Raw genomic sequence first — 65,837 nt, 5'->3', positions numbered from 1 at the left:
CAGGAAAGTTATGGGCTATTTATTATCAGGGCTTGTTCTGTACCTAGTCTGCATTCCTAACATATTCATCAACTCAAATCAATAAGGGTTTGGGATATGTAAAGAATCTGGGGCTGGGTTTAATTTTCATGCTAGTCAAAGTGATTTTTCTTCAATCTATCATGTACTGTATTTGACATATGGCTTTTCTCTCAATCGATAATTGACTGGTACGTGCTTTGTTCTCCGGTGAAGGTGGATTTAACCCACCAGATATTGGTGTGAGCTACTTTTGTCTTTTGAATGACAATTTATTTTTGTAATCTTTATTATACTATTATTTCTGCTAATTTTGCATTCTTCATCAGCTCGTTGTTCTGTGGATCCATAACTGACATTTTCTTTCAAATGAACAAGTACCATCATACCTCCCAATAAGCCATGACAGCCTCCTTCATTCTCCACATTTCTCAGTGTGAAGGAAGACGGCGAAGGAAAAACACAAGACTGTGGTAAACAGACAAGAAAATGGTGGATCACTGCTTTTTCAGCGATGCTACCAGTGGATTTTCATTGCTCAGATAAAGCAGAGTAGCAGTTTGAGCAATCTACCTAACCACCCAGTGGAGTGATCCACATATTGAAAGAAAGTGTCACCTCCTATGAGAATTTTTTTTCTCACCTAAGCTTATTCTTCCAGTTTTAAAGTCGTTTTGAAACTTGATTTTGTTTATATTGTTAGTTTATGAAAATGAAGGACCTTGATGAACAAAACTCCTAAACATAAGTCCTAATTAGCATACATGATTTTCTCAGTCTTCCAAAAACTTATCCACTTTGATTCTCTTTAGAATCTATTTTAAGTTCTTAAGATTGCTCACTGCAAGCCTCTCTTGGCTGTATTTCTGACTACAAGTTTCCATTTACTTTTATTTTTACAACTTCTTGTATGACAGAGAAGCCAGATGAAAATCTTTTGCTGGCAGTTTTAAACCGAACAACATAGCAACTGGAGCTGTAGAGCACCACTTCTTGGCTAAAAACAAGTGGTGAGTGTACACTGTGGAGGAGGGAGTGGGAGGAAAGAGAGCTGCTAGGCCTCAAGCTTATTTTTTTTTCCCATATGTTAAGCTTGCATGAAGTTAATCTGATGGAAGTGGAGATTACAAGAAATAGGATGAGCCTAAACAGTTACTGATTCTCAAGGTATTAAAAATAAATAAATAACCACCACAGAAGACTATTTCTTTATTTAAGAGGAAGATCTGAACAATTTGCATGAAAGCGGTGATAAGAGTATAACTCTATGCTCCCCTATAATAATAAAGTAACCTTGCTGGAATATTAAAATGATAATGGGGGAAAAATGATATTTAGAATTAGCCTCATTTTGCTCTCAACAAGCAATAGCTACCCTTCCTAATCTGCATTTCTACTTAAAGTCAGCTCAGAAAAAATGAGGTGAGGAAAGGACTGGTATTTAGGATGAAGGAATTGCAGGACTTCTGGTGACTGCCTTGTTCTGGTGTTTTCAGTGCTAAATGGGCCACAGGAAGGTGAAAGCCTGCAGGAGGAGAGTGCTGGAAACAGCCACTCATGGAATTGCAGTGACACTTCCTGTATTAGCTGCCTTGCCTGCTGGTAGGGGAACTACTGACCATCCATAGCGTAGAAGCTGTAGCTAAGGCCTTCTAGTTGGCCTTTGAACTAAACAAAATATTCTATGTGTGCAGATGTATTTCAAACCTTGATGTGATGTGTTCTGTAAATTCCCATACATCCCATTTTTAAATGCAGAGTTCTGCAATTAATTTTGAGAACTGCTACGAAAGTAATGCCTCCTGTTTTATTATGTTGTCCCATTATATCAGAGATGGATGTAGAGCGGTATGGCAGTAAGGGTTGAACCTTCCTACCAATACTCCATTACATTTTGTTGCCGTGCAGCATATGGCAACAGAGGGGCTGGCTGACACAATGGCATATGAATCACAGAATCATACAATTGTTTGAGTTGGAAGCGACCCTCAAAAGTCATCCAGTCCAATTCTTCTGCAATGAACAGGGATATCTATAACTAGATTAGGTTGCTCAGAGCCTTGACCAGCCTGACCTTGAATATCTCCAGGGCAGAGCATCCACCAGCTCTCTGGGCAACGTGTGCCAGTGCTTCATTACCCTTACTTCCTTATGTCCAATCTAAATTTCCCTCCCTTTAGTTTGAAACAATTTCCCCTTATCCTATCATGAGAGATGCTGCTAAATAGCCTGTCCCCTTCTTTCTTATGGCCCCTTTTTAGATACTGAAATCTATCACGGTCTTTCCTACCCTTCTCTTCTCTGGGCTGAACAGCCTCATCACTTTCTGCCTGTCATTGAATTCCTCCATGTGGAAGAAATGGCACCTGCTGACATTCACTGATGCTTGCTGGACATTGACGGAGACCAAACAGTGGGTGTAAGCAGAGTGAAGCAGTGAGAGGTGCATTTCAGTGGTGATGACAGCAACTGTGGAGAATTCATGAGAGTGGCATACCAGCTCTTGTTCATCCCTGGCAAAAATGCATAGCTAGTGGTGGTGACTATACTGAAAAACAGTGATTTTTAGCTGAGAATTGTCTCTATCACACAGTGTTATGGTGCTCTTTATATCTTTTGTAATTTTCATAGTAATAAATATGAAGCGTTACTTCTAGAGTGACCTAACATTCGCTCTAACATTGCAGTTAGAGATATTCTCGTAATACGGCAGAATAAAATGAACTAGCTTGCTCTCTCTAAATACCTTGCCATTTTGAGAAGAGTATGAAAAAATAAAAAATAAAAATCCCAAAAGAATGTCACATTAGAAATGCAATGAAAAAACAGCAACATCAATCCAGCCAATGAAAAATGCATTTCTGTTGACGCTTGAAGGCATATGAGATGTGTTAAAATATATGAATGAGGAAATGCACTCAGTCAGGAGTACAAATGACAACGATTAGGGGAAAGATTCAAAACATTGTGAAAGAAATTCCAATGGGCATCAACAGGCAGAATAAATACACTTTCTCAGAGATGATGTTTGGGAAGATTCACAGTAGCTCATTCAACCATATGAGATGATGATATATCAGGAGATAAACATTTTTACCAGCCCATCCTTTGCAGAAACAAAAAGGATATTAAAATTTGAAGTGACTCTGCCCATCTTCTTACATTTGAGTAAATCAGAAGCACTGAATTTTCTGTGAGTTACTACCTTACTCATATATTTTCCCTTGGTAAATCTACTATCTGTTGCAAAGAGTAGCTTCTACTTTGGTGTTTGGTATGTCATTGTCATAATCTTTAAACAACATTTTGTTTTCTTGTATGGAAATAATGTTGTTCTCCACTCCTACAAAGACAATTTTTTTCCCCATATTTTTAAAGTTTCCCTCTTCCTCTCTTTTTTTTTTTTCTTCTCATTAACTCTTTGTGCTCTTTGTGGCACAGCCAGTACTAAACCACTAACAAGAAATTAAAGGCTTTCTTCTGTTGCACAGTGCCAGTTCACTGTGGTGACCGAATATGAAGTAGCTCTTGTCTGGTAATGTACTTCCCATTTTTGGCACAATTTAACTTTAGAATCTAATTTAAACCAAAAATGCTGGCAGCAGTGATCTCAGCCCATGCATAATTCAGACCCTAAGCCCATTCAGGGGAAGAAGACTGAACTGCTGCCTTAGTACTACTGCTATTATCACAGGGTCTGGTCCTGAGACACCATGCAATGGAAGAAGCCCCACAGACATCAGCAGACATCTTATTTCACAGATGATTTTCTTAATGGTTGCAAGACTAGAACCTTCTCAGGAACCCTTTACCACATGGCTCTTCCTCTGCAAATTATTGACAGTAGAGGTAAGTGGTGGCTTAGTTCATATGAAACACTGGAGGGAGGGCTAGGGCTGGGTAGAATGGAATCTAGGGTCTGATTAAAACCTCACAAAAATCAAGAATGCAAATACACATAATCCCATGCATGAGAACAAGCTGGGGGCTGACCCATCTCTGTGGAAAACCATCTTGGTGGTGAAGGACCTTGAAGTTCTGGTGGACAACAAGCTAACCATGAGCCAGAAGTGTGCCCTTGATGCCAAGAAAACCACTGGTATCTTGGGGTGCATTAAAAAGAGCAAAAGGGAGGTGATCGTCCTCCTCTGCTCTGCCCTGATGATGACACGTCTGAAGAGTATGTCCAGTTTTGGGCTCCTCAGTTCAAGAAAGACAGGAAACTGCTGGAGAGAGTCCAGAGGAAGGCCACAAAAACCATTAGGGGTCTGGAGCATCACCCGTTTGAGGAAAGGCTAAGATCTGGGACTGTCCAGGCTGTAGAGGAATAAGAAGGGAATCTTATCAGTGTGTGCAAATATCTTAAGGGAGGGTGTCAAGAGGACAGGGCTAGGCTCTTTTCAGTGGTGCCCAGAAAAAGTAATGTGTACAAACTGAAACACAGGCAGTTCTCTCTGAACATAAGGAAAAACTTTACTGTGAGAGTGAAAGAGAGCTTTTAGAGTCTCCTTCTATGCAGATATTCAAAACCTGCCTGGATGCTTTCCTATGCAACCTGCTCTGGGTCTCCTTTCTTGAGAAGAGCTGAATTAGGTGATCTCCAGAGATCCCTTCCTACCTCAGCCATTCTGTATGACTCTGTGACTTTTGAGGCCATATCTGGAATGATCTGTCCAGAATTTTGGCTCTCCAGCACAAGAATGATATTGACATACTGGTGCTAGTCCTGCACAGCTCAATGAGGAAGATCAGAGCACATGGCACAAAGAAGAAGCTGGGAGTTGGACTTGTTCAGCTCAGAGAAAAGAGGGCTTTGGAGAAATTCTTGCTTCCTAACCAGTGGACACAAAATGATGGTTCCAGACTCTGTGAAGAAGAGGTGATAGGACAAAAGGCAAAACAAAAAGGATGTAACACGAGAAATTATAATTAGATATTTGTAAAAGCTTTTCACTAGTGGGATGTTGAAACATCACTGTGCTATGTCCCAGGATAGTTGTGGCATCTCCACCCTTGGAGATGCTTATGCCTCAAGAGGACATGGCCCTGGACAAATTGATCTGATCACACCTGTATTGAAGTTGGGCTGGATGACCTCTGAGGGTCTCATTCCAGCCTAGGTTATTGAGTCTGCAAGAGATATAAAAAGCACCAAAAGAAAAATAGGAGGTAGGAAAGAAAATAAGAGAAAATAGTCAAAGGACAAGCTGGAGAAAAAACAAAAACAAAAACAAAAACAAACAAAAAAAAAACAACAGAGAAAAGCAAGGTATAGTCTAAAACTAAGCTGCTACAATGTTTACTTTTATAACATTTTTAAGTATCTTACAAAAAAAAAAAACTAGGTTGGAAATGCTATTAATCAGAATTATTCTATTTTAGAATGCAAATATAACAGCATATTGTACCAAAAATACTTTTGTCCCAAAGTATATCTTTTAGAAATGAAAAGGATTACCTGACTTTAATTCATCTGTTTCTAGATAGGTACTGCATAAAGATTAATGCTGACATACTAAATTAGTATATGAGCATGCTCTGTGTTTGCAAGGATCCTTGCCTCTCCAAAGAGGTAAAGCAGGTAGGCAGGTAGTCAATACCTCTTAGAAACTTTGTGATTTTTTTAATTGCATTTTACCTCCATACTAACTTGTTTGCTGATGCAGCACTATTAATTCTGCTACTAAAGTCTTTGCGAGAAATATAGAATATAGAATATAGAAGAGCACACAAGTTTTTCTCATTAACTATAATGAATATCTCTGAAAGATTTGGAGATGGTTTTATCAGAGGAATTCCATGTACAGAATTATCAAGAATTATCTGAACGGTTCACTAGTGGTAAGAGAAACATGGGTGATTTGAAATTCATATTTGGGAATAGTCAACAAGTTTGTAATATTTTACATGTTTAAAACATGCGTGTAACTGATTTCATTTATCAGTAGGAGCTCCAAGTCTCAATGCAGGTAAGTCATTCTGGTGCTGCAGAAATGGGTAATTTCTGCAGTGCACACTGTGTGAAATTACACTGACCCACAACTTAGCCTTCAGCAAAAGTTAGGACATCATAGTGACACACAAGAGACCTTTGTCACTTGAAATAATAGTTTTAGTAGCTGTTTCTTCTTTAGGCCAACCACCCAGGGAGGCAGGGCAGAGATTTTCTAGTTGATTTCATACCCATTAACCAAAGGAAAAAAGATAGTCACAGTACTCGGAAATTCAAAGACAAATTTCTGAAGCAATGGTGCTTGTTATTTTGTTACTAACAGTACTATTTCAGTTCCTCCATGCTGCCTTTTCCTATTATGCCTCTGTTCACTTAATCTTCGCTCACACTCTCACGCTTATCTCTGCTTCCTGCTTTCCAGCCCTCTGTGAAATCCAGGCTGCCTTTTTTCAGCAATTCGGCCTTGATACCTGACTGTGCCTTAGAACCAAGCAGTCCCACCACTTCTGTTCCCACTGCTGTTATTCAAGCAGAACATCTATGAGGTGAGGAAATCTTCCTGCTCTTTCTCATATTCCAAGTGGGCTCTCCCAGGTCCTTCCAGGACAAACAGGTGGCCAGAATAATAGAATAGAATCACAGAATCATTAAGGTTGAAAAAGACCTCTAAGAACATCTAGCCCAACCAGCAGCCCATCACACCATGCCCACTGCCCATGTCCCTCAGTGCCACATCCACACGTCTCTTGAACACCTCCAGCGACGGTGACTCCACCACCTCCCTGGGCAGCTTGTGCCACTGCTTCACCACTTTGTGAGAAGAGATTTTTCCTAATATCCAACCAGATCCTCCTCTGACACAGTTCGAGGCCTTATCCTCTCATCTTATTAATGTTATCTGGAAGAAGCGGCCAATAAACACCTCACCATATCCTCCTTTCAGGTGGTTGTAGACAGCAATAAGGTTTCCCCTGAGCCTCCTCTTCCCCAGACTGAACAATCCCAGCTTCCTCAGCCATCCTCCATAAGACTTGTGCTACAGACCCTTCACAACTTTGAATGCCTAGGCTGGATCATGCCATAGCATTCAATTGCTGATACACAGCTCATTCAGACATAGCAGCTTTCAACAGAGTACAGTGTGCATGGCATGTTAGTTCTGGTTGTTTTTGTATTTTGGGGTGGTACGTCAGCTTTCTTCTCAGAGAGAAATTTATTGAATTTATTTTTTCTTTTTCATACACAGTGAATACATATATTTCTCAGGCTCACTGTGATTGAACTTCATCTAGAACTTAAAATCAACCTGAGGCAGATATCTTGCAGAGGCAACTTCAGCCCTAGCAGCGAGGGTTTAATTAAGTAAAAACAAATTGAGTCTTGTACATAAAGTGCTGGGAACATTAACTATAGATACCAGTGCTATTTCTGTTTCCATATTTCAGCTGTTGGTATTTTCTCCTTTTTATGAAGCACTAGGATAGAACCATGACACTACATTTCAGATGGTTTTGAGATGGTGTGCTTAGCTTGGCACAACTTTTTATCAATTTTTAAACCCTTTCCCTTTATTTTAATTATATTTGCTATGTTCTCCAAATACTTAACATTCTATAATTGAGAGGTAATAGAAACATTACTTAAACAAACTAATTGACTAATATGCTAATGTCTGCTACATATTTACTCAAGCTATTTCAGAATATAAAAATACTGATTTCACTTCCTTTCAAATCTTACCAGTAGCAGGTCAGGGAAAAGCATTTCTCCTTCAGGATTAGTTATGGAATGGCTACTTCACAAATGCTTATGGTGTAGACACACACCAACTGCTGCTAGCATTGTCCATGCATCCCAATGCACCTACTCTGGAATCAAGGCACTGAGCTTTAGTGGCTGCTTTTAACAGAGAAGGCATCTAAACAAAAAGGAGAAATTATTGCAAAACCTGTGTTACCTACTGCAGTCTAACTGAGAAATCAGAACCACGCCTCTTAGTTTCCTATAAACAGCTGTAATAGCAAAGCTGGTCATCTTCAGGAGTCTGCAATATGAACAATATTCATTCTTTTTATTTCTGCTTTAAAGGACTACAAAAGGAATGGAACAGAATGAAGAAGTTGTCTAAACCATTAAGATTTAGACTCGTACCTTTTGAAATTATTGAGAATATTTCTGCAGTTAAAACATATCAGGACCTTTGAAAAAAAATCGAAGTGTGCGTGTGTGTGGGGGGGGGGGAGGGGGGGGGGCGAAGGAAAAAAAAAGAGCTAAATAATATTAACAGAGATATAATAATTTGTACTTCTGGAGAAGTCAATTGATTGATTTATACACCAGATGGTGGCTTTCTGGGCTTGATTTTCCCCTTCTCATTTTTATGTTAGTGCCTTAACTCTGAAGGCTGAAGTCACAGTGCTCTCCTTCAGATCTGGGGAGGGGGATTAATCTTCTTCAGTATTTTTTAATGGACATTATGGAATACCTTGCATATCTGCTCCTATCTTATGAGGGCAGAGTTGCTTTAGACAGTAAGTTACAGCAGTACCTGTGTTTAATAACTAACCTAAATACTCACCTCTGGCATTCTCGGAGCTGTAATGCTAATTACACAAAATAAATAGAGATGAAATGAAGGCTGGGCATCCAACCCTTTTTCAAGATTTCATTTGGGATGCAAAACACAGCTGATGGGAGTGGGAATTACCACCATGTCCACATGCAAACCATGAAAAGGTGATTTTTTTTTCTTTTTCTTTACGCTGATAACTTGCAATTTAATGGTCATTTCAGACAAGGAGCCAAGCTCACACACTGCTAACCCCACACCCGAGCTGGAGCTGGGTGTCCCCTGGCTGCTCGGTCCTCAGGCGGTCCTCACGCATTCCCCCCCGCCTCCACCCGGCTGAGAACGCAGAACGTTCTCCAAACTTCAACCCCAAGGCCTCCCCCGTAGCGGGCCGGGCACGGCGCCATCCCCCCGCAGGGGGCGGGCAGGGGGCGGAGCGCGGCGGGAGGGCTCGGCAGAGTCGAATCGAGACGGGCCGGGCGGCGTGGAGCTGGGGCCGCCTAGGGGGAGCTGCTGCACCTGATACACCGGGGCGGGAGCTTAGAGAGAAGGGAGGGAGTGGCGCCGGCTGCCGCTTGCTGCCTGCCGCCTGCCAAAGCCGCTCCCCGCCGTTAGTCAGCGCTCCTCCCGCTTCTCCTGCCGGCTGCCGGGGCTGTGGCTCCTGTTCCCCTCGGGGCCGGCGGCAGCGCGTCCTCCCGCTCCTCCTCCCTCCTTCCCCCCGGCCCCATGGCTTCGTCCGGCAGCGGCATGGAAGAGGTGCGCGTCTCAGTGCTGACCCCTCTGAAGCTGGTGGGACTGGTGTGCATCTTCCTGGCGCTGTGCCTGGATCTGGGCGCCGTGCTGAGCCCCGCTTGGGTGACAGCGGACCACCAGTACTACCTGTCCCTGTGGGAGTCCTGCCGCAAGCCCGGCAACTTGGAGAGCTGGCTCTGCGAGTCCACGCTGCACAGCGGTGAGTGCGAGAGTGACACGCGGGTGTCCCCGGCCGCCTCCCGGTGCTCCGGCCCCACCCCGCCCGTGGGGACCTCGCCCGCCCGTGGGGACCTCGCCGCGGCACCCCCTGGCTCTCCGTTCTCGGCCGCTCGCCTTGGCTGCCTCCCTCTCCGGCCGCAACCTTTTGTCCCCTCTCTCCGGGCAGCTTTCCCGACCCCCTGTCCGTGCTCGGTCTTCCATCCTCCTCTTCAGTCCCGACCGCTCTCCCCGCCCGGCTCCAGCCCGTTTCTCTGTCCTGCGAGTGAAGGTGAGGGCGGTGGAAATGGGCTTTGGATGTAATATGCGCTGCTGAAGGCTCCGAGAGTCCATGTTCTGTTGTTTCTCCGCCCTGCGTGATGGTCTGGGGTTCAGCGAAGGTGTAAGGTTAGCTCTGTGAGTGACGGAGGTGACTGATTCTGTATTTGCACGCGGCGGTTTGCACGAAAGGTCCCGACTTTAAGCCGGTTTGGGTTATTTTTCTGTGTCGCCGTTGTTCTGAGAAGCTCAGGGGGATCAGGGATTCTTACCATTCTGTCCCCAACCCCCAGAGTCACTGGTCTTAGCTAGCTGGGGCTTCCCAAATATTTAAAAAAAAAATTGCTGTTATTTGTCCCGAATGAGGACATCTGGATTTTAGCTCTCTGCCAGCCGTCTTGATGTGCTCAAGTCTTTTTCTAGTGTATATTGCTTGATATTGTTCCTATCATCTTCTGTACTCCTCTTTTCTCTCACTCTGTTTTGACTTCTTGATGCTCGACCTTTCATGTGGCTGGTCATATATATATATTTGTGTATGCCATTTCACCGTTACTTGGAGCACTTGAGGGGAAAAAAAAATACAAAAAGAAAACAGCATGTGGTATAAACAAGCTGCCTGTTGAATATTTTTCAGTGGATTCTTTTGTAGTTTGATAATTGTTTCCATTTTCATGCCTTTTTTAATTTACTTTATGCCGATGGCAACTTCTGGAGTCCCGACAGAAGCACCACAAAGGCAACCCATCTCTCTCCCCCCCCTCCCCCCACATGCTCGCATCTCTAAATCATCCCTTTGCATCACTGAACTCTGCAACTTCTGGTACGTCGCCCAGGGATGAGATGCTGGCTTTAGGAAGGGGCAGAGAGCTGCTTTTACCTTGACTTCTCTGAAATCCTATTGTAGGCTCTATGGAATTGCAGTTCTCTACTATGGTAGGAATAGTACATGTTCCTTTGCTCCTGTTTTTACTTTTTCTGCCATTCTATAGAGTAATGTTGGAGGTTTTGAATGTTGATTGGGGTTTTTGTTTTATATCACATAATGCCAAAACAAATTGTAAAGAAACGTCAGTTCCAATCAGTTACCCGGGCTGCTTCACAAACTTTGGAGAGCTTTCTTTTCTTCTCCAGCATAAATGGAAATTTATGTAGGAATGTTGGCTTCTGCGTGTCTCCTTAGCAACGTGAATCCTTTACCCCTTTTTTCTGTCTCCTGAAATAGTATCCCCTTGATTGCAGAAGGACTTTTCAGATGGTGTGAATGAAAACCTGCTTCCACTCTGACCCCCCTGTGCACACACCCTTTGTCGGGTCTCCCCCCCCCAGTCCATCCCCCACTGCTCGTGAGTACACACAGACACAAAGTGGGACATGAAGAAAAGCAGGGCAGCTTATGGCACAGCATATACGGCAGCTGATCTCTCTGGTTGCTTTGTTAGTTGCCTGTGTGCTTAGGGAAAGGTGGAGGATGAATCAGTACAGACAGATAGAAATAAAATGTAGTTTTGTAGGATGCTGTGTGGTGGAAATTTGCCCCCCTCATGGTACTTTCTTCTGCTCTGCGCTAAAATTTGACTCACTGCGTTGTGCTTGTTTTGCTTAGATACTTTCCGGTATAGTGGAGCCAGGTTCCACAAGCTACTGGGGGAGAAGTGAAGGATTGTTTTATTTGAGGTGCCTGGAATAAGTTCTTCATTTTCCTCGTGTTTGGCACACGATTCTACACTCTAAGGAGACCTGAAATATTGGAAACCATACTTTATGCTTTTGCTTTCTGCTGGTGTGTTATAATTCCCATTAGAGTCAATCGAGAGAATCCCAGTAAGTTCACCGAGTTGGTTTGGGCTCTTGTTTGAGACCATTTTGTGTCCTTGCTTAATATTTTAAGTGCACTTTCCTCCTACATCAAAAATATAGCGAGTGGTATATTTTGAAGAGAGTGGAGAGCTCCCACAGGGAAAGCTCTTTTAGCTTGATACTAACGCAAGCAGCTTTGTAGCTGGCTAGCTGTGAAAAGCAGTAGTGTACACAGGCAAAAGGCATCTTCCCCCATGGTTCTCAGAGATTTACTTCATCATCCCTTGAAGGAGAGCACCTCAAGTGGCTCCATCAAGGGCAAGCTCATGCTAGAAGCTGTTAAAGCACATTCAAGGTTTAATTAAAAATCTTTGTAATTAGATGTAGGACCCCTGACTGCTATCAAAAGGGCAGCCTGGTAGCACTGAGCAGAAGGGAAGGCACAATGTGATTACATTGGCTGTTATAGCTAGCAGGAAGTGATAATTCTCAGTTTTCCTTGAGCGTTGCTGGTGCTTGGAATATTTTCTTCGTTTGCTGTTTTCAGGCCATTTTTCTGTAGCTTACAAGCAATCCTTTGCTCTCATACTGCTTATAAAGTTGTGTAGGTGCTGGACAGGGTTGTTGGTTCAAGTGTGTGACATGGCGAGTCAGATTAATTTTTAAAATCTTAAGATTATAAAAAAGCTCATCCTCATTTGCTTTCTTCTTCTCAAGTCTACGTGAAATACAAAATTATTATTTTTTTTTCTTTCTTTCTTGTAATTACAGTAACTGGGAAGGTGTTCATGCATATGCCTCTCTCCTTTATGAAATTCTAAAATTCTCCCTAATATGAGCTTCAGGAGCTGAAGATTTGACGGAGTTGCTGGTGTGGAGAGCTTCGTGGTAAAATCTTGAGATCCAGTGTTGCTGCTCTGCAGTTTCACCAGCTGCCTTTGGGCATAAAATTATTTTCTCCGATTAATGCTTAAATTGGCCTCATGCACAAGTTGTCTTTAATCCTGCTGTGTTTTAAACCCACATGCTAAACTGGAAAACTTACAGTGCTTTGTGTCATTAAACAAAATTTACTTTAAACCTAATTTGAAGTGTATTAAGTCTGATTTGCAGTGGTTCATTTACGGATTTATCAGGAGCTAAGAGTTATGATGAAAGTTCTTGTCTATATGAGCATCTGTTTAAAATGAAATATATCTTTGCTGAACTGCATGGTGAATCTATGCCTGTACAGGTAGTTGCCTTATATTTGCAGAATAAATAATAATAGATTTGAATTTATGCAATTCAGTGTACCTATTATAATTTTCTAAATCTAAGATTTGTCAGCATGATGTAGATTCCATAGAGTCTGATCTGTCAGGTATGTGTTGTATTTTAGCTTAGATACATAGATATTCATAAAAAAAGAATGGCTCCTTATGAAGCATTTCAGTTTCAGTGGAAATAGCACATATAAAAATATATTTGACTGAATGCCAGTAGCCAGTATGAAACCCTCCTGATTTATGGGGGACATATGACTTTGTTACTTAAGAATCTGTGTTTTTATGTAGCACTTGGTTTTCTTTAAGAGTATTACGTTATTTAAAAACTATCCATCCATGGCTATTTGAAAATTAAAACACTCTCAAAGAAATAAGTGTAGCCAGGTCCCTGTGCATATTCAAGCTTAGTGGTACACCGACCATACATGCAAGCTTAATTTACAGCTTAGAGCTGTAAAACAAGTCAAGCTTTGTGCTTATAATTCTGTTCTAATTTGTTCTTAAACATAAACAAAAATCAGAGGCTGCTCCTTTGGTAGCACTTGAAGAGGTTTAACCTAAATTATACCTTAGATGCAGATATCAGAATTAACATGGCTCAATGGTCTTAGATGGTATCTGCTTGTTTTGAATCTAAACAGTTGTTCCAAGGGAAAATTGCTAGCTTAAAAGCAGCTTCCACGTTAGAAGATGTGGATCATTGCTCAGAGTTGATCTTGACACATTTGTAAAAATCTTAGCAAGTCTGATAGTTTGCTATAAAATAGCACAAAAAGAACAGATGTAATTTTACTAGATCTGAAGAATGTAGCTCATACAATGTAAAGAGGAATTAATAAAGCATTCATTTTAGTTTTGAAAACTGTGATCAGTCATTTTTCCATGTTACTCTTATTAATCATCGCTGACACTTTATCTGATGATGGGTATAAAATCAAAAGCCGTAATACCTCCACTCTTCACCTAAGACCCTGAGCAAGCTGCTCTAGCTTTGAAGTTGAGTCTGCCATGGAGACTGGCTCTGCTTTCCACAGGGAGATGGATTACATGACCTACAGAGGTCCTTTCCAACCTGATTCATCCTGTGACTCTGTGATGACTGATAACTCTGTTTATGCCTCGTGTTTGTCTGACTCCTTAAATGTGTTCAAAACACCTTGAATTTGTTAGTTACCTCTCAATTAGCTTAAATAAAGTACTTTAAAGTACGCTTCCTTTTTTGTAAATGGACTGCTTGTTTTAGACAACCCAAGATTTGAGTAGTTTCAAACCACCCAAGGCCACGCTTTGTGAGAGTAACGGGTCTAAGACTTCTGTATAGTAGCCTAGACCTCTCAGTATGTGTATGGGAACTGTAGAGTCACAGCCTGAACCACTGATTGATCACCTGAGGCAAGGACTGGGTCAGCCGTGGGACCACAGGTGAAGGCAATTCCAGCCAGGCTGCACCCCTCCTAGACCCCATTTAAGGGCTGACCACCACTGGGGAAGGATCTCTTTCTGGAGATTCCTCCTTTTTGGAGTTTTTCACCCCAAACTTAGATTCTCAGGTATGGGTAAGCATTCTCCCTTGATTGTTTCTTTTCCACCATGATAATCTTTCCAACTATAATACCTGTGAAGTACCATCCTTACCATGATACTCTTCCAACTGTACAAGTATGACATCTCCCACTTCAGCCACCGTGCTCCAGTCAATGAGGAAACATGGTTATAGCACCTTCATGTTCACTATATGAAGTTTATGCAAATGTATCTGATTGCATAGAGAGAACCACACACCTGATTGCTTTTTAGAAAAAAAAAAATAAAGGAAGACTTCTCATCTTAGTGGGTTGTTGTCACTGATGTTGTTCATTGAAATTTCAAAATTGGTAATGAATTCTGTAGCTGTAAGTTGTCTTTATTAAGAACTCTTGCACCAGTACGTTGAGAGAAGTTTCTTGTATGAGGGAGATTACAAGTGATTTAAATATTTGAGGAGGCTTTATGCTTAGAATCAAGTGTAGAGCAACTTTGCCTCTGTTACTGATTTGTGGCCAGAGATGACTGCATAAGGTTCAAGGTAACAAGCTGTAAAAGGTGAAGTCTATCCAGCTGTCATGCTTTATATGTTTTAACTTGTTCCAGTTCTACAATATAGAGACCATTGTTTTGATGGAAAGTAGTCTGAACTGTTTTAAACACTAATTGTTTCTTTTTTTTTTTTTTTTTTTTTCCATAAGGAACAACACAATGAATTTTGAAAATTGCAACAGATTGCTAGTTGGTTTGAAGAACATTGGTAATTGTGGGAGATAGTTATGCTTCTGTTACAACACAGAGTATAATTCTTCCTTCTTCAGATTACTAAAATGTAGTAGTGTATATGGATGAGGTCGGAAAATGTGAGCTTTACTTGAAAAGCTTGTATAACGCATCTCCCACACATCTCTCCTAATGACACCGTTCTAAGACTTCCAGTGTTTTGTGTTGTTTTTGGAGTTGTGGGTGTGGGTGTGTTTTGTGCTTTTTTTTTTTTTTTTTTTTTTTAAACTCTCCTTGAGTGAATGAATATCCAGTAATTCAAATGGCATAGTAGCAAGCTAATTTCAGAGGAGTGCCATGTATCCAAGGGAAGGAATACCCAAATATATGTTGTGTTATTCTGTGAATGAATTATAGGTTGTTACAATTTTCTGTAATGCTGCACTAATCTTGAAGTTATCTGTTGGCAAAAGAGATGTGCAATGCATGATGCCTTTAAATAATAAAGATCTTTATAATGGCAGCACTTGACTCTATTTGGAGACATACTTCACTTAGAGTTTTACTTGGTGATTTTTATAATTACAAGCAGGTTATGACTCAGAAAGAGAGGAGCTATCCTAAAACCTCCTGAAGTGTATATTTTGTATAAATAAGCAATGTAATCCTTAATCTTCAGGAGATATGTCTGTCAGTGAGCAGAGGAGCAAGCACCTGCTATGTTTAAAGCCTCTCATACATCTGTAACCCCTCAGGCATTAGGCCATCTTGTCTTGAAAATCTATCTCCTTTGCACGACAGCAGCAGCAGCAGAGATGGTTACCATGTTTTTATTGTTTTTGTTGTTCAGTTTGATCTCCTGCAGGGTCTAAGGACAAAGCTTGCCATGGTGTCAAGGCTTGCGAACTTTGAGTCCAGTAGTCTCAGTGCCACACACGCACACTGTGTAACACAGCAGCTGAGCAGAAACGTAAGATGAATGCAGTGCATATTTCATGCAGATCTACTGTAGAGACCATCCTGAGAACCTGGCTCTATATCTGTTTTGTGTGCTACTGACTTCTCTGGGAACCCAAATGTCCCCTGCTTGCTCAGCGGCATCCTGAGGTAGAAGGCATAGAGCTCTGCTGGGCATTGGAAGGTGAATGGAGAGTTGCTGACACTGCTGTCATTGTTCCCCAACAGATCTACATAAGCAGTGGTGTTGTTTAAAATGCTTCCTGTAGCATATGTCATGTGTCTGCACAATGGATGTTTTTTCTGGACCCTGGTCTAGCAAGTGCTTCCCAGGCTGAGGAAGCTAGATAATGGAGCAGCCTCTTGGGAGGGTCTTTCCAACAGGCTGCTCCCTAACCTGGAATAGAGCCAGCCTCTCCCTCTAATCAGTTACCTTGCTCTGGCTAAGAACAGAATGAGAAACAGTGTTGTGTTCCTCTCGCTCAGGTGCTAGGTGATTGCTGAGGACTTTTCTCTCAAAGCTGGGAGAATCCGGGCTTCCTTGTTGTAAGGTCAGGACGGATCAGTTAATATAAGACTGACTTTAAAGCAAGGCACAAGTTCACCTTCCCTCACATTTGTTTGCTCGCACATCTTGTAGATCTTGTTTATATTTTTTCTGGCTTGGTTCTAGAAGATGGGAGAAGAGAGTGGTTTCAGTCAAACGTAGTAGTTACAAATTCTTCTAGGAAATTGAAACAGAAGTTTAAGTCCAGAAATTGGGAAAAGATGTGTTGTTTCTGAAAATTCTTCTAGCCCCTAGGATGTGGTTGATGCCACATCCCTGGAGACTTTCAAGGTGAGGCTGGATCAGGTCATGGGCAACCTGATCTATCTGTAATGTCCCTGTTCATTATAGGAGAGTTGAACTTGGATGATCTTCAGAGGTCCCTTCCAACTCTAAGGATTCTGTGATTCTATATTGCAATTAAGGAGTCACTTGCCATTCTTTCGTTAGTATTCTGTGTCTCAGTAAGATACAGGTATCCCTGATCCTGCACCAGTTAGCTGTTTTCGGACACATCTGTGCATAGTCATTTTTTCTTCTTTGGCTCTACATGGCTTTCCACTCAGCATCAGAAGCATTAAACCATCCTGCAAGCTTCTTGTACCGTAAATTGAAAGTGGCTGATGCCTTATGTAGAACTTCTGAATTATCCTTAGGAGGCACTTAAGGATTTTGGCAGCCAGCTTAAAATACTCAAATTTCTGTTTGGATGTTGCCAAAATCCTGGTGAATTAGATGTGGAGAAACTCACTGTTAAGCCCACCTTGTGTTGTGCAAGACTCATGGTATCTACGGCTTTGTGTGCAGATAAAGACCAAGTTCTAAGATATTAGCACGGTACATCAATCTTCTATTGAAAAAGAAGCAGAAAACTGTTTTGGCGCTTCCCTGGATAGCTTCTTTTTATGTATGAGACCTCATATAGTTTATCATATGTTCAAATTCACGCTAACGTCACAAGTAGAGGACTGTTTTGATGACGTGTCTGAGTTTTGTGTTAAGAAATGAATGCACTCAGCCACAGCTGGCTGGTTGCCACAGCTCTGCCTAGTAGTAACTGCATGGACAATTTTCATAGTTGAGAAAATGCAAAAGATAAAGTGCCTCTGGGCAGCAACTGGTAATGATAAAAATACTATGCAAAATGTCAAAGAGTAAAAAAAAGAGTTACTGTTATTTTGTACAAGGCTTTGCTGTGGAAAGATGTGGCCAGAGCAACTTACTGGGAATTTAGTATGGATCCTGCCAGAAAGTGTTTCTCTTTGTAGTGTGCAGAAGTGAAGACTGCAGACACTCAGTGAGCTGTACTTGTGTTTGCTGTACAAGAGTGGAGGAATAGAGACTTTGGACTTTCAGGTTTAGCTGTTTTGCCCTTCATGCTTTCATCAGCCAAATGAATTTTTTTTCCTTGCACTTTTTTGTTTGTTTGTTTGTTTGTTTTTGAACATTAGGTAAAATCAGAATTCATCTGACCATCTCCTTTTTTAAAACAAACAAAAACAATTTTTTTACATGCCAGGTGAGCTTCCAAAGAGTTGGCTTTTTTGTAGATGCAATAATTTTGTGTAAGATCTTAATCATTATTGAAGTGTCTTTTTTTAAAAAATTTCAGTATTTTGACTGAATATGATGGAGTTTCACCTACAGAGCTCAACATCTTAGCACTAAAATACATCTGTTAATGCTGGAAAAAAGAGCATCATGCAACAAATATAGTTTTAAAAATTAGATTCTCCCTTGACTTTTTATATAACCATCTCACTTTTCAAACTTTTGTTAGCTCTCTGATAGTTGAGTTGATTATTGTTGATTACCTTAAAAATAATTCTGAATGTGAAGCAATTGGGAATATTGTTGCAATCTTATTTGATTTAGCTGATATGATATTCAGTGGATTATATTCCTGATGCATGGGTACCTCAACTTCTGATTTACTTGATGCATACTTAAGTGCTATAATACAATTTACAGGAATGTGTATTGATTGAGAGCAGGCTAAGTTGAAGCTTTGCGATGAGTCAGCAAACAGACTTTAGAGTGTTTTAGGGTTTTTCATTTGTTTGTTTTTTTTTTTTTTTTTCTCAACAAACAAAGGTTTTATTTTGTATTATAAGGTCTTTGATTACTTCCAGTTTGTAACAAATGTGTACTTTCTTCAGCCTCTTGTGAGGAGAGGACTGTGGAGAACCTCTATTGAAAGAATTGAGTCATTGCTTTTTAAGAGATGCGTTCCTTTACTTGCGCTTCCTGAAAGAACCATATGCACTAAATACTTCTCATGTTCCAACAATATGTTTTTACTTCTAAAACCTCTTACCATGGAATACCACATACAGGGAATATTTAACTTTTCAAGAATTCACCAAAAATATAGTAATTTAACTGTGATTATGCTAACTATTTGCCTTGCTCTTTCTCATGTTAACAAATGATCTTTTTTTAATAAACAATGTAGAACTTGGAGTTTTTTCTACCTTTTTTGTGACTTTTTTCTGATTTTAACATGGTACCAAAGTACTGTTTGGCCCAAGAAATAGCACATATAGAGCTGCTTCTAATTAAAACTGAATATACTGTCAAAGCTTTAGGTCATTTCATTTGGAGGGACAAAGAGAGGAAAAGTCCCATCTTTCAGTGTGAAAATTAATGTGGTTTCCGTACTAAGAAACAGGTAGAATTTTCCAAAGAGATGCAATCAGTCTGTATTTATAAAAGGGCACTTAATTATATTTGAACAATTAACTGAAATGTAATCATATACAAGAATATTTTTTACTCAAGATAGTAGTTTTTATGAATTTTATACCATATGGGTTTTGATGTACGAAGAACCTGGGTTCAGATTTACATACGTATGCAAATACAGAAATCCACATCCTTAAACTAACAGGCAGTCTGTTAAAATAACAATTATGCAGATGTTATCATCACCATCAGAACTGAGGTATGTGTTTCCTATGGTGTTATGGTATTCACATTGTAATGCTTTATCGGCAGTGCAGAGCCGTTGTTATATACTGAGATTCTGCCCCTTTACTGTGTTCTCGTGAGAACCCACTTCTGGGTCCTCCAACACAAGAAGGATATGGAATTGTTGGAGCAGGTCTAGAGGAGGGCCACAAAGGTGGTCAGAGGGCTGAAGCACCTCCCCTCTATGAGGACAAGCTGGGAGAGCTGGGGCTTTTCAGCCTGGAGAAGAGAAAGCTCCACTATAAGGTCCTGAAGAGACCTTATAGTGGCCTTTCAGTACCTGAAGGGTCCTATGGGAAAGCTGGGGAGGGACTTTTTACGAGGGTATGTAGCAACAGGACAAGGGGAAAAGGTTTTAAACTGGGAGAGGGTAGATTTAGACTAGATATTAGGAAGAAATTTTTTACTGCGAGGGTGATGAGACTCTGGAACAGGTTGCCCAGTGAAGTTGTGGATGCCCTCTCCCTGGATGCATTCAGGGCCAGTCTGGATGTGACTTTGAGCAACCTGGTCTGTGGGAGGTGTGCCATCCAACCTAAAACATTCTATGAGTCTATAAATTGAGGCTTTTCTTAAGAAATGTCTTGAATCCTTTTACATCTTAAAAGATGCTTTAAAATAATAAAATGACTCTGGTTGTTCAGACTGCTTAAATCCTGAAAATCAAAAGAATTCAATTTAAATGTATTGTTTCTGTGGGTGTAAAACAACAAAGCAACTTAATTTTGGCATGTCTGCATCTTTTATTATCTAAACACTTTTTAAACATTTGTGGCAGTGAAATTTTACTGGTTACTGGCATTTTTCTTAGATAGTTGTTGCACAGTGAAAAATATTTGTGAGTTCTTGAAGTGTTAAAATATTGCATGTTTTGAATCCAGAAGACTGATAATGATCATCTCTAAAGTCCCATTTTGCTCATTTTCACGCACATTTTTTTTAATCTCTGCATGAACTGAACTGCTGAGTCTTCACAAGTGAGTACAGTAGCTTGTCTGCAAGGTTTTCTCTTGCTCAGAAATGGTGCAAGCATATTTTGAATACCTTTTAAGTAGGCTGATGATGGTTGTATTATGTGTACTGGTAACACCATATAAAGGAAAAATATGCTGTTCTCATTTTGATGCTGGACAGTCTGAGGAAACTACTGATGTTTACTGTAGGAAAGTGTGATTGCTGTGTTCATTTTGTTATAGCTAACTTATCTTAGAGGATGTTCTTCCTTCAGAGGTAGAGATCCAATTGTCTTTGTATGTTTCTTTCCTCTTGCATTAATAAAAAGAAATGTTAGGTAGAAAGTCCTTGCAGAAAGAAGGCGTTACTTAATGGAACCTAAGTTTTGTTTTGTCACCAGCTCTGATGGCTTTCAGAATTGAAAGTTAAGGTGTTTCTGAGACCACAAAGAGTTTTAAGTGTACAGTTTCATGGTAGGCAATATAGGAAAGCTCAGTCTAGTATTATTTATGCAGTAATGTCTGACTGGAATTACTTCTTCAGTGTTCTTTAAACAGAATCCTCTGTTGCAGTTCTACATAAAGGTTGGCAGCGTTGTATGCTCCTGTGAATGGAAGTTGGAACTACAGGGGAAAAAAAAGAAGCCAATTCTAGACATTTTTGCCCAGAACACAATGTTAGATACCTAATTCTCAGTAGTGTGGAACATAACTTCATATTGGTCCCCTTGCCAACATCAATGATGAGGTTCTCTTATTCCAGGAACTAATTTTGTTTGACTAAGTCATTTCTCTTTTAGTTGAGTGTGTAGGTGCTTTTTGACACTGGTTTGTGCTTTTACCTCCCACATCTTACTATAGTAAGGTAGCTTATTTTTTAACCTTTCTAAAATCCATTGATATGTCTGTTCTGGGAACTAAATTATATTCTAACCTCTTGCTTCCATCATCTTTGCCTTAGTTATTTTTACTTGATTGGTGATCTTGCTTTGGGAAGCAGTAGCGTACTCAAAGGTTTTCCCATTTATTTACTACTGTCAACTTGCATGTATTTTATTTGCGTTAGACTTGGCATGTGGTCAATGTGAAGATAACATTTAACATTTTATTATTTGTTGTGTCTTTCAAAAATGTTGGGCTTTTAGTTTTCCCATCTGGCACTTTGGCTTACCACTTTTCTATGCCTTTTAACTTTGGGACAGAATGGATTTGTCTAATCATCACTGAACTAACTCCTTAGTGTTTTTGAAGTATCATGTCAGTGTTAAATACCACTCATAGAATTCCAATCCATAACTAGAATCATATTTTTACCCACCAAGAGTAAAGCAGCAGGACATATTTTTAAAGTAAAAGAGGGGAGGTTTAGATTAGATCCAAGGAAGAAATTCCACCACCACAGGGAAGCTGTGGCTACTTCATCCTTGGAGGTGCTCAAAGTCAGGTTGGATTGGGCCCTCAACAGTCTGGTGATTTGGAACTAGGTGGGCTTTAAGGTCCTTCCCAGGCAAAGCCTTTCTGTGATGCTATGACATACAGCAAACTGCTGTTCTAGATTGCATGCTGAAAGGAGAATGAAGGATTGTATCCAGCCTTGGCCGAATAACACAACAAGGAGTAAATGTTCTTGGAGGCCGAATACTTAGTAACTATAGTATTAATAAATAATATGTCTAGAAAAAAACAGGCAAGGAAAAAGAAAATAAGTGTGTAATCAAGCATACATGTAAAGTAACTGTCTCTTTTAGAAATTCTTTTCTATCTCTTTAATTCAGTTTCTTCATTTCTCTCTTTTATCCTTTTTCATATAGCACGCAGTGGCTTTTTGTGATTATAGCTGCAAATCTTCCATTTCCAGAGCCCACAGCTGCACTGTAGGTATCTTCAGCAGATTAGGTCCCTGTTGAAGCAAGCTGTACTCTTCGTTGATTAGGTTTTTTTTTGTTTTTATTTTTAAACACAGAATTTTGATCTTCTCAAAAAAAGAATGTGGATTTTTATTGCTGCTGTTCTTAGTAACCTTAAAATCTCTTCATTTATTCTGAGAATAATTAATCTTGTTATTTACTTTGAACTATGTAACACATTTAGCCATTTCATTCTGAACACTGTATGCATGATAGTACTTTCAAAGTAATGAGATGATCCATTGGTCCTTTTCTCATAAGCTGATTATGGATCTTCTTCCTTAAAGTAAAAAAAAAATAGTAGTGATGAGTAATAAATAGTAATTGGATTCCTTTTCTTGAAGCCCACGATTGCAGGGAAACAGGGTCTTAAAAGAACTGCAAAGAGTGGGAGCACAACCATGTGCTTCTCTAAGGCCTTACAGAAGCTTTTAAGCTAGACATTCTGTAGATCCATGGTGGTCATCTGCTTACAAATTGATTTTGCTTTTATGTTATCTGAGGCTTCAAGGACGTTTATAACTACATCCATAATGCGTGAAAATAACTAGCAAATACACAGGGTTAGATCAAGAATTTGCTTTCGGGGGAAGAAAAGTAAAATTGACACTTTAGAATGGATTTCAGATTTGACTCTGTGCATCTAATGAACATTACTGCCTTTATAAGGGCTTAGCATCCATTTTTATTAGTATTGAAAATGATTTATTTTCCCTTTCCTTTATCATCTTCTTCCTATAGTTTTTGTTATTACTTGGCCTTGCTGCCTCTGCGGTGACATGCGTCCATGATCAGCCTTTGCATTTACCTTCCTATGCCACCCCAGTCAGCTCAAGCAGAGGTTTGACTTTCGCTCTGTTCTCTGAGAAAGTTACAGCGCTTAGCTGGGGTCAGCTAACGCATGCTGTCTGATTCTGGCCCAGCTTCTATTTCTCATTCTAAATTGGGCAAAACCAAGCTACCAAATTATTCAGTCTTCCTCAAGCTAAAATCCCAGTGAGGCCAACTAAGTCTTGAAAATGTGTGGGAGGTTGTGGCACTTTACTCTTGAATCACATCTGTTGTATAAAGGTGTTTTGCTAATTAGGAAGAAAGAAATCCAAAGTGTAGCTGTGTATTTACCCAAGCTTTGGTGCAGGCTCTGTGTTCTTTGTATTCTGATGTTTATCCCAAGCCCGTGGGCTCGTTTTGCTGCAACTGACTTATATTTTTCTTTCTCTCTTTTCCACACAGACTGGCAGATAGCTACTCTTGCTCTGCTGTTGGGTGGTGCTGCCATCATTCTCATAGCTTTCCTGGTTGGCCTGATCTCTATCTGTGTGGGATCTCGGAGACGATTCTACAGACCAGTTGCAGTCATGCTCTTTGCTGCAGGTAAGCAGTTTACCAGCACTATAATTAAAATTTCACGACGGCAGTCTACTTTTGCAAAAGACGATGTTCCTGGTTCTGTATACTGATTCAGAGACACTTGGTTTACTTCTTTAAGTCCTAAGGGGCTTTTTGAGGATACTATTTTTGCAAGGTATTAATCAGTTTTGCAATTGCACTATCTCAAAGTTCAAAAACATTTATTGGCATTTAATTTTGTGTCTGGTGAATACATGCAGCAGGGGAAACTATGGCTGATAAACCCATTTAAGTACCATTTTTAGTATATGACTTTGTATAGCTGCATGGCCCCAATCTTATTCTTCATCCAAAGCCTTTTCTGGAATTTTAGCATTCTTCCTTTTACAGTTTTAAAGTGGAAAAACAACTGCTTGGATGTGAACTCTTGAAGCCATTAATGTAAAAATAAATATGTTGCAAGGTGTTTATATATGCCTCTGTACTGCTGGAGAACTTTATTTCATTGTGTCAATTTGTTTCCTTAGTTGTTAATTTAACAAACTGTCACCCTGTGGTCCCTGTTTGGCTTTTAAGAACACCAGGGTGGAACAGTCTATCTAGACTGTTGCAAAATCTTCAGGGAGGCTTATACATCTGAATTGTCTGTGACACTGTTTCAGTGAGGTATAATTACAATATCAAATCATCTCCTTTCATGGATTCTGGTGTTCTAGGGCTTAGGCAGCACGGATGTTTCTATTTCTCCCGAGATTCACCAGGAAAGGTGTGCCTTCATCCTGTCGCTCACATCCGCATGGGAGCTAGCAGCTTAAGCCCCTTTTGATAGTCCATAATGAAGGGATTGAAAAAACCTAGTCTTCAGGACGTATTTGAAAAAGCCACTTACAAGGATATGAAAAAATAAAAACTAGGTGTGAAGGGCATTCTGGAATGAAAGGAAGCTCTAGGGAAGACTCCTGCTGCCCCCTGCTGTTTTTCTTAGTTTGACTGAACCACAGCATTTTGAGATGCACTTTTATTTGTTCACGGAATATCAGTAGGTTATATTTTATTCGCTTTGAGAAAAAGAGCACAGACTAGGATCAGATTCTCTGAACAGAAATTGTATTTTTTTTTTTTTTTTTTTTTTTTTTGCTCTGTTTGTTGCATTGCTGAGCTGGTTGAATAAATAAAGGCACTAATGCCATTACTTTCAAAAATTAACATTAATTTTGACATTATAAAACATGTTGGGTGTTTAACTTTCAAGGAAATGGGATTCTTGAATTTATGTAGGTGTTTCTTATTTGTTTTTTTATTTATCATTACGTGTAGTTATTTAATAATTGTTCAGGTATGCACCGTTCTTACCATATCTCTCAGTTAGTGAGTAGTTGGTACTGGGAGGAGTTGAGGGGGAAGAGCAAAGGAAAAATCTTAGTATTTGGCCTATAGCTTAGTTTTTAGTCCTGTGCATAAAATTATTTCTAGTCTATTAAGAATGAAGAGGCAGAGGCAGAGATTTAGAGTCCTAGAATATCCCAAGTTAGAAGGGACCCATGAGGACCACCAAGTCCAACTTCTGGCTCCATAAAGGACTACCCAAAATCCAAATCCTGTGTCTTAGAGTGTAGTCCAGATGGTCCTTGAACTCCAACACATGGGGCTGCAACCACTGCCCTGGATAGCTTGCAGGGCCTGGCAATCTGCTAAAGAACCTTTTCCTAATCTCCAACCTGACCCTCCCTGATACAGCTCCTACCTCTGGTCATTGGAGAAATTAGATTTGTGAGCTGTAGCTCACAATTTGTGTTCACTTTTCTCTTTGCCTTTATGTATATGTACACATGTGCATGCATTTTAAGTTGTTATGTCCTGAAGTTTGTTAGAGGAAGAGAGATGATGAGGTTGAGACAGCCTGTTTTGTTCTTCTTCATCGTCTGCCAAATCTAAGATGAATTACGTGGGGATTTGGTGCTGACATTGATGCTGTTCATTTTCTATGGATTTCATGTTTCTTTTCAGATACTTTTAGAGGTGAATATGGACTGACATGTCTTGAAAGTATCAGAAGGATAGTCCACTGCTGAAGTTAAAAAGAAGGTCAAGATTGCAGGGCATTAGTTGTGCCTTATGCAACTGTATGTAGGTTCAAGCCTCTATCCATGTTTTTTACAGAACATCTGTGAAGCTAGAAAACTCTGTTCTGTGAACTTACAAAATATTTTGTGTTACCACTGTGGCTGATTAAGAACTCATCTCTGCCTGCTTCTACTGGTGCCTGGTAGGAGGATACTGTCTGGAGATATTAATGGCATTTGTGGAAAAGAACAAAAGTGGCCTCAAGTCATTTTAGAATCCAAGCAGTTCACTCTAGACATTTTTCTTCTGGTTTCAGTTCATCTTTTTAAAATTTTGTTTTTTATCTTAGTTTCAGGTTTTAGTTAGTGACTTTGTAGGTGAGGAAGGCAAATGAGTTACCAGACCTGGAAGAGATGATGGTGATAAAGTCAAGATACTGAGAATAAGTCAGCAAATAATCAACAGAAGTGTATGTTTAAAACATACACTATCAGCTCTCTGTAACTGGGAGAGGAACAGAAATACTTCAAGTAATGGGAAAATGTGGAGCATACAGAGGCAGAGTTGCAGGACACTTTTGCATGGAGCTACCTTGGGTTCAGTGGGGTTTGCAGACATTATCTCACTGCTAGCTGTTACTATCTCATGGTGGGCTTGTGTCAGTGTGTTGTGTGAAGACCAAAAATCAGTCTTAGTTGAGCTGGTAGGCTGTGTGTCCTCATATAGCTCTTTTTGTTTGTTTGTTTTGTTTTGTAGGGACCTAATTAGATTATATACTTGCTGGGGTATCAAAGTGCTCCTGATTCAAACTGTCCCTGAGAGCTGCATTCTCAAAGTACTATGTCCAGTCTCTTAGACATGTCAGTGTAGGGAGTCTCATGATGTGGTTACTAAATGAATGCCAACAGAGTCAAAGTTTAGGAATAGAAAGAAAGCATGTAATTGTTGAGAGTCCTTAAAAGCAACTAAAAAAGTAAATTTAAAAGGTGTTTGTGTTCATGCACTATATTCTAACAGTGCTTTTTGAGAAGCTGCAGAGCTTGTGTTCTCTCTGTCTTAATAATTTTTCTCCTTCTCAGCCCATTATGACCCAACTTTACTGACTGGGAGGTAATGAAATTTCGTGTGGATGACTTATGTCAAAACAATTTCATTACCTTTTATGATTAGGTCTTAGAAAAAGAACCTTTGGGGTCAGTAAGCTTTTAACACATTTCACAGGGTGTTCTTATGTATAAGCTGGAAAAATGATGGTTAAGTGAAAGTGTGGGTGAGGGATTAGATGAATGACAAGCAGATAATATTTGGAAAATACTTAAAGAACATGTCTTTACATTCTGACAGGAAATGAGAGCACAGTTCTGCTTGATTAACTCTTGAGTTCTGTGTTGTTATTTATATTTATAGTACTGTGAAGCACAGAATAACAGTATACTTGCCAAGCTTACTCTTATAATGAAGCTACAAAAACTGCAGTTATATTGGAGAGCAGAATTTGATTGTGAAGAAGTGGCAGAGAGCTCTGAACAATTAAGGTGAAGGAAGTAGTTAAGTTGCTACAAGAAGGCAGAAAGAATGACAGCATCAAAGAAATAAGTTGACAGGATATTGACAGGATACTCTAGGTCATGTGGCCCAACCTCATTGTTGAAGCAGAATAATCACTAACATTTGATCTGTTAACTTTGCTTTATCTTGACCAGTCTTAAAGAACTCAAAGAATAAGATTGTGTAACCCCTTCAAGTACGTTGTCCTACTGTCACATTTGCCTCCATATGTTGTTTTTCTTTTTCCTGATACCCATCCTGAATGTCTGAAACTGAATTTCATGTCCATTGCCAATATCCTGGGTTTCCTGGCACTACAAAAAGCTTTGTTTCTCTATCTTTGCAGCTGCATTTGAAGGTAGATGTAGGCTGCTGTGAAATTGTTCCTTTGTCTCCTCTTCATGTATCTAAATAAAACTAGTGCCTTCATCTCCCTCCTAAGGATGATTTGCTGCAGGCTTCAATCATTTTGTCAGATTTTTGAACCCTTGCTCTTGGCTGGTGAATTTGTGCTGCCTACAGATTGCCTCGTTGTTCTGCCAGTGCTTGGAGGTAGACTCCATATTTCCAAGGTTTGAAGTGAGGCTGACCAGCCTGTAATTCTGTGAATTTTTTACTTGTAATCAATTTGAAACACAGGCACAACTTTAACCTTTTTTTCCAGTCATTGGGAATATCTCCGAATCGCTGTTGAGTTTTGTATAGGTGAGAGAAGCTTCACAATTGCATTGACCATCTCTTTCATCATACTTGTGTCGGTCCCATCCATCCCCATAGACAGGTAACTGCTGAGTGTCCTAATTCTTCCCAAATCTTCCACAACCCTTCGAGATCTTGGGGAAGGTTTCATGTTTTTACTGTCTGTCATTAGATTGGCTTTTCTTTCCATCATTGGACGAATATGTTCAGAATTTCATTTTGCAATTAATGCACTTGTGGAAATTCTTAACTTTTTTTCGTCATTTCCCAGCTTTATGTTGAGCTCCAGCTGGGCTTCAGCTTTCCTGGTTTTGTATCTGTGCATCAAAACTATGCTTTTATATTTCCCACTCATTGTCAAGCTTTGTTTCCTGCTCATGTATGCTCCTTTCTTACATGTTCATTGAAAAATTACTTGCTCGGTCAGCTGGACCTCCTGATGAAATTCCTCATCTTCCTGTGTAGTAGGGTGGCCTGTTCTAAGATAGCACTATTTTAAAAATCAGCATGAATAACCACTCCCTTTCTCTTTGTGCTCCTTCCCAGTTAATTGTACAGGATTGTATTAAGTACAAAAACTTCCTGTACAGTAGTTTCTTGTCTGTTAATCATCGAAAATGCAGCACCCATTGGTTTTAAATAAAGCATATGTGAATGAAAGAATGGTCGAGAGTAGTAGAGAAATACCTGAATTTCTTACTAATACCACGATTTTCGTAAGTAGAGACTAATTGAAAAGAGGCTTTATAAGCAAGTCTGTTAAACAGTTTAACAAAGGAAAAAAAAGAATACTTTCCTAGTTTTAAATGATTTGTTGTGGGTTTTTTTTGGTATGTTTAATATGATGAGTGTGTATATTTCATGTAAATAGAGTAAAACTATTATTCTTGTTCCTGTACGATTCTCTTGCAGTTGTCATTACTTTAGCCATAAAAATTGGTCTAAACTTGAAATGAATAGTCTGTTCAAAAAAGAACAAGAAAGAGTTTTAAAGTGGATTTTTTCTTTAAAAATTTATTTTGCAGCCTTTTTTTCTACAGGAAAGAACCAATGTTTCTCAAGAAGTGTAATACCTATATGTTACATAGGAAACAGGTCAATGTAGCATGGAGTCCATTTAAATTCACTGAAAGCAGATCAGTAGTTGCAGGCTTGCAGTTGACTTTAACATCTTTTTGGATCATACAGGACATTTTTCATAACTTACTGTCTTCTTGTGGTCTTTTTCCACTTTATAGGGAGTATCAAAGGTAGGACACTAAATTAGTACAAAGTGACAGCAGTGTTATACAGTGTGGCTGTTTCTGCCTACCTGTTGTTACCAACACTTTAAATTTTTTTCATGAGTGTAGATGAACTAATAGTAGCAAAAGCAGGAAACCTCATCAAAAATGTCAGAACCATCTGTCGTAGCTGTTGCTCTTTAAGTCACGTGTTCTTTTGGTGTAACAACTCTTCTGCTTTGTTTTGATGAGTCCAGCCTATAGAATAAAATTCCATATGCTTCTCATATTAGATTGAGGAAAAGTAGAAAGTTTCCTTGGTTGAAACTTGATAGACACATGCACACTGAGGGCAATTTCTGTATTGACCCAGCCAAGGTGCTACAGCCCCTGTTCAGGAGGCCATTAATGAACTTTTACCCATTCATCTGAGGAAATCCTCTTTGACTTTGAATGGTCTTAAAGATGCTTCTACAAGTGAACATATGTTGAAGTGTTTTGGGGTCTGATGATACTCTCATTATACAGATTTAGAATATGTAATCTTTTCATAAGAGTAGGAGCTTTCTCTGGTATGTGCTGTCAAAAGTTCTCCAGTACTGCACAGTATTTTGTGAGCTGGCAAGCAAAAATTATATTAAAATGAAATGATGCAAAGTAACACTTCAGTAACTCTGGGATTAAAAAAGAAAAAAAAAAAAATCCTGTGGATTTTGGTACCCACATCAGAAAATCCAAACATTGTTCAGTTTGTCAGTCCCAAGGAGGAGTCCAAAGACTAGTCTGTAAGCTAACTGGCTGCTAGGCAGGGATGAATTTCCAGTGTGTGTTTTATGCAGTGTTATCAGTGTATGTAATCAGTACTAAAAGTCCTCTCCCCCTTGAAGTCCCCATCCTGAAGATAGGAGAGCATTAGGCTCCAGATATGTAATGGATGGTGACAGTTTGACAGCACTAAAAGGGCATGTGGGAATTAAAAGGAAAATGATGGTTTTCAGGTGTGCAAAACGTTCAACCAACAGGAGAATATAATTAACATTATTTTCCTGTGGTTTCCCTGTGTAATTTCAAAAGGGCTTCTGTAGGCCCTAGCGGTCTTATTCTTTGCTGTCCACTGGCTTTATAAAAATTCTATAAAGAGTGATTGTTCTTTGTAAAATACCTTGCAAACTCTTTAACAAAATAAATAAATAAAAGATGTTCCCAATCAATGTTAATACTGTCATTATGGCATTATGTTACACACTACTGAACTTTCATTAGAATACATCCCAGGTCTGCAAATGCTTAAGCATGTGCTCTGTTTTGTGGGCGCGCTCATCCTGAGCGCATCAGAGGGATGGCAGTCTGTAGGGGAAATCTTGTGCTGAAGTCTTCATAATTTGGCTGTGCTAAATGCTAGAAGGGAGCCAGATCTTGAATTTGAAGGTTAAAAAAGAAGTTTTTATATGTTCCTGGGATGGTTAGTCATTTGTAGGTGGCTGAACTGGAAGCTGGGAGAATCACTAAATCATGTGTCTTGTTCTCGTACTTCAAAATAAGTATAATTTTCAGCTGCTTACTCTGGGTACTGCTGTCCCAATTATGCTGTCAGCAGTATGCCTGACTTTAAAAGAGAATAGGCACCAATGAAGCTGAATTCTTTGTATGAAAATTAGGGTTCTTCATCTGCATTTTCCCTTTCAGGTTACTTTGTGCTATTTTGATGTAACGCAATAGCCAAGTTGCTGAATTTCTCTGCAGATGCGTGGATCAAGTTGCATGAGATCTGGCACTCAGAGACAGTGCTGTAAAAACTAATGGTTTTTAAGCTTTTTCGTGCCTTGGATTTGATCTGTTTTATTAACTTTTTTTAGCATGAAACATCTCTGACCCGCCCTCTAAATTCGTAATACAAGGAAATGCTTTGCAAGTGGGAAGTTCAGTGATTGATCAAACTTTATGGATTCCTTGGTATTCTGTGCAGTAGTATCATTAATTCTGATTACACTACATGGTAATGCATGTGAAATAGGTAATTTAGTGAGCCTCCACTGAACATAAATATGGATCACCTACTGCAATTAATTACTGTTAGATGAAGTAAATGATTTGATTCTGAGCTTTATTTCTTAATATTCATTTATTCTTGCTTCTCATTGTTTTGACTTGGTTTTAATAGGATTGGAACAAGAGATTTTAGATTTGTTGCTACAGAAGGAATAATGTCTCCAGACCAAAATACAATGAGGAGAGACAGAAAAGAATTGGAAAAAATTGCTTTCACTATTTATTTACCAGTCACCTGATGGATTGTTTTTATAGCATAACAATAACATTTTTTCATCATCAGAGGAATATGCAAGACCTGCTCTGTTCTTTGGATGAAGTAAAGGTTGCGTATGTGATGTATATGAATATTATATATATGCATACATATGTGTGTGTATGCATAAATATGTAGTACTCAAAAAGGGCAGTACTTGCTACACAGAACTGCACCAAGAACATTTGGAAATGCAAATTTTGTTTTTGTGGTAGTTTTATGGAAATGTATTAAGGCCTCTTCTGACATCTGATTTGTTTCTCTTTCAGTTGTTCTTCAGGTGTGCAGCTTAGTCCTCTACCCAATCAAGTTCATCGAAACAGTCAGCTTGAAAATATACCATGAGTTCAACTGGGGCTATGGCCTGGCTTGGGGTGCAACTATATTTTCATTTGGGGGTGCCATTCTTTATTGTCTGAACCCTAAGAACTATGAAGACTATTACTAGAATCATTTAATGAAAAGAAAAATACCAGAAGGATTACCCCCATCTTTTCTAACTCACTGTTTTTTTAGAACACTCGTGGAGCACCAGTCTGCTCTGTTGATAAAATAGCCTTTGCCTTTTGGGTGTGAACACTGTAACCAGCTTTTACAACCATTTAGAAGAACTGCAAACACTAGGATTGTTGATCTTACGTAGGCAGATGCTGCAAGCTGCTGATACATAAGCTTTGTTTTTCCTGACAACAAGCAAAGGATCTACATGACAGCGATCATTGTGAGAAATTTAGTTGGAATGTGAATGCAAGGCCAGCATCTGCTTTTGCCTTCAGGGGAGCAGCTGGTGTAGGCTCCATTTAGAAGTTTCCCTGTATCATAGAGGATTCAAATGTCTGATAAGCAGGCAATGGCATCTTGTACAATAGGCTGTGTTGGCCTCTTGTTACTTGCTCAGAAAAGCTCTTAAGGAATTAGTTGCGAGTGACTGTGTCGAGGGCAGTGAATGTAACTGGTTAATGGCTTGTCTAATATCTGCATTCAGCAGTCTTCTGGGAGAAGTAAAACAGCTACACAGACAGAGAGGATTTCATGAATCGACATCACCATGCCAGCTGTAGCAGATTGTTGAAGGAAGTCCAAACCCAGAGACATGTGCTTCTGACTGTGTGGTTGGAAGTTGTCTCAATTCTTGAGTATTTTGTTGAGGGGGGGAGAGCGGGGGTGGAGATAGGGGGGAGAACAAAAAGAGCTTATATGTCCCTAAGGCATCTGAAATGCATGAATGAATTGCAGTTTTCCTAAGGACTCATTTAACTTCTGAGCAGCATTATGAAGAAATGCATATGGAACAAGTTTGATTATATTTTTGGAAGGTATTAGTATAAGCAAGTATATATAATACATATATAAATTCAGAGGAAGAAAGAGAATTATCTTTAAATTGTAATAGGAGCTGTGGTGCAGTGGTTAAAATACTAACGTTGTACACATTCTTCGGGGTCTTAGACCAGTACCTACAGTCATGATTGGTGTTACAAAATAAACCTAAAATGATTTGTCTTCTGTATATGCCCTTGTACAGACTCTGTTATGGGAAATGCATAAAAGTTCATTTCTACTAAAGTAGAAGTGGATGAAATAACTACTTTCTATTTCATATGTAATTCCATACTTAATAAAAATTGTAAAAAAAAAAAAAAAAAAAAAAAAAAATGTTACAAGGAAGAAAAACTACCATTTGAAAAAATAAAATCTAGTTAGATTGCAAGTGTTTCTGATAATCAAGAATATAGCCAAGGCCCAATCACATCCATATTACAATATTAGCGCTGCAGGAGCTGATCTCGTGTTTTTAAAGGCTGGGTTTGTAATGGACTGGCTGATGATTGTGTATCTAATTACTCTTTGCTTGGTATGCTTCCCACTTAAACATCCACAGACTGTACCCACCAAATGGAATCCAAGTTAAAGTAGAGAGAACTTCTATGTGAATTTAATCCGCATCACTTTTATTTTTGTTTACAATTTCCTTCTTTTCGTATTTTTGAATTTAATTATGAACATATTTTTATACAATTCTAATCTGTAGAAATGACTATTTTTTAATGGAGAAATTTAAAGTATATTCTATGTGGGCCTCTGCACAAGCAGATATGCTGCTGTTGCTTGTCCACCTCTGCACAAACGGTTTTGCTGGTTCCAGGGCAAAGGCTGCCGATTGCCTTGATGTTAAGAATGCGTTTGCAGTGTTGATGTTTGTGCCGCAGTGCCCAGAGAGCAGAGGATCTGTAGGGACCGTGCTACCCCAGGACTGCCTCTCAGAAGCTGTTCTCAAGCTGCTGCTGCCGTGTGGAGGTGATTTTTAAGATGCGGTGCCTCTTGGGAGTTAAGTCTTTACTATCACAGCGGAATATTCTGTATCAGCACTCCTTCCTCAACCAGTGGTGATTAATTAGATTAGGCGGAGCAAAACGATAGCTGCATTTAGGAGGGATTGTGTGGCAATGGCTAAGGAGAAAAGATGGGAGGGAAAAATATGTCCACTTATTTTGCAGGCACCAGAGAGCATTCATAACTCTGCTTTTCCTGAGACTGACTTAAGGCAGATAATCAGTATACAGTAAACTCTATATCTTTCTGAACAGCTGTGTAGTTCTGCTGTTACTTAGCAGCACAGAAAGTATTGTAGATTGGCGTGGGAGTTAGGCTGACGTAGAGAAGCCCACTGTGAGAAGATCACTATACCTTTCTAGGAGAGCGGTGTTTTGGTGCCAGTGTAGCACAGTACTATGCCTATTCTGGCAGGAAGTTACTGTGCTGAACCCGTAGCACATCTAATTTATCAGATACTGTTTTTTTTTTTTTAATGTAGAATTTGAGTGAAATCAAGCGTCAGCCTTAAGGCACACACAGATTAATCGCTAGCACTCCTAAAGTCACACAGCTCTTAATTTGAATTATGTTCAGGCAAAAAAAACAAACAAATAAACAAAAAAAAAAAACAAACAAACCCTACAAACATGGATGCCTAATAACAAAGTTCTTCATTCATATGTGAGTTGGAGAAGCAATTTTTCAGTCTCAGCACCTGATTTTCCTCCAGAGCCTAACGTTAGCTGTGAGGGCGCACCTCTCAAACTCCTCAGGTCCGTCAGCAGTGTTCAGATTTAGGCACCTACCTTAATCAGCTTGGAAACCTCTTGTTAGCTTATGTTGCTACTTCAGTTTCTTCTTTTTTAGTAAATGCTGCTTTTCAGGGCTGAATGAAAAGTGACTACAATGTTGCCCTATTTTTTGTTCTAGACACAAAAACAAACACAAGAGCACATGTCTTTGTGTGTCTGTACAACAAATTATTCCTTTTGAGTGTTATGCTTGTGTCATGCCATCATTATTTCAGTTGTTTGGCTTTATCTCACTGACAGGATTTTTTTTTTTTTCCCCACACAAATCCATTGTTTATCATCCAAATATATATGAATGAAGATATATAAATATATATATATAGCCGACTTGCAAGCAGGGCTAGTTATTTGTATTTTTTAGGCTTAAAGTATACCGTCCGGTGCTGACAAGTACCTAGCACCTCTTCTGGACTTCTTGCACAACTTCGGTTAGTTTTTGTAAATTTTAAAAACAAATATAGAGAGACCTATGTGTTTGAAATATAAATGATATATATGGATTAGCATGTACCTGTATATTATTAAACATGCAATGAACTGACTGGTAAGTGAAGTCTAATCTTATGGCTAGCAATGTAATTTATTCAGACTGTATTTTTGTACAGAGCAGTGCACACTAACCTGTTGCCTCTGTGTCCTCTATAATGCCTAAAACTGTGCCTAGAAATTTAATTTGTCTTTAAGGGAAAAAAAAAAAAAAAAAAAAAAAAAAAAGACAACTAAATGCTTCATGTTGTTGATGGTATTGATTTTTTTTTTCTTCTGATTATGTTCTTTATTTATTTTTGGGAAGTGTATGGTATGTTTATTAAATGAATCCATCAAAATATGGTTCATTTTAAATGGTTATTGTTAACAGGGAAAGACACATTTATTTTTGTTATCAAAGCTTAAGTTTGCAGTTTTAATATCATTTCTGCATTTCACACTTTTTGTAGCTTATATGAAATTATATGTGAAAAAAGTAACTGAAATAAAAAAAAAAAGTTACACTAATCGAAAGTGCCTGTTTTGTTCTAAGTGCAATACTTGTGCAGCTGAGGCTTACCTGGATTTTCTGTTGGACTCACAATCTGTCCTACTAAGTGGTCTTGTCAAAATCTATAGGGAGGGAGATGTCAGATTTTGTTTATGTCACCCCTCTACTTTCACAGGCTGTAGAAAAGTACAGGGAAGGCATCAGTGTGTCCCAGAGCCCTGTAATGCCTCTATAAATGCAATTATTGTAACATCAGGATAAAAACAAGTTGTTTTTAATGTGATAAATAATAAGACAATGTGTTGAAGTTACAATCTATGCTCAGCACCTTGTTCCAATGGGGAAATTTATTATGTCTGCTTTTCACATTCCAGTAACGATTATAATTTTCTGTTCTGATTCCAAAAGTTTTGCTACTTTTCACACTGAAAAAAATAGATGCTGGTTTTGAACCATTGCAAAGATGGAAGAAGTGTGTTTTATGTACTAAAGATATGCCATGGTGTTATTTCTGCTGTTCAGAAAAATACTGTCATCCTTGCATCACTGGATTCCATTCATGTAAGCGGGCAGCAGTGGCAAGAAGGACCAGTCAGCAGAAAGCAGTAGGAAAACTGCAGACAAAAGTCTGTGGCTTTGGTAGTGACTGACTACCTGCAGGAGGGTGGGGAGCACAAAGTGGAAATCAAGTAATGGCAAAGGAATTCAGAGCAGGGAGGGAGTGGGATGGGTGACAAGGGGTGGAGGGTAGGGTTGTTTGAAGATATGTTTCCTTCTGAAATGTGAGTACAATAAGGGAGGAAATTGACAAGGAACATAACTGTGCAGCCACTGGAGAGTGAGAGCAGGCCAGAGGTGAAAGTGTATTTCTTAAAGTCTGCATTAAATGATCATTTTAGTGAGTGTGGCTTTAAGGCAACATTTTTTCAATGGTTTAACCAGTGCTTGGAGCCCGAACTCAAGGTTATCTACATGCCTACATGTTGATGAAAGATCAGAGAGGTACACTGATTTACCAGGGCAAGAAATGAAGTCCAAGGTGACGGTGCCTGATGCTAACGCTGTCTCTCCGAATGCACTTAATGATGGGATTACTCAACTAGTGTGCCTTTGGTCTACTAAAGTTGTCCAAGCTGACTTGGCAGTCTTAACCTGCATCTCGCCATATGTTTGGTATCTGACATAAAAGCAGACCTGTGCTGTGCCACTGAACCAGGTGACCTGTGGCTGGATGTATGGCATGCTACATACAAAAGAAAATTTGTGAAGAACGGTGTACAAGCCCAAGTTCATTCCTACCAAAATGCAACTTGAACATGAGTGAGCGATGCTGAAAACTCTAGTGTGCAAACTGAGGCAAAAGCAGTGGAAGTGATGAAAATGCCCAGTGGGTGTTGCTACACTCAGATAACATATTCTTGATTTATGGATTTAAATAAAACTCTTTGGAACACTGCAAAAATATTATTTTAAGTTGTTGGTTTTGGTGTTTGCCTATGGGTTGTATGCCTTATTTATTTCTGTGCCTTTAAGTACTTCCCAAGGAGATGTTTGTGTGTTAGAAGTGTGGGAGTGATGGGATTTTGGAGATATAAAAGATTGTTCTACTGTCTTAATGACTTCCTGGCAGTCTTGATGAAAAGTACTTGTAACTTTTCAAACACAGTAGCTTCAAAGAGGGCTTTGAATCATTCAAGTATCCAAAAAAAGCATGTGTGTGGAATCTGATATGACAAGCATTACATCCTACAGGAGAGCAAAGTTTCACAATTTTCTATTGTATAGTTAATACTTTCACCATGATGTATTTACCTTGATGGAAGCAGTGTATCCTGAGACAGATGAAGGATGAGTTTGCATTTCAAGAGTGGGTTTGATTCCTGACTGCACTGCTCATGCAAATGCTGCATGGTTGCCCCACAGCCTGCCCCAGAGAGAGCATAAACATTCAGCACGTTTCAGTTGAAGAAGCTGAAGAGTGATATGGCTGAAACACATTACGTATGAATATTGGAATCTTGAATCTACAAGACAGAAGAACTGTTTTGTGTGTGTGAGCATGGTTACTGTAGTGGTACCTACCATATGTGTTACGTCACACTGAACAGGCTGTATAGCAGGACAGCACCCAGTTTACATTGTACTTTGAATGAGAGCTAATCCTTTTTTGCATGAAAGGGAGAGAGGGAGCCCACTGTCCCACTTCAGGATGAGAGAAACCCTGGAGAAGGAAGTGCCCTTCCTGTCTGCAGAAGAAACAGACCCAGAGCTAAGTTTCAAGGATGAAAAATGTGACAAGGCTCCCAAAAGATCTGCTCAATTACTGCAGGCTCCCTGAGAGGTGTCAGCCTTCATAGCATGTTTGGAGGTGCTTTTGACCACCATGGTATCTTCTGAGCACCTCTGTGTTGTGCTGTGGCAATGAGGGATATGTGATTAGTGGGCATGGTGGTGATGTGTTGGTGGTTGGACTAGGTGATCTTAGCGGACTTTTCCAAGGTTTATAATCCTATGGTAACTAAAACCCTATCCTGAAGAGGGTAAAATGAAATTTAATCTGTGTGGGACACACTGGGATTTGGGGTGGTCCTTAGACATGCCACAGTTCAGTATTAAATGCCAAAGTGGCTTCATCTCTTGGTGAATATGAAACTCTATAACTAAAATATAACAATGCAGCAAGGTACAAAAGAATTTCTGCGGTAGCACAGAAGTCTTGGCATATAACAGTGATGAGTGGATTCATAAATACCTTCCTAAATAAGAAGAGTGACTCAGAGCTTCTGTGGCTCTAAATACTCACCTTCAGCTGCAAGTTTCTGTTATAAGAGCTATCTCGGGAGATGAAACCAATCATTATCTTAATTCCTTTAATTGAGAACAAGTAATGTTTGGCTTTTTACTAGCATTTTTACAATATTAGCTTTATTTAAAGTATTCAAATGTATTCAGGTTATAAAGCTTTAACTTTTTTGAATAATTTCTTCTGAGTCACTTGGAAGGTAAGAGAATAGGAAAGCAATGATGACCATTACACTTAGCTTGGAATAATAGGACTGGGGGTGATTTTTTTCAGCAGATAGCTCAGAAATGAAAATGTGTGAGAAAAAGTGAATGAAGAGCAACTGAAAAATATGCTCCTTATTTCCTACTCAGACTTTTTTTTATTATCCATTCCCATTTATTCTCTTTAATCTACAAGAAAAGAAACATTTATTTCAGGATCTGTGGTAACCATCTTTTGAAATAAGAAGTATGCCTGCTGTAAAAATGTATAAAACTGGTTAGACTAGTATGAAGAATTTCTAGTGGAAATGTTTAGAATCCCTAATTTCCAAGGCCTAATTGGAAACAACTAACAGGACTGCATCAATAAAATTTGCTTGAGGGGAAGCTAGAGGGGATTCATGTAACAAATTAAGTCCTATCTGGAGAAAATTATTTTCACTGTGAAACATTTGAGAAGCTTTGCAGCTGTTGGATTAAAAGAAAAACTACTTAATAATTCTGATTTTTTTGAATGTGTTTTTACACAGAAGATCATGCAGGCTGTTTTACAGCAATTTAGCAGAGGAGCAGGCAAAGCTGTTCTGAGACGCTGAAGTGTGAACAGATTGAGCTCCATTTGTTTGAAAGCAACTTTTACCTGACTGAAGTGCTATGCTATTATACCTTTACCAAACACCTTGTAATTCTCACACACTTCTTTTTATGGCTGCTTTTAAAGCCATGAGTGTGACAACATGGGGCTTAGGACTCAGGCCTATTCTAAAACGGCCTATTCTCTTGGGAACTGTGCAAATCAAGACTGCCCTCAGCTCAAGTCTTTATCTGGGAAAGTGCCCTCTATTAATTGGGTTTGATGCTATTTGCAGCTTGCAATTCTTGATTCTATTGACAAAAGCTAACCCCTTCAAGATTTTGACTGCTCTGTGGCTATACAAAAGATGGCTTTTCAGCAGATATGGGAAAAGCGACTGGGCAGAATTCTCCATGCAGTTACACTCAAATATGTGTGTGTTTGTGGGCTCTCCGTGTCAGGGAGGTGTTTAGTCCATCACTGCTGCTACCACAAAACTATGTCCAACTGTTCTCACACTGTCAAAACACCTAGAAAGTAGTGAATTTCTGATTTCTCCCTATGATGCTTCTATCCAGATTTACGTGCATGAAATGTGAGTAGGTAAAGCTGTAACCAACCATCTTGGTGGCAGCTGAGCAAGTCCCAGTGTCTTTATAAAAAATGTTGAAATTGGTGAGTGGGCAGCTCTTTGGTGTGCGTTTGTGTGCGAGTGGGTGTCATTCAACAGTATGCAGAGGTCATTCAACATGCTATTTACACTATTAGAGCTAATAGCAGAGAAACAAGATGATCATCCTAGAAACAAGAACACAAGAAAAAATTAGAACCTTCAAAGAAAAAAAAGGATGAAATCAAGCATGAAAAATTAATTGTTCATAGAGTACACATGTTTTCCCAAATTTTTCTTTTCACGAGGAAGTTTCCTTGCTCATGATGAACAATTAAACACTTGTGCTGCTTTACAAGCCTTATTTTCTGGGAGACTTGAATAGCTACAGGTTAATTATTTGCATACAATGGAGTTCTTCAAACTTCTGATTCAATGTTGCCAGTTCCTAGCAGATGAAGCTCCTGAGAATAGCTGCATTAATTCTTTTAAAGGTCTCATTTGTATTATTGCAGCAAAAGTGTACAAAAAAAGTCAGATCAGCAGCCTCTGCTTCCCTATGTAGTCATGGATCTGCGGAATTCAAAGCACGGTTTCTAGAAGCTGCTAATTGCCCGTCAATCATCTGGCACACTAGCAGCTCACACATTTTTGCTATGGACCTAGCAGATTAATAGTATAACCCAAACAAAGGAACAAAGCCTAAACTGTTCAGTCGGGAAGGGTTATGTGTGGTCTTTTCAGGCCAAGATTAACAGAGAAACAGAAAAATAGTGTTCTTTGTAAAACTAAAGCTGCAGTGACCTTAACTCTGGCAAATAGACTGAATGAGTTCAGCACTATTTGCCAGAAAAACCTGAAACAGCAAGAGCTTTAAAAATAACACACACATACACACACACACACACACAAAAAAAAAAAAAAAAAAAAAAAAAAAAAGCAACCAAACAAAAAAGAAAAGTGCACTTATAGTGAAAAATCTTACCAAGCAAACACTGTGAAATTAAAATTAATTTGTTCTAGCTTTTAGCAGTCGGCAGTATGGTTAACGTGATTCACAGAACACTGATAGAGACTGCTGACCATTATGCTGCAGTCCAATGCTGAATGTGTTTTTGTATCTGTGTAAGTCTATTCTCAATATTGCACTGTTTAAAAAGAAGTGTTTAAATTTTCTTCTGACATCTTTGGGTCTTGTATTCTTGGATTGAGAGCTATCAGAACAAGGATCGGGCAGTTCCTGAAGTCAATATTTCTGTAGTTTCTTGTGTGTGCATCACAGCTGAGAATTCCAATCCAGATTAGGACTCTGGTATGTTAGCACTGAGCCAGCAGCAAAACAGAGCCCCTTGAAATTTCCATTCTCTTTGTAGAATGTAGTTTCCAGTAAAGGCTTCATAATTAATACTGCAGTGAGATATGCTCTCTAAGTAGAACAGTGTTGGATGAAGAAGAAAGGATTTGCGTCTGGATTGATGCTTCAAGGAGTACTTTAGCAACCTGTATAGACATTTACTTGGTATTAATTAGTTAGAATCCAGAGAGAAAATTGCTTGCAGACCAAAAGAAAAATATATTCATATATAAAATGGGCATCTTGACTTCCTCAGTTTTTTCTGGACAGGTTTCTTCCAAGGATATGATGCACTTTTTCCTTTTACTTCCCTCTGGCTTCTTGTTTCTAGTTACCATAGCCATATCCACAATTTCATTACTGTAATACAATATTTTGTATCAAGGACTGTGTGATAATTTGAGCCTCTGACATGACCCATGACAAAATATGAATATGGAGAGTGTTCTTTCTCAAATTAGGTCTTTTCAGCAGTGAGGCAGCATCAATAAATAACTTGTACCAGCTTCGGTGCTGCAGTCAATGTCATCACAACCTGTTTCTTCAGTCATTCACAACCTGCAAGCACTTACTAAAAAGAGCACCTTGCTGCTGCTGCCACTCCCAAATAATATCTGTTCTTAAGGTCAGCCTTGGAAAATGTCAAAAGGCACAAATCAGAGAGCCTGAAGCAAGAATGAGTTATTCTGATATAGTTTGAATTCTTAACAGGTCCAGGAGGCTTCCCCAATATTTTCTGCAGCAATTAAATTCTATTTAAGCAGCATCTCTTGTCTCTGCAGGTGCTTCCAGCAGCTTTGAGTCAACCTTTCTTGTTTGTCCTTTTTTTTCAGTACGTAATGTCATGATCAACTCAAATCCTCATTTGCTTCCAAAACATCAATTCCCTTCAAGCAGTGGTCATATGTTCAGGGGAGGCTTTATTGCTCTCTACAACTACCTGAAAAGAGTTTGTAGTGAGGTGGGTGTGTCCTTCTGTCTAACCAGCAATGGAATGAGAGGTAATGGATTCATGTTGTGCCAGGGGGGTGGAGGGAGTTGGGTTTGGTATTAGGAAACATTTATTCTCAAAAAGAGCAGTGGTACAGGCTGCCCACTGAGGTGGTGCAGTCACCATCCCTGGAGGCGTTCGAGAGCCATGTGGATGTGACACTAAGAGACACGGGCAGTGGGCATGGTGTGATGGGCTGCTGGTTGGACTAGGTGTTCTTAAAGGTCTTTTCCAACACTAATGATTCTATGATTATATGGTTCTATAATTTTAGCACCCAAGCCACTTTGGATTTGAGATGTCACAGCAACTTTAATCTCAGCACAAAACCCACAGCCATCAGATTTCAGCAGGGTTCCTACTTAAAACACATAAAGGTATCAAGTCAGCATTAAACCAGATCCTCCATGTTGCAAAGATTTGAGCTTAGTCACATTCAAGTGGAATTGGGATACAGAGCAGCAGCTGAGTAAGGAGTCTGGTGTTTTGCATGTGGTTCCTTCAAGAGAGCTCTCATCACCTCAAGGAAGGGAGAGTGGTGAGTTTGCAAGATGTCTATAAAAAATTCAGCTTGTGGCAGGAATGAATGTGTTGACCACATGTTTGTTCATATCTGTCTTAACTAATCAGTCTACAGGCTACAGCACACCTTGTGAAAGTTTCAAATGCTTCATATGGAAAACTATAATTTTCTATATAATTTTTTTTTTTTTTACTAATACCCACAGACTGGAGAGAGGATGAATACGTGAGAGCTAGTTTGTCTTTCAAAATAATTCTTGTGACTAGATGTTGGTCTGTTAAGATAGCCATCCTGAATGTTTACTTTTGAAATTTAAATATAATTTAAACAACTTATATGGGTTGTTTTCATGACATTTTCATTCTTTGATTGAAACAGCACATAATTCATAAAAGAGATTTCTGAAACGAACTAAGATTGGATTCAAGCTATGTTTTCTGTTAATATTATGTAATATTCATTTGAAAATTCCCATTGCTACAGATATTCAATTCAGTAAACTCATTCATTGGCCTATAAACTGCTGATGAGTTTTAAGGCATTCACCTTCGTATGCCCTTTCCCATCCTTCTTTGGTGAGGACTGCAAATAGCACTATTTTATCTTGTAGTCATAAAAGCACAAGGAATTTTCAGCCTGGAATCAAAGCCAGGAATGGCAGTCAAAGAAACTTAAGTAAGGGCATGTAGTAAAGACAGGTAGAAGAATATTTCAGACCTTAGAAAATCAATTGAGAAGTAATGAACATTGATGTACATATAAAACTTGCAGAAAGTCTCATTTATTCATTGCAAGCTTCAATAAAGGGCATCCCATTTTTCTGCTACAGAGTTGGAGCAGGACGGATTACACTACATAGTGAATATTTTCTTTGGTGTCTTATTGATCTGAAGAGGAAATACAGGTTGTACTGTAAAGTATGAACTGGATTGAAAGCCACTAAAGTCAGTGGGAAGATTTCTTTTGACTTCAGGGGTTTTAGAGCAGCTTCCATCTGTGAAGCATAGGTTGCATGGTCAATGTAAATTGATTACAATCCTGGGCCAAAGGAAAGAATATTATTTGTCTGCTCCAAATGGTCTGTAGCTACTTAGCATTTTCTTTTGTGAACTTTGTTGCAGGAAAGAAAACTATCTGTAACAAATCATCTGAGATAAGAAGGTTGACATTCTTGCATGCAACCTCCATCCTTGATATCAGTAGGGCAAGCAACCCTGAAGCTACTCTAAGCTAAAATGCTGATCTGAACTGAACCCAGTGTATTTTGCTTTGAAGTAGCAGTGTTCAGTTGAAAAAATCAAACAAACAAACAAAACCAGCCATCCTCCTCAGGAGACCAAGCACCAGATGCCAGGAAGGAGATATGAAACATCAGAAGGGATATCCTTTGTCCTTACAACCAAGTCAAGTTGCATCTCCACCAAATAATATTTTCCTCTTCTCAGTCTCTTGAGGTGTTTGAAGAATATAATTGTAATTCTAAAACTGGAAAAAAAAGATGGAGAATAGGCACCATCCATTTCAAAGTATACACAATGGCAAATGGATGCTGACAATGAAGACGAGCATTTATAGTATGTGTGCTGTATATCTTTTGGTTCCATTGACAATTTAAAGTAGATTATTATTATGTTTTTTTTTAAAGGGAAAATACAAAGTAGATAATGCTTGGAGTGCTACTAAACTTTCCTTCCAGTGCCTCTGGCATTATCTCAAATCAAAATTGTAAATTCTTCTTTGCAATACAAGCACAAGAACCATGAGGCAGCTCTTTTCCTCTTTCTCCTTTTTTCTTTCTATTTCAAGATACCATAGATTTGTATGCTAGAGTAGAGGGACTGTCCTTGGAGGAATACAAAAAATGGCACTGGAGCTAGGTACAATAGCTACAATTAATTAAAATATAAGTTATATATTGTACAATAGCTATAGTACAATTTGATCTGAAATATCAGAAAGATATGAAGGATATAATATGTTGTGTGCTAGTGACAAATCTCAAAATATCAATATTTCACAAAGACTTTTTGTTCTCTGATTTTGATAGCTGCAATTTGCCTTTAGTTACTTGTGATGGAACAGTAGAATGTGTTAATTAAAGGTATCTATATGCATAGTTTTTTTTAAAAAAAACACCTTCAAACGAGCATTCAAAATAGCTCACTATGCTATTTAGTCTTTGCTGAGAACTGATGAGTCCTGCCGAGCTTTGTTTCAATTTTCATCTGTCAGAAATAATGCATAATTTGTTTTCAGAAACATGCTTTTCCTGGAGGAAGTGATGTGATGAATGTGGAGTTCATCAACTAGTACTTCTTATCCTGTCTAGCTCAGTGGAAATGTGCTTCTGGGATAAACAGAATTCTGAATGGGATTGTAATGTTTGCTTAATGTCATGGAGCGACCAGAGGCAGGTTTGGACTACTGTGGAGAAAAGGATGCTTTTGGCAAGTCAAATAACTACATTTCAGGACTAGTTTTGAGAGGGACTGTGGGTGGTTCTGGTAAAGCTTTTCAAAGGACAATATTCTCTATTCCAGTATTGTTACTATTTCTCTTGACAGGACTTCTAAGAAATCAGAAATGTACCTTTCTTGTACCTTTCTTCCAGCACACTGCCATCGGTTGTGCTGATGTAGAGCTGAGCTATTGGTGTATAAAATGGTGGACGACACCTTCAGGTTCAAATATAAGTACTTGCAAACAGTATAAAAACAATTACTGTAATTGCTAAGTGCAGCAACTACAGTCTGGCCCTAAATTTACTTTTTCATTACTGTCCCTCACCAGTGTCAAAGAGTAGAGATCCTTTTACATTTAGTATCAGGAAAGTCATTGTTAAAAGTTTTTGAGCATTTTATCATGTCATAAATCTCATCTTTGCAAGTGTGCCTACTTTTAAAATTTCCCAAAACTACAGCACACAACAGGTTATTGTGTTGCAAATCTTGAAACAAGCCAAATCTTACTTCTGTTCAAGATATAGTTTATTTTAAATTCCGGAGTAGAAGTAATCTACTATGGTTTAGCTACTTTCTGGTTACAGATCCAATAGTTACACTCAAGAAGTTGGAAAGATTGTATTTGTCACCAGACATTGTGAGTATTTATAGCAAAATCAAACACCAAGATGATTGCTGGGGTGGCTTCTTGGTCTTTAGTCTTGGTCTTTAGAACAAAATCACATTCTCCCCAAAACTTGTGCATTTTCTCAGCATACAGCAGTCACAGCTCTTAGACAACGGGGACACTTGATTGCAATCCATACAGTCACATGCTGGAAATGGGATTAAATAGACTGGGTAAAACATTAATTTCCAGGAATTCGCTACTTCATTACTATCGCAAACCACTGCAAGATCATCAGGTGTGACGAAGAATAAGAAAAAAGTTGTCTTCTGCATTTTACATTCAGCAGCAGCACAGTGCATTTATCTACAGTAAATTGCTTGTGCATCTGCTTTCTTCCCAAGGCTTCAATGCATACTAATTATTTTCTCATGTATATTAACTAGGATTTTATAGCTTTTGCTGCTTTGTGCACTGTTTCATATCTTTATCCCATAGCTCTTCTGCTATCTTGCTTGCTTAGAGCTGAAAATATTTTTACAGAAGTCTGGAGCAAATTCCTATTTGTACATGGGCAGAATCTTATATTAAGTTTAATGCTGAACAGTACAGAAAACAAAGTCTTTAGACTAGTCTTAAATTTATACCTCTAAGGTCCTCCAGTACAACTGTCCACCTATCACCAGTATTTCCCACTAAACCATGCCCCTCAGTACATCTAAACATTTCTTGAATACCTCCAGGATCAGTGACTCCACTACATCCCTGGTCAGCCCTTTCCAACACTTCACCACTCTTGGAGAAGAAGTATTTCCTGACATCTGACCTGAATCTTTCCTGGGACAACTTGAGGCCATTTCCTCTAGTCATATTGTTAGTTAAATGGGAGAAGAAGCCAACTCCCACCTCCCCATAACCTCCCTTCAGGTAGTTTTAGAGAGTGATAAGGTCATTCCTGAGCATCCTTTACTCCAGAGTAAGGAATCTCAGCACCCTCAGCCGCTCCCCATAAGACTTGTGCTCCAGACCCCTCACAGTTTCACTGCCCTTTTCTGGACATGTTCCAGGGCCTCAAATTCTTTCTTGTACTGAGGGGCCCAAGATCAAACGCGGTACTCAAGATGTGGCCTCACTAAGGCTGAGTACAGAGAGATGCTCACTTCCCTGCTCCTTTTGGCAATACTGTTTCTGATGCAAGCCAGGATTCCAGTGGCCTTCATCCACCTGAGCACACTGCTGGCTCATGTTTAACCAAGCATCAAACAGTGCTCCCAGGCCCACTCCTTCCAGACAGTCTTCCACTCCCCATTTCATCACCACTGAAAATATCCTTTTCTATATTACTTTTTGGCCTAAATAAAATGTAATTCAGCATTGATATTAATGCTGCATCAGGTCATTACACCTTGCTCTGCTTCAGTAATTCACTCCATGGTCTACGGGTTGCCTTTATTAACAAGTCAGCCTGAGAACTAAGCCTGCTGAAGGAGAACTGCAAACAGGATTCCCCATTCCCTCCTAACTGTTCTGACATATTACCTAATTTTCACAAGCCCATAAAACTTTTAGATGAGAAGGACTTACCCATTTAACTTTGCAATACAGTCACGCCTTGCTGATTTAGAGCTTTCTCCCCACACACATATAATTTAAACAGATGCAGTGTTTAATTTATTGTGGGAATCAGAGGGTGGGGGCAATGTATCCCAGGTAATGCACTCAAAAAATTTATCATTGCTAGTTAGTAGCTGAAAGGTTATTGTATTAAATTTTAAAGAGTATTTTGCAATATCATGTGCAGTGGAAGTGAGCTAGCCTTATGCATGGTGCTAAATGTTCCTCTGGTTTGGTCCATCTCATCTTTTTGAAAGGTAGAATCAAAAAGCAGAAGTTTTGTTTTAAAATAGTTACACTCAGTACCTGTCAACTTTGACTGGTTGGTTGAATCAGAATATGAATGTTTAAACAGGGGCTGAACTTTGGAAATTAACTTTATAAAACGTGATAGGCAGAGATTCCACATTTGCAGTATCATATGGCACTTCTTACACTTTGCTTATGCATTACTTTTATTCTCACCCTCCACTGTCTAACACTCTACCATGGGACTTGTTACACACTGTCATCTACAACCATCTGCCACCAAATTACTTTTAGGGTAATTTGAGAGAGTTGTGGTTTTTTCAGAAGTACATACTAGAATAGCATCCTGGCATCTTTATCTTTGCTTTACCTTAATAAAATTATGTCCACTTCCTAAAGTTCCAAGAAAAAAGGTTCTGGGACTATATGTGGAATTCTCAGGCCTCCTATGAAGTTCTTGTGGTATTCTAGGAGCATCTCTAAACATTTTCATGTTAGAGTCCCTCATTCTTACAATTTGTTATAGTCCTTCATACATAATGCAGTGAGGAACCAGTAATGAGAAGGTAAACACCACATAATCAGGTAGTAAACTGAAGAGGATCTGATGATAATTCTAGTAGTAACTAATTCCTTGTAGTAACTACAAGGTTAGAGCTCCCTCAGCTTCTCTGGGCCCCCATTCCAGTATCTGGCCACTCATTTTCCTTGTATCTAAACAGAATTTTCAGTGTTCCAACTTGTTACTGATGCTTCTCATCTTTCTCCTGTGCATCTTTAACAAAACTGTGATTCTGCCTCCCATGCCCCCTGCTATTAAATATCTGTAGACTGCAGGATTTCTCTTGACCTATCTTCTCTCTAGGCCGAGCAAACCCAGCTCTCTCAGATTGTCCTCGTATGCTCAGTGCTCCAGCCTCTTGATTGTCTTGGTTGTCCTGAGCTGGTTGTTTCAGCATGTCAGTGACATTATTGCTCTGGGGAGACTACAACTGCAGAGCACACCAAATACAGAGTAACAAGTGCCAAACAGAAGTGAAGGCTCACTCTCCTGTTTGCACTTCTCCTAACAAAGTTCTGAATGCTCTTGGCCTTCAGGGGCACGCTGTTAGCTCATGTTGAGTTTATCTAAAAATCTTTTTTAGTAGAATTGCTCCCCAGTCAGTCATTCCCTATTTGGTAAGCCCTTGCAGCAAGCTATCCATTTCTCAGTCCTGGGCTTTGCATTTTTGTTGAAGTTCATTAGGTTTCATTCAGACAATTTCTGCAGCCTTCTGAGGTCCCTGCCTCCCAGTGTATTTTTCTCTTTCTTCCCATTTGATGTAATTTTCAAACTTGTTTTCTATCCCATCATCCAGGACATTAATAAAAACACTAAATAATAGTGGTCCCAGTGTCGCTCCCTGAGGAATGGCACTAGTCAGTAGCCATGAGCTGCACTTTGTGCTACTAAGTCTGGTGATAAACCTTAGAGCCAGGATGTCCAGCCAATTACCAACACTATTGCTTTTCCAGTGTGTATCTCTCTAATTTGGCTATAAGACTGAAATGAGAAAACACAGATTCACTGATTCACAGAATCACAGAATGGCTGGGGTTGGAAGGGACCTCAAGAATCATGAATCTCCAACCCCCTGACACATACAGGGCCACCAACCTCCCCATTTAATACTAGACCAGGCTGCCCAGGGCCCCATCCAACTTGTCCTTGAACACCTCCAAGGACTGGGCATCCACAACCTCTCTGGGCAGCCTGTTCCAGCACCTTACCATTCTCTCTGTAAAGAATTTCTCCCTGACATCCAACCTAAATCTCCCCTCCCTCAACTTAAAACCATTTCCCCTTGTCCTGCTGTTATCTATCCTTTCAAAGAGTTGATTCCCCTCCTGTTTGTAGGCTCCCTTTAGGTACTGAAAGGCTGCAATGAGGTCACCCCACAGCCTTCTCTTCTCCAGGCTGAACAAGCCAAGCTCCCTCAGCCTGTCTTCACAGGGGAGGTGCTCCAGCCCCCTGATCATCTTTATGGCTCTCCTCTGGACCCTCTCCAACAGCTCTCTGTCTTTCTTGTACTGGGGGCTCCAGGCCTGGACACAGTACTCCCTATGGGGCCTCACAAGAGCAGAATACAGGGACAATCACTTCCCTGTCCCTGCTGGCCACCCCTCTTCTGATGGAGCCCAGGATACCATTTGTTTTCCCAGCTGCAAGAGCACACTGCTGGCTTATGTTAAGCTTTTCATCCACCAGGACCCCCAGATCCTTCTCTGCAGGGCTGCTCTCAAGGACCGCTCCTTCCAGTCTGTATGGATGCCTGGGATTCCTCCAGCCCAAGTGCAAAACCTTGCACTTTGCTGTGTTTGAACCTCATCACTTTCACCTGGGCCCACCTTTCAAGCTTGTCAAGGTCCCTCTGAATGGCATCCCTTCCTTCTACCATGTCAACCACACCACTCAGCTTGTTGTCGTCAGCAAACTTGCTGAGGGTGCACTCGATTCCTTTATTTATGTCATTGATAAAGATGTTAAAGAGCACCAGTCCCAAGACAGACCCCTGGGGGACGTTGCTTGTTACTGGCCTTCACCTGGACATAGAGCCATTGATAACCACGTAGTGTCTGCAGTCTTTCAACCAGTTTCTTATCCATCAAGTGGTCCACCCACCAAATCCATATTCCTCCAATTTGGAGATAAAGATGTGGTGGGGGACCACGTCAAAGGCCTTGCTCAAGTCCAGGTAAATGACATCAGTTGCCTTCCCCTTGTCTACCAATGTCATCACTTCATCATAGAAGGCCATCAGATTGGTTAAACATGACCTTCTCCTGGTGAAGCTGTGCTGGCTGTCTCGGATCACACATTCATTCCTCATGTGTTCAAGCCTGTAGTCCAGGGGGATCTGTTCCATGATCTTCCCAGGCACAGAGGTGAGACTCACCACCCTGTAGTTCCCGGGGTCCTCCTTGCTCCCTTTCTTATAAATGGGAGTGATGTGACTCTTCCTCCAGTCATCTGGGACCTCACCTGACAGCCACGACTTTTCAAATATGATGGAGAGCGGCTCGACAACCACCTCAGCCAGCTCCTTCAGAACCCTGGGATGCATGCTATCCAGCCCCATAGATTTGTACACATTCAGTCTCAAAGGCCTTGCAAAAGACAAGAAAAAGCAACACCTCCAGCTCTCCCCTCATCCATGCTACTAGTCATCATAATTAGTAGATGTCTGGTGAAAGGCAATGAGGTTGCTCAGGAATTATTTTCTCTTGATAACTCAACCATCTTCTCGATCTTGATGTTCTCGGAAATAAATAATAAATGGAAACTCTACAGTTTAACTTTAGTTGACATCGTCTAAATAGCTGTGACAAACTAGTACTGAAGTGACCCGATCTCACTGAATACTAACGGAGCAAATTTACTGAACTATTATAGAGGAGAACCATGCCTTGCTTCAGCATTATTGATACTTAATCAGCTGGTGTTTTAAAAAAAGGCTCTGCATGATATGTTATAGTGGAAGGAATCACACACCAAAGATGCTGCTGAAGGCTTTGGCAACAACACCAGTATAAATAAGTTCAAAATTGTTATTTGCAAGCACTGTCAGTCTATCAACTCATCTAAACTCTTTCCTTAGCTGAGATCTGATACCCTGAGTTCAAATTTTATTATATCTATGCAGCTATTGAGCCTTCTGAAATGTAGAGGTTGCAAATAATTTCATTTAAAACTTCAATCTATTCTTACTCTTAACTGCTTTCCTAGGATGCTATATTTAAATTCATAGTCAGGAACCTCCTGTTCCTTGTATGAATGTTTCTTTTAATTAAATAGGATAAGTGCTTGCTACTGTGAGTGAAATTCTGAACCAAACAGAAATTGGATACTGTTATCTCTATGTGAATGTCTTTTGAGATAATTCCTGTTTGCACTGCCTCATTAAAATTGTCTAGCACATATTTAGCTCTTAAAAAAAAAAAAAAGAAAAAAAAAAAAGAAAAAAGAAAAAAAGAAAGAAAAGACTGTAAGTATTCCACTTGAACCAATTTGCTTAGTAGGATTTGTTCACCTGGCTTATAATTGTCTCTGCTTTTAAAATGTCAATGTTATAAGGTTAACAAGTCCCATTTTCTGCAGCATGTGTATCTGAAGGAGTCTGAGCTGAAGGAAAAAAAACACTTTTTTCCTTTAACTTGCTAAGGTGGTACAGACTGCTGTCAGTTTCACCTTATCAAGTTCTAAGAACAGCTTATTAGTTCCTTCAGTTTTCACCCTCCAGTTTTACTCCTTCATCACTTATTCTAAGGATTTCACTTGTGCTTAATCTATTTTAAGGCTATTTCACAAGAATTCAGTAGGATTTATTTCTGTTTATTTAATTGTAGCAAATAGAAGTGAGCAGAGTCACTGCTCCTTCATAAGAAAAGCTTGTGTAGTTATGGAGAAATTATTTCCTTTCATTATTAGAAAGTAACTTTTATTTTCTTTTACTTTTTTCTTTTTTATTTTGTTCTTTTATTTTTTTCCTAATGTATTTTTACTTTTACTCAGCAACTGTCTCCCTAAACATATCCAGATAGAAAATCTTTAATCTTCTGTGAAACCTCTGTTATCATAAAAAAGTGCCACAGTGAATGCAAATGCTCATAGTAAAGAATTACCTCTAAATGAGAGGAAATACAGGCATATGGTGTCTGTCTTTCAAGGGTTTTCAAAGCAGAGCCATTCTATTCTAGGTCACCCATCTCTTCCAAAATCTAGTCAGTGATAGCAAAAAAAAACCCCTTGAATCTCAAATGGCTGCGTGCTGACCTCAGCAAAATGAATATGTCCACTGTGTGGTTTCTACTAAAAACAGATCAACATATCAAATAGTTGCTGCAGCCACAAATACTATATCCTTGGGTTTTTCTTCCCTTCTTTAGCAGCACTGTGAGCCCTTTCAGCAAAGATGGCAAATTGTGAGTGTGAACCACATTCTCTTCTTAGTTTCTTTGGTTTTTAGGCTATGTTGCACACGTGATTTTCTTCTCCTATAGGAAAGCTATTTGTGTGAATATGTATGTCTAAGGAACCAACAACAGAGCTAGATTCCCTCACCTAGGACTGTTAATATGGGTAGATCCTTTTTGTAGGTATCCATTCCTGAAAAGTTCGAATGACTTTTTCCCGAGTCATTCTAGGTATAAAAGGTTAGGGAGCCAATTGAAGAGAACACATTTCTTAGAAAGTGATACATGGTTTTCTCTGAAACTCTCCAAATAGTCTCAAATTGAATATCAAAAATAGCAAACATATCTCGGGACTAATCTCTGTGAAAACTCTGTCTTCTTATAAAGTATTTTATAAAAGCAGTGATATGTAGAGAGGTTATTGATTGTTGATAGTGATAAGACCAGGGGGAATAGATGGGGTGAGGCATCCCTGGAGGCATTCAAGGCCAGGCTGGATGTGGTTCTGAGCAGCCTGGTCTGGTGGTTGGCAGTCCTGCACATAGCAGGGGGGTTGAAACTAGATGATCTTTGAGGTCCTTTTCAAGCCAGGCCATTCTATGATTCTATGATCTCGAGGGAGGTGGAAGGCAAATGGATGAGGCCAGGCTCTTCTTGATGGTGTGTAGCAATAGCACAAGGATTAATGGCCTAAAACTTGTACATAGGAAGTTCCATACTAACACGCAGGAGAACTTCTTTATGGTAAGGGTGAGGGAGCACTGGAACAGGCTGTCCGGAGGGGTTGTGGAGTCTCCTTCTATGGAGATATTCAAGACCCATCTGGACAGCTAGCTGTGCCACCTGTTGTAGGGTTCCTGCTTTAGCACAGGGATTGGACTCAGTGATGTTTCGAGGTCTTTTCCAGCCCCTGTGTTTCCATGATTTCCTCATTTTCTTTGCCTGCAGGCACCCACAGTCCTCAAAAGCACTTCAGCAGCTGTGATGTGAAATGAAAGCTGGTAACTGGTGGCCAGCTGTATCACCTCCCTCCCTCTGGTTCATGAATTGTGTCTCTCTGGCACTGAGGGCCCCTTCTGACAGTGGGTTGTCCCTGTGCTCAGAGGCAGTCCTTCTCCGCAGAGCACCACAGCTTGCACAGCTTCAGTGTCCTGGCGCAGTTGTGCTACCATTCTCCTCTGGCATTACCATGCAGTTCTGTTTCCATCATAACTCACTCACCAAGAGCAGCTGCCTCGGAGCCAGACCAGCCAGAGCTGGAGCAAGCAAACTCAAGGTAGGAGGCGGTGTGTGGCTTCCTCCACCAGGGAAACACCGAGACAACAGAGCTGCGTGCCATCAGGGAGGCACAGCTAGAGAGAGTCAGACAGATTCACGTGCAGTCTGCATTGAATGCACAGTCTGGAGCCAGACAGCCACAGCTCCCCCACTGATGTATCCAGCAGTATAAGCAGTAACGAGAAATGGAAAATTGCCATGAGAAAGACTATCAAGAGGGGGATGCCTGCCTGCAAGCCTGAGGTACCTCTGCAGAGCCCTTGCAGACTCAACGAGTTCTCAGAGAACTGGTGGATGAAGTTGCCAAGCTGTTCTGCATCGTATTTCAGAAGTCATGGCAATGTGGTGAAGTTCCCCCTGACTGGAAAAGGGGAAATATAACCCCCAATTTCAAGAAAGTAAAAAAAGAAGATCCAGGGAGCCACAGGCCAGACAGTCTCATCTCTGTGCCTGGCAAGACCATGGAGCAGATCTTCCTGAAGGCCATACTAAGGCACATGGAAAATAAAGACAAGGTTGGTAAGATTGGTGGTAACCACTCCCTTTCTATCCATTACTCCTTCCTCTCCAACCTCTGGTTCCTCCTTCATGTTGAGATTTCAAGGTGCCCTATTCTACATCCCAAGCAATGATTGGGGTGAAGAAAGGTGGTCAAAGGTGCCTTTAGGGCCTTTCCCCAGCCCCTTGCAGGGGGCCCGCAGCTATGGGGCTAGTCACCTCCTGTGACAGCACAGGGAAGGGCTAGAGTTCCTCAGCCCATGGGTCTCTGGTTCTTCCTCGTCTGGGAAACAGCAATCTTTCACCACATAACCCAGCACTACCTCATTGCTGTAAGGTCCATATGGGACTTTGGAAATGTTACAAACAACAAGTAAAACAGCTGTTGTGGAAGGGGAGGTGATGTGCAGTGGTGTAACGTCAGCACCTTCAGCATTGGCCATCACCTGCTGCCAGCGTGGCATGCAGGCACGTACACAGCAGGGGCAAGGATGAGTGAAGCAAAAGAGAAAGAATGAGAATGAGAGGGGTGAAAGAGAGCATGAGCATCAGGCAGAGATGATCTGGAAGGATGCTGCTAGAGAGGCAGCTGGCCTCAACCTGCTGCACACAGAAAGGCCAAGGATGAAGGAGGCACAGAGAAATGACGGGGGGCAGGCAATAGCAGAATGCATCATCTGACGTGGAGAGAGATGGGCGCTGCAGGACTTGCTCTTCATCTGCAAATGCAAGGAAATGGAAACACACCATGAAGGAGGGTGCAAAAAATAAGTAAGCAGCCAGATAAAGAAATACACATGACACAAGCAGAGTCGGAAGTGGAAATATAAGCGAGCAGGAGCGAGAGGACTCATGTCAAACCACCTGGCTAGGCTGAAGGGATTTCTCCAAGAGTTCAGAGAGAAACAGACTTGTACCTCTAAGTTAAAACACAGGAAGAGCTCTGAGCGTGAACAACAAAGTAACCTGCTTTGGCAAGGCATGTGTTTGGAAGACATTCTGCAGGAGACACAACATACCCACAGCAGGGGTTTTGGCATCCTGTGGAAATGCCCATCCCTGTGCAGACACAAGCTCTGCTGTGGGAAGTTTGCTCCCCTTGCAGACCAGTTCATGGTGTAACTGGTATGGAGATGGTCTACAGCAGCTATTAAAATGAAGACTTTGTAAAAAAAAAAAATAAAATAGCCAGGATTGTGGTATTTAAAAATATTTAATAAATAGTATATTAAAAATATATATACACATACAAATAAAATACACATAAAAATATATACATATACAAATATATACAAATATAAAAATACATAAAATATATACATATACAAATATATACATATATAAATTTATAATGCATTAAAAATTTTTTTAGCTCAGCTTTTCTTTTCATTCTTCTCCCGTCTCCACTTGCGAAGGTAAAACTCTCTTATTCTCCTCCACATCTCGCTAGAAAAAGGAGAGTCTCAAGTTGTGATTGAGTAATTTTCACCTCAAACAGACTTTGAGAGTAACAAAGAAAGCTGCTTCCTCCTGGGATCCCTCTGAAAGAGGCAAGCTGCAACTGGGACCACAGCATCAGCAAAGACTGGAGTGCCAGTACCTGTCTGTCGGCTCCAGCAGCTGGAAGAAATTGTCAATTGTGACCTCTGCGTGACAGCGGGTGAGGATGACCATCGCCTGGCAGAGGAAGGGCATGAACGTGCTCTGCTTCATGGATGACATGCAGCTGCGCAGGATGTAGACGATCAGTGTTGCCTGAAAGAAGAAGGGAAGAAAGAACGACTTGCTGCATCCTTGACTCTGCAGTGAGTAACCACGGACATTCAGTACATGAGCAGTGCCTGCTCCTTTGACATACTGCCAAAGCCTAAGCCTAAATTTCACACCAATCACCTTGTCCAAGCCCTGGCTCTGCATTCAGGCTGTGCTTCTTTAGCACAGGAGGCAAATGGCACAAGGCGTAGTGCAACAACCAGCGAAAGTCCAAGACAAGTGGAAGAAAGTCTCTTACGTCCCGACAGATGTCCTTCCCGTACATCTGCAGAAAGGTGATCATCCACTTCCCAGCTGCACGCACGCGCATTCCTTTGCCTTTCCGCAAGGTCTCCTTGATGGCCATCAGGAAGTCAACGGTGCGTTCCAGGGGGAAGTTGCTGCACACCATCTGCAGAGAAAAGAGAAGCAGGAGAGATCTCATCACTGCTCTGCGGCAGCTCTTCAGAACAGAAAGCAGTCTTGAGGGCGTTCTTAGTTCAGCAGCTTGCCGGTCATTCAGGGGCCATCACAACGCTCCTGCTCTCCTACCCTGCTATTTATACGGAAGGCGGTTGAGCCTTCTCTCAGCTGCTCCACCCATGGTGTTTGCTTACATGCAAAGCCTACCTAGCAGCCACAGTCACTCCTGGAGCTTTTCCTCAGCTGCGGCCTGCCAGGGGCTGGCTCCTGCCTTTCTCCTGCAGGGCCCATTTCTCTGCCCATTTCTGAGCTCACACTGAGCTGGCACGTCAGCAGATTTCTCCCCCTCTCAGTCCCCAGATCTCTGTCCCTGCTATCAACGGGCTCCATACTTCCTCCCTTGCCCCACACGTACTCACCTGGACTATGTTCTGGAAGAATCCCCGGGTGGTCTCTGTCTCAAGCAGGACCACCATGAGCCAGCCTAGAGCTTTCAACTATGTTTGCTGAAGCTGAGAGCAGAAGAGGGTATTGAGGTGTAGCATCACGGCTGCTGTCAGAGCACAGGTCGTGTGTGCTCAGAAAGGGCTCCGAGTGAGAGGTGGCTGCGAAAATTACGGCAGGTTACCTGCAGGTACTGTGCTGCTTGCTGTGACTTCTTGATCTTCAGCATCATCCTCAATGAAGGGTGCATCACAATATTCCTGCAGCACAGAGTCAGCATTTCACTCATGTCCTTGCTTCCTAAAGAGGGCTTCAGCTTGCTGACAGGAGGAAAAAAGGAAGAGAAAGCAGAGTCTTTACTAGTGCTCTCCAGAGTGGTTCAGACAACATCTGAGATTCTCCTAATCAAAAGCTGCAAAGCCAGCACCCCCAGTCTGTGCTGCTGAGTGCTGTATTCAGTTCCATCAGCACTCACCTCCTCCCCAGCAGCAGTGAACAACCTCCCTCTCTGAAGGGAAGGAGACCCCAGGTCTCCCTTCTCTTCCCTGCCAGGGGACAGGAGCACCAAGGCCTTTCTCCCCGCCCAGAACCTCAGCTTAGCTGGGCACAACAGCCCAGCCGTCTCTCATGTAGATGTGGCTCCTCACCCCCTATCCTCTCCAGACCTTCAGAAGCTACCCTAAAGGGGGACCACCATCCTGCCTGGTAATCCTAGAGGCTCCAATCCTTACTTCAGCTGCTCCAGGGCCAGAACCACCTCGAGGGGCACAGGTGCCCAAGTAATACTTCTTCAGCAAGTCCTGCAAGTATCAAAGAAACACTGTCAAAGTGGGTAAGAGGCATGCAAGAGCTCTTCTGCCCAGCCCAGAGACAGACACAGCTGCCACACACCAGCCCCATTGTTCTCACATTTCCCATGAAAGCACTGCAGGATGCAGCAGCTCCACAGCTGGTGGACCTAGCTCACTGCCCAGCCGCTGCCTGCCAGCACCCAGGGTCCCCGCCAGCTGCAGACGTGTGGCTGTGGGAGACCTGCATGTTCCAGGGATGGGAGCCTCGTGGCACAGCCCGGAACTCCTCTGCAGAGAGCCCTGTCTCTAGGCGCTCACCATCAAGATCTCCAGCAGCTTGCTCTTCAAGGAAGTGTCAAAGCAGATGGAGCCACCCACAGCATGGACAGCAGAGCTGAAATCAGTGATGCTCTGCACCAGCGCGAGCTTGTTCTGCAAGTCCTGAGGCCAAGAGAGAAGAACATTCTTTGAACTGTGGGAAGGGCCAGGGGCTGCAAGGGAGGACGTGGGGGTGGGGCAACGCTAAGGGAAGGGCTTGGATCTTCATCTGGGCACAAACCGTTCCCCAAGGGACCTTTGGAAAGAGAAGGCCCATTGAAATGGACATCCCCCCATGTGGAGGGGCTGCAGCTGGGCGCTCTGACACCCTGGCAGACTTCGAGCTCCCACCTGGCAGCTGCAGCTGTACAGCAGCAGGATGTTGCCCACAATGTCTCCCTCCAGGCGGGCGAGCAGCTGCTCCTTGGAGGCTCGCAGTGCCAAGCTGCCATGGGCGAGGATGAGAGCGCTGCGTGTAGCCTGAGCTCTCGCGCTGTCCAGCTCCGTCTGTGTGAGGAGAAATGCCTTGAGACACTCGCTCAGCAGCCCCCAGTGCCCTGCGGTGCACCTGGGCTCCCAGGGCAGGAGCTGCTGTGAAAATAAGGCAGAAGACTGCCAAGATGGAAACCCGTAGCACTTTACCTTCTTACCTTCCTGGAAATCCTCCCATTCCGGCCTCTGCACAGCCTGGACGCAAACATGGTGAGTGTGTCCAGGACTGTGTGGAAGTTGCTGTCAGCAGCATGGCTGACAAGAGAGATCATTCCCTGCACAAAAGAACGAGGGGCAGTTGGCACAGGCCTGAATCTGCTGGCGCAGCCAGCCACAGTGGCCGGGCTGGTCCATGCCTGGGGGAAATGGCAGCACTGAGGAGATGGAAAGGCCCGGAGCAGGGCCAGGAGAAGCCCTCTGCCCCAGGGACAGAGCGGGGATGCTGGCAGAATGTGGGAGGAGAGCTCACCTGGGTCTCAGATGGCTCCTCTGCATTTACCCCCTCCAGGTGCTGCAGCAGCTTCTCTTGCACGTGGAGGACTTCCTTACAAGCTCCCAGAATGGTCCCCAGAGCCTTGTACAAGGAAGGTCTGCGTGGAAAGGGAAGGAGTAAGCTGGGATGTGGCAGCAGCCTGACCTGCTGGCAGAGGGACAGGGGGGAAGGATCCACGCTCCCTGGGAGTCGCTGAGAGCAGCTGCAGGGCCGAGCTGCAGCCAGCCCCCAAGCAGTTTGCAGGCAAAGGCCCGCTGGGGGGCACGGGCTGGGGAAGCAGCGTGAGCAGCCCGTGTGGGCAGAGCACCGGCCTCAGCCCCAGCCCCAGTTGGGCACTTGCAGCTGCACCGCTGGGTAGAGCCGGGGGAGACCTACATTTTCTCCAGAGCTGTTGGCAGAGCAGCTCAGCTGCCAGCTCAGCTCGCAGCTCAGGGCCTTGGTCCAGGCTCCATGGTGTTCAGTGACACCCTCAGGAACTGTTGGAGAACAGGAAAAGCCAATGTTCCCTTGCCCTTTGCCTCTTCCCACATTCCCAAGTCACTGCGGCCTTCTGGGGAGAGGTGCCTCAAACAACAGTCCCTCTGCCAGCTCCCCCCAGCATTCCCTCCCTGGCTCGTATGGGCATGGGACTCCTTGAGGCAGGCAAGCACTTCTCTGCACTGCGCCTCCCAACAATGCTATACCTGCAGATGATGTGCACAGTCCTGGAAGCTCTCATCTTTCCCTGCACAGCAACAAGAAGCAAAAAAACATTGCTTGGGATCAAGCCATAAAAGAAGAGCTGCTGCAAACCTGTCTTGGCCGGGCCACTCGACACTGCCAAGCCGGGACCTGCACCCCCTCCACAATGACCTGTCCCTCCCCACAAACACTGTCCCAACAGGAGCGCAGAACTGATGGCTCCAAGGCTGCTGTCTCAGGGAACTCGAAGAGCCCACCCATGCCCTGGAATGGGCAGATCCCTTGGGGCAAAGTTCCCCCAGGCTCAGTGCCGTCTCTCTGGAATGGAAACAGCAGCAGAGCAAGCACTGGGCTGTAGGCAACACTTCCCCTCTGTCACACTACAGAGCTACATTTTTACTCCCAACCTTCCATGTCTCCATCCCTCCATCCCACCAGTACTTTACCCCACTGCAGCAACAGGGGGATATCAGCAGCCCACTTGGCCCCCACAGCTCTGTGGATCTTGCTGTGGAGGTTTTGCATGAGAAGCAAGGCAGAGGCTTGGAGTTCGCTGCCTGCAACAGGGCTCTCTGCCACCACCTGAGCAAGAGCGAGGAGAAACTGGGTCACTTGTGCAGCAAGAGAAGTGGCTTCCTCCAGGAGGGAAGCAGCCTGGCTCTCCCTGGAGGGCAAGGAGCAGCCAGCAGCTTGGCCCATGAGATTGCAAGCTAGGAAGAGAACGGCACCCCCAGGAGTGAGGCAGATGCTGGCACGCTCAGCCATGCTGCTTCCTCCTTGGGGATCGTGGCACTGGCCTCTGGAGCATCTACTTACCAGCAGACGTGCCAGCAGTGTCTGGGGAGTCAGCAGTGGGCCTGCAGGGAGAAAGAAGTGCTGAGTGAGGTGCAGATGCTGTGCCCTGCCATGTGCACCTTCTGGGTGCTACCAGGGGCCAACAGAGCTCACTGGGGGAGTTTCTGCTCCTACCTTGAAATATGGAGTTGAGGAAATGGGGATCCAGATCTTCCATGTCCCGCACCGTCAGCTCCCCTCTCTTGGCCAGGGCTTGGACGCAGCGGGAGACCGGGATCAGCATGCCGGTGTACTGGGCTGGCACCACGTACAGCAGCAGCCTTGGCCACAGGAGCTGTAGGGAACGAGGCAGTTGAGCATGTCAGCATTCCTGCCTCTGCTCAGAGATAAAGAGGACTCTGAATTTCCTTCAGAGCATGCTGGAGGACAGACCTGAGGTGTTGGAAGGGGACGAGGAACACGTGGTGCAAAGGCAAGGAGTGGCAGCAGGGCAGAGTGTGACTTACTTTGGAGATCCCTCTCGCAGAGACATCCAGTGACCCCAGGATGTCCATACACAGCTCTTGGAGGGCTCCCTCTTCCTGGGCTTCCTGGGTGGAAAGGTCTCCGGCTGCCTGCACAACAGTGGTGTTGAAACACTGGTTACTCTCAGTTCTCAGGAGCCTCTCAGGAGGCTCAGGTGTGGCCCCACCGGTGCTTCTGTGCCAGCCTATGAGCTGCACAGGTCTTCCAAAGGAAGATGCTGCCCACTGTCCTTACCCTTCTTCCCGTGGTGCGGCTGAACTCCCTGAAGATGTGCCCCACCACATCCCAGGCAGAGCAGCTCGAGGTGTTAGTGCTGAGCAGATCCTCAATGAAGTGCAGCACGGCCCTCCTCACCTGCCAGGAGTCAATTGTGGATGTGATTTTCCTACTCAGAAGGCAAAGGAAAGCCACCTGCTCATCTCAGAAGTTTGTTACAAAATAAATTCTATTTAAATGAGCACCTTAAAAACCTCATATAGGGGAATATGTCTGGTACAGTACAGTCTGGTGCCTCTAGTAGCTAAATGGCATTTCAGTATGTAAAAATCAATTGAAACCTAAAATTGGCATTGTCTGCAATTTTGAGTAATCTATAGGTACAAAATGTATTGTAATTCTGGTTGTCCTCCATTTGTTGACTCATTCTTTTTTTCCTGCTCCGCAGAAGTCATTAAACAGACCAATCCTAGCTCAGTGTAGCTCCTAAAGCACTTCATTCAAAGCGTTTTTTAAACTGGCTCATAAAACAAAAGGTAATGTACGGAATATAGACACAGTGTTCTTCAAGTTCGTGATACTTCCCATGACCACTTAATAGGCAACATTTTCTTTTTACTGATATGTGTACCAAGAAAAAAAACAAACTACTATTTTCTCTGGAGATCTCTTTGTCACCACTGATTGCCTTAATTTGACTTTGTCCAGCAATTCATGCAAAATTCACTGTGTTTAACCTTGCAACCTTGTGTTTCACCTAGCAAAGCTCAATTGGCTCTTAATTAGTGAACTGCTCAATTATACATACCTGCCTTGCCAACCCACCCCAAGTACTACTTAAAAGTGTTATTTCTTTCTGTAGTTCTCATTTTTCTTCAAGGTGTGTAAAATATCTTACAAACTTCTTGATTCATGAGTTTTATTCATGCATTGTTGATTGTGCTCTTCTGTTCTGCCCTTGGGAGGTCCCATCTGTGATACTTTGTCCAGGCCTGGCGCACCTACCACAAAAAAGATATGGAGCTGTTAGAGAGGGTCCAAAAGAGGCTCCATTGATGCTCAGAGAGCTGGAGCACCTCTCCTATGAAGACAAGTTGTGGAAGTTTTACTTGTTCAGCCTGGAGAAGGGAAGGCTGTGTGGAGACCTCATTGTGGCTTTCCAGTTCTTAAAAGGAGCCTATAAACAACAAGGAGACTGACATTTTTCATAGCCTAATATGAATTGGACATAAGGGATCAATTTTTAGCTGAAAGAAGGAAGATTTAGGTTGGATGTTAGGCAGAATTTCCCTACAAAGAGGGTGGTGAGGTGCTGGCACAGCTGCCCAGAGAGGCCGGGTTGGATGTGGCCCTGGTCTGGTGGGAGGGTCTTAATTTTCCTTTTAACTCAAGCCATTCTATGATTCTATGATTCTTTGGTTCTGTGATTCTGTGATCTACTGTTGTATATCATACTTTCTGTTTGGATGATTCAATGGTTCTGCTACCTGTTACACAATAATTTGGGGGTTTTATACAGTTTTGCTTGAAACATCCAGCAAAATCCCAATATCAAGTTTCCTGTATGCTATTCCTGTTAATCAGGACCTTACCTTGTCTTTTTCAACTCTCCAGATTTTTAAGAGCTGATTTAGAGTCTCTGAAAGGCCTCCAGTTTTCACAGCACTTAACTGAACACCTTCTAGAGTCAAGCTTGTATCAAGTTAACTTTCTGAAGCAGTGACAGCAGTACAAGTGTATATAGCTAAGTTAGCTTTAAACTAGGTTTCCAGCTGCTGATAGCTCTATGTTGGTAGATCAAGGAGCATATTTTACTCTAAAACCCACATGAGAATCTGGGTAAATACTAGGGAGATTGACTCATGCTGAGTTCTCTACTACTGGTTGCAATGCCTACGGGTGCCCAAACTGTCTCATTTAAGGTGTGCCTGCACACATTCTGTCACTACAATAACTGCAGGACTGCCATATCATATAGCAGTAAAGCAAAACCCAGCCTGGAAATAGAGGTAATCATTACTTTCAGCATGTGCTATCAGTATGTTTGTTATTCACAAGTGAGCTTAACTCTGCTTTCTCTTCTGTCCACAGTGTACTCCCTTGGACAGTTTTAGTTTTCCTATTCACTGCAGTTTGGACATTAAGACCTGTAAATAACCCCTACCTCTACAACTCAGAATATCTTGAAAGGTTAGATTTGTTTTCCAAAAAAGTTCCAAGTCATAGAATAACTTCATCCCCTGGTAATATCTCTCCAGGGTCTTAATAGGCGCTTGATTCATGCGGGAAGCTGTGGATATGGTGTTTGTAAGCCCAACAAATGTTTTGATTCTTGCATAACCTTACTTGAAGTTATGTGCATACAACTCTCCACTCTAAAACAGAAATAGCAAGTTTAAAATGTATAGGGAACAAAACTGTTGCTACTTCCTTGTCTAAATCACTTCACTTCTCTCTGCTTTTTTTGTTCTCCCTGTCTTTTCCTATCTTAACTTTCTAGGTGAAAAGCTTTTCAGGAAAAAGATGTGTTATTTTCCCAAATGCTTGTATATCACAAGGAAATGCTCTTCTCAAATGCTGACAGAAGATGTGAGCCCTCTCTGTGCTACGTTTTTCTCTTTGTCATTTTCTGCTTGTTTTACATGTCTGCGGCTGGTTTGCAAAACTGAGCAGAAATATGGAATACCTGAGTGTTATTCGGAGCATGGTTGCATCATCAGACTTCTCTGAGTGAATTCTTCATTTGTCTGTCCTGGTCAAGTTGCCATGGTGTACTGGGATCATAGTGTGTTGTGAGAAGCAGTGGTGGAAGTTTCTTGCTCCTCATTGCTTAATTTCTGATCTTGGATTGTTGAGAGTGGTAAAAATGTAAAGTTGTGCGTGCACTACAGTTCCAACAATTGATAAGCCCACTAAGTTTAAATGGGTTGAATGGATATGGTGATAGGTATATAACATTGACAGCATGAAGTTCATTGCTGCCTGACTTAACATCTTCTTCAAGCAGATTTAGCAGCTGGTTCTAACTTCCACATTGCTGGTGCTAACTGGAGACCAGCTTTCTCTAGCCGAAGTTAGATCTATGATAGCAGTCTCAACAATATCCACTGCCTGAATGGTGGGAGAGAAGATGACCCTTCAGCCTCTAAGTGCAGAGTAAATTTTTTGTAGAATTTCAAGCCACTCCAGGATCCCTTCAGCAGACATTCCTAAATATGTCCCAGGCATTTTTTTGCAGTTTGTTTTGTTTTGGTTTAAATCATGATATAAATTCATCATATATCAAACTTTCTGATATAAGAAAGCATGGGCTTGTATACTTAACCACAGATAACTGTTGCTTTACTACTACAGGACAAGACTACAGTAGTTCAAGCTGGTGTGAATCTAGGCAAATTCCTTACCTATCCTGCAACAAAAAAAGTCTGTCAAAAGTCTATTGGAGCATTCATTTAAGCATTCTGTACTGTACTAGCATCACGCGATTCAAACATGAAGAAGCAATACCTTAAGGTTTCTTTTTCTGCTCTTAAACAAAATGCTGTAGCAACATGAGAAGTTTTGCTAACTTTAAAGTAAACCTCCCTTCAATTCTATGTCTGGAAGACCAAATAACTGGGGAATAATTTGATGTGGTCATAGAAGATAGAAGCATGTATGTATGTTAAAGACCTCCATAATTCTTAACAACAATTTTAGCATAGGAAAGGAATAACTTAACCTGGAATATCCACAGCTCTCTGTGCTGTCTGCTGTTCAGACAATCTCAGTTTTATGGAGAAAAGAAAGCAAAATTTGAATTTGTGTTTTGCTGTTACTCATGTCATTTCTGCAGCATACGGAGCATTATATGGGTATTCCTATCCTGTCCCACTCTTATCAGGAAATACAAATAAGATACCAGGAAACTTAAGAGAAGCTAATACTTTTAACCCTTTAATATTGTTGGCTGCAGTGTAATATATTTCAGAGTAAACGTTATAGGATAAGGTATTTAAAAATATCTTCAAGGTGCACTGCCAGTAGACTTTGCAGGAATTATTTACGACTTTAGAGGTAAGCAGTAAGTTTCTTTCTTGCTTATCTTTTTCAATCAGACAATTTTTTTCTTGGATACAAAAATAGGCCATTAGCCATTTCAATTTCTCTAATATTCCTTTTCATAGAAGAGACGTGCTGCATCACTGGAAAATAATTCAGTTAGACCTGAAACCATGCTACAAGCCAGCTTAACTGCTACATATGTTTCAATCTTTTGTTCATCTGCCCTTCTTAGGTCATACAGGGCACAAAACAAGATGAAAACTGGCAATCCAAATTATTGGGTGTGAAGGAAAATATAAGAAACAACTTCTTGTTTATGTTTTAGTTCTGTCATAGCACTGTCTTGCTCATACAATACTATATCAAGTTACCTAATATAAAGAGATATTTCAGTTTTATACTACCCAAAAATCTACATCTGTTTCATAAACA

General features: G+C 41.2%; 1 protein-coding gene across 1 annotated transcript; it reads left to right on the top strand.

Annotated features, from left to right (window-relative positions):
- Window positions 1-9,085: 9,085 nt before the first annotated feature.
- TMEM47 (transmembrane protein 47) lies at window positions 9,086-34,995 on the top strand. Its single transcript, XM_052674302.1, has 3 exons — window positions 9,086-9,492; window positions 23,650-23,790; window positions 31,875-34,995. Exons 1-3 carry the CDS (start codon window positions 9,267-9,269, stop codon window positions 32,051-32,053), a joined length of 546 nt encoding a protein of 181 aa, XP_052530262.1. The 5' UTR covers window positions 9,086-9,266; the 3' UTR covers window positions 32,054-34,995.
- The last annotated feature ends 30,842 nt before the right edge of the window (window positions 34,996-65,837 follow it).

The sequence above is a fragment of the Tympanuchus pallidicinctus genome, unplaced genomic scaffold, assembly GCF_026119805.1.
Source record: "Tympanuchus pallidicinctus isolate F22 unplaced genomic scaffold, pur_lepc_1.0 scaffold14, whole genome shotgun sequence".
NCBI lineage: Eukaryota > Metazoa > Chordata > Aves > Galliformes > Phasianidae > Tympanuchus > Tympanuchus pallidicinctus.
This window is presented reverse-complemented; position numbering and strand designations above follow the sequence as displayed.

Excerpts from the sequence above, each read along its gene's own strand:
- TMEM47 (XM_052674302.1), top strand. The coding sequence starts at position 9,267 with ATGGCTTCGTCCGGCAGCGGCATGGAAGAGGTGCGCGTCTCAGTGCTG. Across the intron at positions 9,493-23,649 it reads CGAGTCCACGCTGCACAGCG|ACTGGCAGATAGCTACTCTT; the intron begins GTGAGTGCGAGA and ends TTTTCCACACAG. Across the intron at positions 23,791-31,874 it reads AGTCATGCTCTTTGCTGCAG|TTGTTCTTCAGGTGTGCAGC; the intron begins GTAAGCAGTTTA and ends TTTCTCTTTCAG.